Here is a 72,089-nt window from a genome sequence, read left to right on the forward strand (position 1 = left end):
ACATGAAGAAATCATTTTATTGTTTGAAAGACAAATCATTATTAGATTTGGAAGGAAATCTGGCCATCTCTCAGGAAAATCTTTAGATGCAATAATATAAATGGCTTCACAGATAAGAGGAGCAAATTCTATAGGAGACATAAGAAGAATTTTTAACATCATATTTCGAATTTCTCCTTTGTTTAAATAGAGATTATCATTTTCCCAATACATTTTAATGTTATTTTTTATTACTGTGATTGTAAGATATTGAATTTTAGGATCTGAGCTAGCTTTTAAAAGAAATTGAATTAAAAATTCTAAAAAACCTGGTTGAGTATGCATTTCAAGAATTCCTTTTGTTGCTTGTGAAATGCTATCATTATCAGTCCCTGTAAGAGCTGAAATATATAAAGAGAAATTATTGAACATTTAGATCTTGGTCTTCATATGAGGCACCCTATTTTTTCAATTCGTATTTGGTTTCAAGAAACAAAAAGTTATTTCCATGAATTAACGGTTGTTCTGAATTGAACAATTCATAATCCAGATATTATTTGTCATATTATGCCCCTCATAATTAAATCTATAAAATTGTATGACTTAAAATGGCATTTTGCACTAATTATTATTGAATAAAAAATTTTACTCTTAAATTATTGCGCAATAATAATAAACCGATTATCCTTCAAAACAGATTAGCTATCTTTTTAAGATTTTAGTAAAAAGTTCAAATTTATTTTGAGGTCTAGCATTTAATCGTAATGATTTATCAATACATAATGTAAAATTCGTATGTAAGTTACATACGAAGAGATTGGGAAATCGTCCATTAAATATGTTAAGGAGTTAACCAGCATTCGACTGCCTATTCAGCTTTCTTCTTCTTCTACTGATGCAAGTGAAATGTGTTTATCTTTAATAATGCCATTTTTATTTGTTATGATTTCTTTACGTAAAGAAAGTGTCATTAATTGTTTTAAATCAGTTTCATCACATAATCATTTTTTAATAAAACTTTTAGTAGAAATCTCTTCCTGAATTCTTTATAAGATATACCAAAAATTATGCAGATCGAAATTTGATGTTTTTATTCTTGGATATACCTAAAGATAGGATTCAAATTATTAAAAAATCTTTTATGAATTTATTAATTCGACTTAACTCTGATCAAATTAAATTATTACTACATTCTTCCTTAATTTCCAACCATCACAAAATAATCTAAAAATGTTTAACGATAGTTTTGTATCATCGATTATTATGTGTTTAATTAATTCGATTCAAGATCATCAAAATGATACTGATATTATTGAAGCGTTACCTTTATTCATTGTATCAATATTTCCTTATATGTGTGATATAATATGTTCGAAATTTGCTGATTCATTGATTTACACACGTTCATTTTTGAGCGAAAACACGGGAATTCTCTTTGAACTCAACATATTCATAGTCCCATATGTACATGAATTCATATTTTATAATATTCTTAAAATTACCAAGAAAACTTGTATATAAAGTTATTATCATTATGTTGATTGATTTAATGAAAAATTGATGAAAAATATATATTTCTCGATAATTTTCTTATATGATTACAATTAGTTAATTTTTAGCTTAAAGTTATGATTAATATTTATGAACAGACTGTTTATTAATAAAAAAATAATAGTTCAACATAAATACATTTTATATCTTAAAAGTCTTTTTCGTAATTCTTAATCACTTATACATATTTATATATATGTATATATCCATTAAAATTGAACATTATCTAAAGATTTTTATGAGTGATTTCATCGAACTCTGATTCAAAAAATAATCGTAATTTACAATTTTTATAATTGTAGCATAAATATAATTTTTAAGAAAAATTATTTTTAAATATTTGATCATTTCCCCCTTTATAATAAATGAAATTTACACTCTTTTATATTTTTTATTTGAAATTCATTAAGTACAATTACTTTAATTACATTTCGAGTTATTACTATATCTTATGCATAATATTTCGTGAACAAAGGATTTTTTCAAATTAGGTATTATTCTAATTTATCTAATTATATTAAATTTATTGATAGATTATAATAACTAAGTATATTTAAAAAAATTACATTATCCAAATTATCAAAGAGAGACTAAATTAAAGTAGAGATCATTATTTATTACCTTCATATTAATAATGATATTATTGATCTTATTGATTTTACTAGAAAAATTCATAATCATTTATCAGAATAATTGTTTATTCGGAGTAAAGTTACTCTTATGACTAAAGAGATAAAAAATAATATGAAAATCGCAGCCTCGAATAGTTTGCCATCTTCATTTTTCAGGAAATTCCATGGAACTGATTTATTATTATATTAACTATATATATTCCGTCTATATAATTAGACAAGACCCAACTAATTGGTCGGTACCATTTGGAAACAAATTCTCTAAAGTAATTTTTATTTATATTTTTTACAAAGATTCGGTTATAATTTTATGGAAGATGTGAAATTTATATGTGATTTTGAACAAGCATTAATTAATGCGATTATTAACAATTTGATGCAAAATAATTCTTATTTACAATTGTGTTATTTTCATTTCACACAAACATTAAGAAAAGATAAAGTTACATTTAAAATTGAACAAAATGAAATATGAATTGATTCACTTAAAATTATTAAATTACTTCCACTTATAGATATTAATTCTGCATCACAATTTATAAATTTTCTTCCTCGACTTAATGGTATTAATGAAAGTTTGAATAAATTTATTCCTTATTTTTGTGAAACTTATACAAAAACATTCCCTATAAACTATTGGAACTGTACTGGAAAACCATTAAAAGAAAGAGTTACAAATAATGCAAATGAGAGTTTAAATAAAAAATTAAATATTTACATTAATACATCAAAACCATCACTTCATGAATTTTTTATTCATTTACAAACACTAGAAAATTCATTAAAAAACAGGTATTTTAATTATCAAAGAGAAAACAATATTAGAAGTAAATATAAGGAAGAACCATTACATAATCAAAATATGACATTCATTTAAAATTTGAATAATTTAAAGAAAAAATATAAAATTTTCCAGCAAGCATTACAACATGAAAATACATTTGATTTTGGCATCAAAGAAGATCAATTAGAATTCAGAGATATAAATATAACAGTGCCAATGTTTAATAAAAAAAAATATTATCGATGAATAAAAAATCTAAAAGAAATTGTCCACCAATAATTCCTGAAGATCTTTTAATAAGATACAAAAATGCAAAAGATGAAAATATCAAAAAACGCATAATGAGAAGAATTCCGAATTGTAAAGGAAGATGGACAGATCCTTTCATTCTAAAAGTACACATGGAGAGAGAAGTAAGAAAGATGAAAAGATCTAAAAAACCAGGAAAGGTGGAATAATCGAAAAATTCGAGTAAAAATTAAACAATGCAAAAAATTAATCATTTTAGTTTCGAATTAATGTATAATGTATAATGTATAATGTATAATGTATAATGTATAATGTATAATGTATAATGTATAATGTATAATGTATAATGTATAATGTATAATGTATAATGTATAATGTATAATGTATAATGTATAATGTATAATGTATAATGTATAATGATATAATGTATAATGTATAATGTATAATGTATAATGTATAATGTATAATGTATAATGTATAATGTATAATGTATAATGTATAATGTATAATGTATAATGTATAATGTATAATGTATAATGTATAATGTATAATGTATAATGTATAATGTATAATGTATAATGTATAATGTATAATGTATAATGTATAATGTATAATGTATAATGTATAATGTATAATGTATAATGTATAATGTATAATGTATAATGTATAAAATATAATGTATAATGTATAATGTATAATGTATAATGTATAATGTATAATGTATAATGTATAATGTATAATGTATAATGTATAATGTATAATGTATAATGTATAATGTATAATGTATAATGTATAATGTATAATGTATAATGTATAATGTATAATGTATAATGTATAATGTATAATGTATAATGTATAATGTATAATGTATAATGTATAATGTATAATGTATAATGTATAATGTATAAATATAGATCGAATAATGTTATATATATATATATATATATATATATATATATATATAATATGTTTACAAACAATTAATAAATCATAGTCAATAAATAAAATATACGTAAATGTTGAATCACATTATATATTATACATTACATTATATATAGTGTGTTAAATGAACAGAAGTTATTAATATAAGATTAAAATTCAATCATTATTTGCTTACAAAATTCAAGTATTATTTTTTGTTAATCTGACATTTCATATTTTATCAAAATTATCCTGACAAAAATATAAGGTATCCAAAAAAAAATTTAGTAGGTGATATTTTCTCACAATTTCTATTTAATTACGAGTAATTTGAATACTCGTTCAGATATGGCATCATGAAAAAAAAAAATTCTAGAATAAAATCATATACATAGAATATTTTAATGAGAATAATATACCACCATATGTTTTAACATATGGAGAATTTGATTATGATATTTATTTTTTAAAATTTTTTTACTTTTTTTAATCTGCATTAATTACATCAAAAATTATTTTTTCTTCATTATATGCCATAAAATATATTTTCTACTAATATATATTATGTTTTTGATATCATTATTTTAGAATAAATAATTTTATATTATCGAGAATTTTTTAATTCTAATATTTTTGATTTTTTTCTTGTTATAATTATACAACAGTTCAAAAAGTCGAAAATTGAGTCAATAACCGTCCAAAAGTGTGTATGTTTGGTATAAAATTAGATTTCCCCCTTCTTCCGCCTCTTAAGCAAGAGAGGCTTGTAGGTGCGACGATAAGCCTGAATATCGCCATAGTCGAACCATCCTTGCTTAATAATTTTGTTAAAACAATATTAAAAATGGAAGAATCGTTCGTCAATAAAGTAAGGAAGTAAAATCAAAGGTCTTTACAATGGTGGAGGTTATCAGTATACTTCCAGTTGATTCTTTCACGTCATCATATAGCTTCGATTGAACACACCACAACATCTTCCCGTTCTCACCTGGTTGAGCAGAGAGGATTTGATCTATCTCATAGTACCTTTCGGTACTTTGAGAATATCCAGTTTCCTGTTCTGCTTTGAAATATCCTGGGAAAAAATAATCTAGTTTGCTTTATAATCCGGGTGATTGAAATAAAGGAGTTGAAATATTATTAAACAAAGAAGATTTATACTCTGACTCAGTTATAGTTTCATAAAGAGGTTCCGAATGTGGAAAAAGAGAAACATCATTAGACTTTTCAGTCCTAGTTTCTTGAACTGAGACATCATTATAGATTTCTCCCCTAGCCCCAGTGAAAGATCTCTGTACCCTTTGCGAGTATGGGTAGTCATTGAACGCTATCGCCCATTCTGCCTCAGGAATATCCATATTATCTAATATGTACATTTTAGTGATCTGTAAAGTGATAACTTTTTGAACATAACGATAGATACACTTTTGAATGAGTAAATGGTCGATGATATTTTTTTAAAAAATTAAGAAGAAATAATAAATAGTGATATTAATGTATTACGACCTTAATCATGTGTATATTTGAATAGATAAATGGACATTAATTTTTCGAATGTGTGCAAAAATGTAATATAACCGTCGATCACATTATCGTATCATATAATAAGGATGTATTTTATTGCTACTCTTAGTAATCGTCCAATCATTAGTGGAAGAAGGGTCCTAGGTCTCGAAGCACCTTGCTCTCAACTTTCAACAGATTCTTCTGATTTTGATTTTAATGAAGAGGATGAGAATGTGCATAATTTACCTAAGGAATTAGAAAAACCTGTTGTCTTTGTTGAAGATAGTGCACCTGAACATAATAAAAGTATTTGGGAAGACTCCATATATTCTCATCTATAAATTATCACCTATTGGAATGGGATGTAGCCTATGCTTTCCAGGAATTTGGTTTAGTTTAGACTCAAAGGATAGTCTAAAAGTATATATGGATGAGTAAGATTTTATATAAGATCGCCAGATTATACATATAGCATGTTTTAAATTGGGTATATAATTATACCTTCATCAAGGTTACTATACAAACAATGGATTACTCAGAATCAGGTAAATAGTTCGGGAGATTAAAAGATATAATACTTCCCGGTATACCATTAGCATAATATTTCAATTGTAAATGTAAATTTAATGTGAAATAAGCATCACGACAAATAAATAATTGTGGCGGAGGTGGATGATTTTCAGCATTATCTACATTATAATACGTATCATTAGCTTGTGTATAAATTGGTTGACCTTTAATTTGTATAGGCATATTTCGACCATTAGAATCTAAACCATCAAATATGTAACCACCACGTGAACGTTCACATGTTTTGGAAATACAACTGTAATAGTTGTAACATTAAATAAAGGCATATTAATCATCAAATGGAAGATTCATTTCAAATTCGATATCATGTTTATTTCCATCTGCAATTGTATTTAAATCAACATAAGTACCACAAACAGATTGATAATATTCTGAAACATTTTCATATAAAGAATGTGTATATTTTCTAGTTTTCTTTTCAGCATAGGGTTTAATTGTTGAATAACAATAACCTTCACGACAACATTCATTTTGTTGATAACCAGTAGAAATATTATTAGACATAATTTGTCATTGATCTAATAATTGATTAGAACTCTTAAAACCTATAAATATTTTAGTTAAATTTTCAGGATCTTGTAAATTACCAGATGAAATAGCTTTTGATAATTGTATAGTTATTCTAATTTTAAAATTAATAAAACCTTCAGTTATTTGTGAAACCATATGATCACCATGTGTAATTCTTAATCTAGTTTCTTGTGATTGATTAAAAGGTGCATTTTGATCATGACAATCTTCAGTTCTTAAAATAAAAGAACGAGTACCATCATTTTTAGCAATTAAATCTTTAAGACGATCAAAATAAGCTCCCACATTACCTTGATCATCTTTTTCATTTTTAGATTGCGTATTATTATAATACATTAATAAAATTATCAAATTATTCAATTGAAAGACAATTTAGCAGGATATATTCATCACTAACCATTATTTATTACAAAATCCTTCATTACAGAGATTAACACAAATTCGTCAGTGTTTAAATCATTTTAATACGATCAATCCAGAAAATACTCAAACAAATTCTATTGAAGAAATTTCAGATGATATTCTGGAATTAATCTGTTAAAATTATACTGACGAATATTGCGCAATTACAGAAAATTCATCAAATGAGGATATTTACAAATCAAATGATGAACAATTGATAGCATTTACGAAAATTGAAGAAGCAATTATTGAAGGTGATTGCAATGATTCAATATCCTTTATTTATGGCAAAGCAGGTACAGGACAAAGTTATTTAATTGATTCAATCCAAAAATTCTGCATTGTCAATTTATATAGTTTAATTACAACTGCTTCAAAGATAGATAGATCTGTTTCTAATGCTGCATCAAAGAGATTAATTAAATTATGTGGTTAAACAGGAAATCACATTCAAATATTTTTTGCAGTTAAAACTGTCATATTTTTTGGTGATCCTTATCAAGTTTATGCTGTAACCAATGCACATGATGATATGGCTGAATTTGCAGAACAATTTATGCATATTGCTGGATTTGAAGGTTTCACATTAATACATTTGATTCAATTAATGCGGCAAAATGATCCAGATCAAGAACAATTTCGTATTTTGCTTGATCAAGTTTCAGAAGATTATTTATCTGATGAATATCAATCAATTCTTGCATGCAAGCATCAAACAAAACAGTAGTTTTTTTTAAATAATAATCCCGATATCTTCATCAAATATTCCTGTGGTGAGGAACGTTTTGCTTAAGAGTTAGACAGTTGTTGGAAACTGTGAATTATATGATTGAATATAAAAACAAACATAGTAAAAATAAACAGATATCCAATTATAATATATGGTACTACTTTGAAATAAAATACCATTTGTTGTAGTTTTTGACAAGTTATTATATAGTTCTAAACTAAATCAGGCTTCCTCCCTAACTCAGTTGGTTAGAGTGTCAGACTGTTAATCTGGAAGTCGTGTGTTCGAGCCACACGGGAGGAGATTTTTTTGATTTTTCATGAATATTGATTTTTTGCGTCCGAGAACCCGATTTTCGGAAATAACTCCCCCAGGGCACTCGATTGATACCAGTTTTGTTCGGTCGGAAAAAATATCAGATAAATATATTGCGGAAAAAATCCGACACTACTCATGAAATAACGGCACAAGACCACAGGATAGAACCGATTATTGAAGAGGAAGCCCCAGACCTCGAACAAAAAGAAAATGATGAAGATTTTGTTCTTGAGATTAATCAAGAACTTCCATTTCAACAAGAAATTTTATTAATACGAGGTCGTCATTACCACCCAACACCAACAAGCCCAGAAGGAACACCATTACCTCCACCACCAAATTGGGTGATTATTTCATCAGATATTAATATTCTCAGATTTTTACCTATACAATGTAATGACTCGAATGGGGCTATTCTAGCACGAGGACAAGCTATTATTCAACATGATATATTAAGAATTAATACCCACAACCCTCCCATTCCTACAACGATAGAGGAATTTGACAGAGGTCTTCTCGATTTACGTCCTATTATAGGACCAAACAGACTTAGAGAATCCCCGTTTAGATTATTTTGGAATGATGAACAGATTTCTCACATTAGGAATGAAGCTCAGATCATTGTATATAATATTCTTAATCAACAACAGATAAATATTAATTCTTCTAATAATACTTGGAATTTATTACAAATTAATTGCAATTATGATTTTTCGAAAAACTTTATAAACTCATGTTCACCAGTTCAAAACAATACCAAAATTGGTTTTATTGCATTTGGTCAAGATAACAGATCAATTAATCAAAATAATGCAACTTTTAATTTTACTAATTCACCATTTGTTGAAGAAACAGAAGATATTCAAGCTCAGGCTATTACTTATGATTTGGATTCAGAAGAACCTTCATTTGAACCCGAACTTGAATTTCCAACAATAAATTCTGATTCTCAAGATTTTCAAGTTACTCCATCCTTTAATCCCGGAAATATCACAACTGAATCAGATTCATTAGAAGTTATACCTAAGAGAAACATTTTAACTGCTAGTCCTAGAATTGATAAATTACATATCAGCAAAGTTAATAACATTATAACAGAAGATGCTCAAATAGATAACTTAATAAATAAACCAATTATTAATACTATTACTTCCAACCCGATTAATGAAGAACATAAAGTAATACCTATTAACAAAACTATAATTTCTGAACCAATTAATGAAGAACACAAAGTTGAACCATTAAATAAAACTATAATTTCTAATCCAATAAATGAAGAACATAAAGTTGAACCAATTAATATAACTAAAACTTCTAAACCTTTGGTAGAAAGTCATATTAATGAACCAGTATATACAACTAAAACTTCAAATCCTATATCTGAAAGTCATGTTGTTATACCAGAGTATCAAAACGTTACTTCAACCCCCAACTGTTCTTTCTCATGATATCAAAGTTATTGAAGGTTGTAAAACTTCAGTAGCTAATGTTGAAAGTTTGAAAGTTACTGTTAATGAAGTAGATTTAACTTATGATGCTGAAATTCCTCAAATGAAAATCAATATTATCAAAGAAACTAAAATAATAGATGTTATAGTCCCAATTTTGGAATTTAATTATATTAGTGTACCAAAATTTTTAGAAATTACTAATTTATCTACTTTTTCTTCAGATGATTCAAATTATAATGCTTCAGATACTTATTCAGATGATAATGTTAATCATATTACTTCTACTGATACTTCAAATAATGATCCATCAAATAATCCTTCTTTTCCTGATCCTTCTGATTCAGAGGGTTCAGATGATTCAGATTCCGGAATTGATGATATTAGTGATTTATTACCAGATGATATTATTTATAATAAATTAATTAGTGACTTAAAACTTTGTAGATTACCTGATGATATTAAAGATTTTATTAATAAATGGAAGAATTTGAATAACTTAAATTGTTGGAAACATGAAGATATTAATTTAGCTAAACAACCATTAATTCATATTATGATTAGAGAAAATAAATGGTGTGCACCAGGTCAATTCCCTTGTCAATGTGAATGTTATAAATTAACTAAATCAGGTAATGATTTGATTAGTCATATGACTAAAGTTCATAATCATAAACCTGATCAAAATCATTTATATGGTTGCATTAAATATTTAATCAATAATGATTTATATTGGAAATTAATTTATGAAGAAGATAAACCTGAGTGTTATCGAAATAATGTTTACGTTTGTCCAATACCTAATTGTAAATATTTTTCAAATACAAATAAATCCCTTTTCTCTCATATTACTTATTCTCATAAAGATTTTGAGAAAATGAAGAATTCTATTGGTTGGTTTTGGTCTACAATGTTACAATATGTTAATACTTACGACAAAAATTCCTTCATGTTTAGATATAATTAAACTTAAAGAAGGTTTTGTTTGTAAATATTGTGAAACATATTGGACTTCTGATTCTAAAGGTTTACATAATCATTGTAAAAAGAATCATGCATTAAATACTATTGAAGGTACAAATTTACCTTATTATAGAATTAAATGTTGTCCTTTAATGTATTTAAATTTTAATGAAACAGAATTAGAAGTAATTAGAAAAGATTTTAAAGATTATGAAGATAAAGTTTTCATGAGTAGAACTATTACAGAAAGAGAAAGATTAGCGGTCAGAGAAATTCCTTTCATTTTAATTAATGAACAAACAAATGCTATGGAACAAAGACAAAGAAGAGAAGAAAATGACCGTATTAATTTAAATAGAGATTTACAATTACAAGCAATTCAAAATTCCCGAACATTAAATTTAACTCCTCCAGATCAAATACATCCCCCAGTAAATTTAAATTTAATTAATAATGAATTTGATTTAAATAAAATTAAAAAATTTAAGTAGAGACCAATTATTTATTTTAGCTAGAAAATGGACTTCTGATAATCAAGAACAAGAATCTCAATTTATATCATTACCTAAAACTTGGGGTAAAAATAAATTTAAAATTAGAGCTAAATTACCAGATTTATTTAAATATAAAATCGAACCTTTAATAGAAATTTGCAAACCTCAAGATTATAATAATTGTAATGATGAAGATTTTTATATTTGGGAAGGTTGCCTTTCTAAAATTAATATGTTAATTCGTGATGAATTAAGAGATATTTTAAAAATTCCGTTGAATAAAATGTTAAACAGAAGGAACACAGTAGTCACTAGCACAGAAGATAGATTAGATCTTCGTAACAAAGAAATGGAGACACATAATTTATGTAAAATTACGTTTTGGTTAAACAAATTTAAAGATTTATATCATAAGCCTCAATCTCAATTTATTCTTAATACAATGTCTAAACTTCAAGAAAAGATTATTAAAACCATCAATTTCCTCCCGGATGAAATAAAATCTATTCTTGAAATTAATGAGCCTCAAGATATTATAAATCTAATACAATCAGCGGAAGACTATTATGAAAATAAAATCAAATTCATTGATGCTAAAATTAAAGAAAATCAAGTTAGTAATAATAATAAAAAAAATCAAAACTATAAAGGTTTAGTACAAAATCTTTACATGGAAGATCCTAGTAGATGTTTACGTTGGTTTATCACTAATAATACGACTCCTGAATGTAATTTAAATCCTGAAGATTTTATGATGGAATATGGTAATAATTGGAGTCAAGAAAAATTTATTAATGACTCCCAGGAATTTGATTTTAAAGATATTATTAACCCTAATAGTAATGAATTATTATTAAATTATATTTTTGATGATGATAATATTAAACATGCAATTTTTTCTAGATCTAATGCGGCTGCTTATGGTCCCGATGGTATTTCTAATTATATTTGGAAATTAGGAGATACTATGACTATTAAATTAATTAAAATTACTACTAAAATTACTATGTTAACTAAAAAATGTCCTGAATTATTTAAATTAAGTAAAACAATTATGTTATACAAAAAAGGTGATGCTCAAAATCCTCATTCTTGGAGACCTATTTCTATTACTCCTACTTTTTATCGTATTTGGATGGTATTAATTACCAGAGCATTACAAAATGTTAATAATAATAATCGCTTTATAGCTAGATCTCAAAAAGGTTGAATGCAAACTCCTAATGGTACTACAGAACATGCAATAATGATTAATGAATTTATTCAACATGTTTCTAGGAAGAAAGGAGCAATTTATATTACCTCTATAGATTTCTCTGATGCCTTCGGTTCCATACCTCACTCTCAATTATTTAAAACTTTAAATAATTATGGTTTTGATAAACAATTTATAGATCTAATTAAAGCAACTTATAATAATTCTAAAACTAAAATTCGAATTCCTGTTAAAGGGACGTCTGATTTTATACCCATAAATTGTGGAGTAAAACAAGGTTGTCCTTTTTCACCTTTAGCTTTTAATTTATGTATTGATCCTTTAATTAGGACATTAGAAAATAATAAAATTGATGGATTTCATATTAATGGTAAATCAATTTGTGCACAAGCCTATGCAGATGATTTAGTATTAATATCGGATACAGAAAAAAGGTATGGAAAATTTAATTAAAACAGTCGAAAGATTTTGTACTTATACTGATATGAAAATAAATACTTCTAAGTGTAGAACTTTTAATTATATTAATAATAATAATAAAAGAGAAATGGCTATTACTAACTTTAAAATTAATAATGAATTAATCCCAATGTTAAATTTAAGAGGAGGTATTACATATTTAGGAATTACTTCTGCTTTAATGAAATCAACTAAAGCTAAAGCTGCTAGATATAAAATAATTAAAGCAATAGAAGATATAGGTAATATTTGTTCATCACCCTTAAAATGGAATCAAATGATTGATGCAATCAAAAGATTTATTATTCCTGCATTAGATTATATATTTTTAAATGAAGCAGTAAATAAATCAGAAATATTAAAATTAGATAAAAGAATTAGATCAGCTTTAAATTCAAATCTTAAAACTTCTTCATTACCTAAAGATTTCTTTTATACTGCATGGAAAGATGGTGGTGCAGGAATTAATAATTTATATGAAAGACATGATGATTTAATTATTTCTTGTTTTTTAAAACTTTGGTTCTCGAAAGATACAACTCTAAAAGATATTTTCCGCTCACTTTGTTGGGATGAAAAATCATATAGATTTAAAGATATCGAAGAGATTAATTCACATGATAAAAATATTTTCGATGATATCATGAATAATAATATAATGAAGAATACCGGAACATCAAACCTTTTTAGCCGGGTCCTTCAAGTACTTAAAAGAAATAATTATAAATTATGTCTTTATAATTGTTTAGAGGATGATGAAGAAAATGCTTTATTCTTAAATGATAATAATGAAGACAGCGTTAATTCAGATGAAATTACTCTTGAAATTACTTCAATCAATCTTAAATTAGTTTGTCTTCAATCAGATTTCTTAAAAACTATCAATGATTATCATAAAGAAAAACATTATCATGACTTGGTGAGTCTTCCACTTAGAGGTCACACATTTAAAACTCTGAAAAATAATAAATTATCTAATTATTTCTTGAATCAATTTACTTCAAAAGCTGAAGATAATTTAATTAAATTTACAGCTCAAGCTCGAACTAACAGTTTCTTTACCAAGCAATACGCTCGTTTAGCTAATAGAAATATTATATCAAATTGTCCATTATGCGGTGCTGAAGATTCTCTTAGACATAAATTAAATGATTGTATAAAAATTATTACATATTTTTAAGATTAGACATGATAAAGTTATTAGAGAAATACTTGATATGTTAAAGACTAAACCAGGTTTGAGACCTACTATTTACATTGATAATTCAGTTAAAAAAGAGAATAACATCCCAATTCAAAGTGAATTTAGTAATCTAAGACCTGATATTTGGTTCATCAAAAATAATCAATATTATATTATAGAAGTTACTATTCCTTATGGGGACTTTAATGAAAATGATGTTAATTCTCTTGAAATTAGATATACAGGAAAAGTTGATGAATATAAAGATTTATGTAATGATATTAAAAATCAAACAAATAAAGAAGTGAACTTTTACGCAATCGTAATTTCTTCTTTAGGTGCTTGGTTTAAGAAATCTTTAGAACATTTGAAAACTTTAGCAGGTTCTAAAAGTCTCTTTAAAAGATTTGCTAAAAGAATAACTTTATCCACACTTAGAGAATCTCAAAAGCTCATTACTAATGATTATAATAAATTAACTCAAAATAATAGAGATAATAATGCTAACGAGAATAATGATATACAAGAAGTAGTAAGAGTGCCTGATAATAACATCACACATTCAGATGAAGAAACTGATTCATTCGTTCTATCTGATCATGTAGAGATTGGCTTTAATGATCCTATCTTTTCAGTTCCTTCATCTGATGTCGAACACATGAACTCTGAAGAATCAAATGACTCAAGTCAGGGGACACTATAGTAGTAACTGGCTTAACTTGGTTTTTGTTAACACATAATTTTATAATAATTAATGAATAAATTACACGGGAGGAGATTTTTTATGTTTTTTGCACCTGATTGTTATTGCGCTCAAAAAACCAGATATTCAGAATCTACTCTATATGAGGAACAAGATGATGCCATTTTCGACCGAAATGAAAAAATTGATAATTATTATATCATCAATTGGACACGAAAAACGACCCCCGCCTCTAGAAGACTTAGAAGAATGTCCCAATATCGAAATCGGCCACAACGAAGAAGAATTCATGATCAATGTTAATCCAGATCTCCCTTTCCAAAACGAAATACTCTTAATTCGGGGAGCTCATTACAATCCTAACCCAGAACCACGAAATGAATTCACGTCAATATTAATAAATTTAACATATCTTCATATGAATATGAGTTTTAATATAAATATCAAAATGATAATTTAAATCATTATTATGATAGAAATAAAAATCTAAATTTTACTTTAACTAGTCATATTAATTTATTCTTAATAGATTATTTCACCATTTAGATCTTTAGCTATTAATCAATCAGAGAAATAGAAAAAAAAATATTATTTTATTTTATTCAATGTAAATACATGAAACATATCCTTCGTGATTTTTTGAAGGAATTAAATTTCTAGAAATTTTCCTGAAAAGCAATATAATAAAGATTTAACTGGTTGATTGGATTTATAATATATATACAATTTTTGAAATTAATATCAAATCTCAAATATAAATACATATAACATTATCATCATTATTTTGATTAAGAAGCAATTTAACTATTTCAATATTATCATATCCACATGCTATCATAAGAGCAGTCGCAAATGAAACAAATAATTTATAAATATTCTATATAAATATATAATTATTCAAACAAATTTTAAATATATAACAAATAAATATTTTAAATATTCACATCAATTTTATCTTGTTCAAGAAGTAATTTAAATACATCAACATTCCCATTTTCAGTAACTTTCATAAGTGCTGTATTAAATATATTTAATAATTTCCAAACATTACAAAAAAATATCAGATTATTCAAGTAAACATTAAATATTTCATATTTACGTCAGTGATATTAACAATACCTTTTTGCCCAAAAAGTAATTTAACAATTTCATTTTTGCCATATCTCGAAGCCTTTATTAGAGCTGTTTGCAAACATATAAACAAATTCCAAATCACACTTCCGAAAAAGAAAAATTTCGTACACATATGTCACTTTTTCAATGCAACAAAAAATATAAAATTTGATCGGCTTTTATTCAAAGTTTCTCATTTAGATTTTCAGCCGCCATTATATAATCGAATTGCGTATAAGTTAGGAAGCAACTCGAGCGCCATCCTCCCTGGTGCTGAATGGCGGATGGGAATGCACCATTCCTTGCAGCTGTTTGAGCACCGCTTTTTCTCATTGAATAAGTAGAAAATCTTGAATTGTCGATCCCAATCTCTTTTGTCCATTCTTTGATTCGTGCTCTCACATCCCGTGATGTTACAGAAAACTCTGACCTCGTAATGAATAAATTTTGATTATTTGTGTTTTTTCTTATTTTCGAATACCTTTGGAGCCAAACATAACTTGACTGTGAACTTGTCGATTTATATGTCATAACCGTCCGACCATTTCCAAATTGGTCGGTCTTCGTTTTGGGAATATAGAGAATGTAGAAGTTTTCTTCAAAATGAATGTGTTCAATTTTAATGGCAATAACTTCGCTTACTCTCAACATACATTCAAATTGTAGAGAAAACATGGCCAAATTACTTATGTCTAAAAAACAATTCAATTTCACTTGTAAAGACATTTTGTCAAAATCATCTGGCTTTATTGCATCAACTGCGTATGGACAGCTTGCTCCCAGTAATGTCCCTTTATAGCTTGTTAATAAATTAACGATTAGTTTTTCTTTTGTAATATCTTCTAAATTATTTTTTCTGCAATAATAAGAAATTGCAACAACATATGCTTTCAATGTATTATAGGCAACATTCTGACTTTTCTTATATTCGAGGAATGCACTTAAAGTAGCTACTGTTGGTGGATAAGGAGGAGGAGAATCTTTGATCATCGAAATTATTGTGATAATCTTTGCAGGTATGCCTCCTCCGAAGAATCATTGAGTACATGTGATGCGTCATCATTTGTATTTGCAACAAGTTCGTTAAAGTTTACCGAAAGCATATGAAAAAGTGCCATATATGTACGAAATTTATTTTTTTCGGAAGTGTACAGAATTTGATAAATATAATCAAAAAATATCAAAACATTAAAATAAACTTTAAATAAAACAAGAATATATTTTTCCATTAATTTCAATATTTTGTTGTTTCAATACAGATTTTATTGTCTCAATGTTATCATTCATCATGAACATATTCGCATTAACTTTATTCTGTTCGATATATGGAATTAGAATTAAACCATTTTCAGTTTAATTTAATTCATTCATAAAATAGGCTTCAAATTTCATTCCATCATCGATTAGAAAAGAAAAGATTTCATAATTAAAATAACGTAAAAACATATTCCCTAAATGTATTAAAACATTATATTTTTTCTATTATGTTTTCATTAAAATATTTAATAATGTCATTCTTATGAAAATGAATAATGAATATATATATTAGTTTTGAAGTAATGAATAATCAACTTCATTAAATAATGTCTTTTAGATAAAATTAATAATATAAAATAACGTTTTGTTGTAATAATAATATAAATTCATGTTAATGTCACTTTCAATATAAATAATACAATCTACATAATTTGACAAATATTTGTATTTGAATGCATACTTGGTCAACTATTTCCATGTAAACGTTTTTTATTGAAATTACGAAGATGCCACTTATGAAGTCAAAATATCTATTTGTAATATTTTACATCATACAAAAAGTCGAAACATGAAAAAAATTAAAAATAAGTCAGTATATTTATCAACATAGAATCAGTTTTTTTATATAAAATTTAGAGTTTATATGTTTTAATAGATTGGGAATTTAATCATATATATAAATATTAAAAATAGAAATAAAATTTTAAATGCTTAATAATTACATCAAAATTGAGAATTATATGAAATTGATAGTACATTTATGTCTTTTTTTGCATAATTTATTACAGTTTGATATAAAAATTATTAATTTTTAACTTTTAATTTTTGGATTTTTTGAAATTTTAAGAAAATTGTTTTTTGGGCGGTTGTTCTTACATCACAATCAAAAAGTGGGAAATTGTGGGAATAACCGCCAAAAAAGGGGAACAAAAGAGGAACAGTTGGCACACTCCCAAATATTTCAACGACGCCTATAAATCTCTTCTGTCTCACATCACGGCATCCCATAAGGACTCGAATAATAAAAAATAAGAATTAGGATGGTATTGGACTGATAATAACATATGCGAAAACTAGAAACATCTTACCTAATGCTTTAAACATATTACAAGATAAAAAAGGATTCATTTGTAAAGTATGTAATATACATTTTGGTTCAAATAATATTGGTATAGTTAATCATATTAAAAAGCAACATCCAAATTTTGATTATGAGAGTGGAGACATTAGATTTCGAAGAATTAATTGTAAATCAATCATAAATTTGGATATCAATGAAGATCTTCAAGAAATAATTGATGAAGACATAAATAAAATGAATGAACAAGTTGATAGATATAGAATAGCAACAGAAAGAGAAAGATTAAATGTTAGAGAAGAATTATTAATTTTAAATGATAGACAACGATTAAATGCTAATAGAAGAAGAATCAGGGAAAACAACTTAAGAGTTAATAGATTAAGAGATCAACAACTTAACCAACAAAATACTAATGAGACAATTAACACAAACATAAATAGTCCACAAACTTCTGAACATGAGGATAATGGTAATAGTTCAGAATATAGTTATTCTGAAGAAGAATCATCAAGTGACAATAAAGAAGAAACTAATAATACGAATTTAAATATAAATTACCTTAAAAATCTTACAAGAGAACAATTATTAGAAGTAGCAAATAAATGGACTGAAGAATGTAATGAACAAAAACTTCAAATGATCTCATTACCAAAAATTCGGGGAAAGAATAAAACAAAGATCATCAGAGAAATCCCCAAACTATTCAAATATATAATAAAACATTTAATTAAAATATGTGAACCATTAAATGATAGACCAGAAGACGAAAACTTTTATATTTGGGAAGGTTGTTTATCTAAAATCAATCTATTAATTAGAGAAGAAATTTGTAATACTTTAAAAATCATCGATAATAAAATGTTACATAAAACTCAAAGGATAGTTAGAAGTAACAGAAATAGAGAAATTAATATGGAAATGGAAACAGAAATCAAAAATCTTTCTAAATTTAGCACTATCATTAGAAGAATTCATCACTTCTATCATAAACAGCAAACACAAATGATATTTAATATGATTAATAGGTTAAAAGATAAACTCATCAAACTTCTACCAAACATCAAAGATGAATTTAGAAATTGCATTGAAATAAATGAACCCAATGACATTGATAATTCAATGAATATGACAACAGATTATTTAGAAGGTAAACTACAATATATAGAAGCAAGAATTAATACGTTACAAACGAATCTAGGAGCTAGAAGAAAAGAGAATTACAAAGATTTAATACAAAACATGTATAGAGAAGATCCTAGAAGATGTCTTAGTTGGTATGTTATTCCCAATACTACACCAGAATGTAAACTAGAACCAGATAAATTTGTTGAAACATATGGAAAAACATGGAGCAAAGAAAAGCTAATAGAAAATAATGAAGAATTTATGTTAGATGAAATTATTGAGGCGGAAGATTATAATAGTTTAATAACGGATTTATATGATGATGAATTAATTGAAGGGGCTATTATGTCGAGATCGAATATCTCGGCATATGGCCCTGACGGGATTTCAAATCTAATTTGGAAACTTGGAAAGAAATATACAAGAGAAATGATCAAAAACACAATGTGGGTCACTATGAAATCGAAAAAAATGTCCACAACTTTTAAAAAGAGGAAAAACAGTCATGATATATAAAAAAGGTGATATTAATGATCCCTATTCTTGGAGACCAATTACTATCACTTTAACGTTTTACAGAATTTGGATGGTCGTTATATCAAGAGCGTTCCAAAACCTAAATAACAGACATAGATTTATATCTAAGTCTCAAAAAGGTTTTATGCAATATCCAAATGCTACATCGGAACATTCGGTTATGTTAAATGAGTTGATTCAACATGTTTCAAGAAATGAAGGATCAATTTATATAACAACTATCGATTCCGCAGATGCATTTGGATCAATACCACACGCTCAAATATTTAAATCAATGAAAGAATAAGGCTTCATCAATCACATCGTTAATTTAGTCAAAGCATCTTATAAAGACACGACGACAAAGATACAAATCCCATCGAAAGGTTCTTCAGATACGATTTATTTCAATTGTGGAGTTAAACAAGGATGTCCCCTTTCACCAATCATTTTTAACATTTGTATAGACGCTTTATTAAATAGATTAGAACAACAAACTATTGATGGATTTCATATTAAAGATAAAATCATCTGTGCACAAGCATATGCAGATGATTTAGTTCTAATCTCAGATACTGAAAGGGGAATGAACAATTTAATCAACACAGTGGAAAGATTCTGCAAATATGCAAAAATGGAAATACAACCACAAAAATATAGAACCTTCTCTTATATTGATCATAACGATAATCGTTCTTCAGCTGCTACAAAGTTTAAAATTGGTGATAAACTTATCCCTATAATTAATATTAGAGGAGGTACTCCATATCTTGGAATAATGACTGCTTTAATGAAAAATACGAGAACAAAATCAGCAGCTTCGGAAATTAACAAAGCAATATTAGATGTAGGTAGCATTGGCTTAATCTATCTTGTTTTGTTAAATTATGGTATTCTGCAGATAACGAACTATAAGAAATTTTTCGTTATTTATGTTGAAACGAAAGATGTTTTAGATATAAAGTTAATATGGAGAATCCTCAAGAAGCTAATGATTTATTTTTTGGTATAAATAATCCTAATTACAGAAGAAATTCGTACGGAACGTCAAACATTTTTAGCCGTGTAATTTCTATACTATGTAAAAGGAATATTTATTTGAAACTGAACAACACCGAAGAAGAACCAATTAGTATAGCATTAAATGATATTATAACAAATACTGATGAAAATAATTTCCTGGAAATAATGAATATTCACTTTAATGAGAAACACTACAATAAATTAATATCTTCTGGATTAAGAGGTCATACATTCAAGACACTAAAAGATAGCAAAATATCCAATCACTTTATTCCTTAATATTCTTGCTTATTAAATGATGAGATCATCAAATTTGCGGTAGAAGCAAGAACCAATAGCTTCTACACAGGACAATATGCAAGATTAAATAGTAATGACCTAGAAAATGTTGGAAATTGTAGATATTGTCAAAGACCAGACTCATTAAGACATTGATTAAACGATTGCATACATTTATTGAACAAATTTAAACCTAGATATGATGCAATAGTCCGTGAATTAGTAGAAATGCTAATATCAAGAAGTAACAGATTAATCCATCTTGATAGTGTACTTCTAATTGATGGTAACAGAATAACCGGTGAAAACGATACTAAAAGACCTGATATTTGGTATGAAACAGATGATTTATATTATCTTATCGAAGTTACTGTCCCCTATGGCGATGTAAGTGAAGAAAATGAATTGTCGTTAGAGGTAAGGTACAACGAGAAGAAAGAAAAATATGCGGAGCTTTTAGTAGATATCAAGAATCAATCTGGCAAAGATGCCAAACTTATTGTCATAGTGATTTCTTCACTTGGTGCATGGTACTCAGAATCTCTTAAAGAATTAAGGATCATAGCAGAAACAAAGGAAAACTTTAAGAGATTTGCTAAAAGAATGGTAATCGCTACACTAAAGTACTCTAGAAAGATCCTAATGAATATTTTTAGTGAAGAGAACAGAAGAAACAATAGTTCTGAAGAAGACAGGTCGGCGTCATCAACTCCATCAACGTCATCATCGGAAAAGTACGAGGAATATGAAGAGACAGAAGAGTACCTCGTCAACCCTAATGAACAAGCTGAAATGGAGGATATTCAAGATTTACCCGTGGAGTCAACAACGGATACAGAAGATGCAACAACGGGACAGGAGATGTCGTGTTCTACATCATCATCCTCTGGGGGTGAAGATGATGATGAGAACAATGATAACACCTTAACCCAAACCCCAACTTTTTAAATCACTTACTTTTAATATGCTTGAGTAAACGACCCACATGGGACGAGAATGAATTTTTTTGCAAATTTTTTACCTCCTCAAACTCGAGTATTGCATTCTCCTCAAGGAGAGGATCACAATGGTATAAGTATCGGCCGGATTTGTAAAACTGACCCTCGATCAGATGCACATAAATTTTTACCGAACGTTCCGAGAGGGCCAGCGACGATACGAGAAACGGTTGTCGAAGAATCACCAGTAATTCCGAACGAAATAGTACCACAACAAGAATACGAGATTAAATTTTCGAGGAACGAACCATTTCCCCACGAGAAACTATTAATTAAAGATATTCATTACAATCCACACCCATATACACCAGAAGGAGAGAATTTACCATCGCCACCAGAATGGGTAATAATCTCATCAGATCCAGATATAATGCATCTTTTACCAATCAATTGTGGGGACGCTCAAGGACTTATTATATATAGAGGGCAAGCTACAATAGAGTCAGGAACTTTAGTTATACATGAATATGCTCCTAAGATTTATCCGACAATAGAAGAAATTGAACGAGGTTTCCTTGATTTAAGGTTATATAGCTGTAAATAATCTTAGACAAAAGATTTATATCAACAAAATGCTGATTAATAATAACAATTATGGGTAAATACTAATATTCTTACTGATCGATTAATTATTAATCATGGTAATGTAAATTATGAATCAAAGACTTCTAATACATTAAATTTCAATCACAAAGGAAATTCCTATTCCAAACACTTTAAGTTCAAATCTAATATCTGAACCTAATGTTCAAGTGAGAGTCTGGGTAGCATATCCAAAACATACCCACTTTTGGACGGTTATTCCCACAATTTTCGACTTTTTGAATTCGATGTAAAATAACCGTCTCGATTTTCCAAAATTTCGGATAAAAAAAATTTCGAAAAAATAAAGCTCGACAAAATAAAATAATCATAACAATAGTAAGAACTATATCAATATACTATTAATGAATAGTATAGATTTAAATAATAATGAGTATTCGTGGACAAAAACGATTTTGAAAATAATCATAAAATATTCTAAAATAAATAGTATAATCGAATTCTCCATATGTTAAAACGTATTACTGTATTCTTTTTTTGCCAAAATACAAAATGTATATTGTGTTATTAGCAAATGTTTTTGATATTTATTATGCATAATTGAATTCATGTTCAAAAAGTTAAAATTGTGAAGAAATAATTTCATTCAATTTTAATTTAAATACTTTACATTTTTGCCACAATAAATTTTGAACAAATAAAAAATGACATTGTATAACAAAATAATTTAAATGAATAATCAATAAATAAGAATAATTATATACATTAAGCATTGACAAACAATGAGCTACAAAATATATTTTTTAATAAGCATTAAATTACAATAATTTATGAATAACATTATTTACAATCATTGATAAATAATGAATTATAATGATTTGTTTTATTAAACGATAATAAACGTAGAATATTAATGATTTGTTTTATTAAACATCAATAAAATATGAATAATATTGATTTACTCTATGAAGCATTAACAAACAATGAAGTTTATTGATTTGTATTATTAATCATCAATAAACAATAAATAATAATGATTTCTTTATTCAGCAATAATAAACAATGAATAATAATGATTATCATTAATTAAACATTAATGAACAATGATTTATAATCATTTCTTTCATTAAACATTAATAAACAAAGTTTTATAATGATCATCATTGATTTAACATTAATAAAAGTTGCTAAAAAATGGACAACAAAAAATGATGAACAAGAATCTCGGATAATTTCTATATCTAAGATTCAAGGAAAAAGTAAATGAGACTCATTACCTGCAGAACCAAAATTAAATGAGAAAATTATTACTACTAACATTGATTCTTTAAGTATTATTCCGAAACACAACGATGTTCAAGATGATACAATAATAGATTCTGTGATAGCAAACCCTGTGTATAATAATGTTTAAATAAACCCAAATATTGATTCTTTAAGAGTCAAACCTGTTCATGAACAATCGGATTATTAATCCAAATGTTGATTCATTTCAAGTGTAAATAATAAAATTATTATTAATCAATGATGAGATGCAAAATTATTAACCCTGATGTAGAATCTTTACATATAATACCAGAAGCTATTAATAACACCTCTAAAGCTATTGTTGAATCTCTTTCTACGAAAGTTTATTCAGAAATTAAACAGAAACTGCGTTAATTGAACAACTTAAAGTTGATGTAAATAAAACATCAAAAACTCAGATTGTTAATATCGTAGAAAACGAGATCCGTTTTAATCCAATTAAAAAAGTCATTAATATTGATATTCCTGATTTTGAAATTATTTATAATCATATTCCTACAGCTTTAAACTTAAATAATTATTTCACCATTTCTATTTCAGATTATTCAGATATTGAAAGTAACTATAATGAAGGAAAATCAAGTTTCAACTCCAATGTTCGGTACTATTCAACTTTTCACGACTTTTTGATAAGAGGTTATTCAAAAAGTGGAAAGTCTCACAATTATTTACGACTTTTCGTGTAATATTGGAAAAATTGAAAGGAGAGAGAAATTCAGAGAAAATTCTTATTCAATTTGTATATGATTTATATTCTTCGTCAAAAATTATTTGAATGATATTAGAAAATGTCAATAGATGGAAATCATAATGGTTTAATTATTACATATATTTCATATAGATAAAATATTAGATGTCAAAACATAATATGCACGCATAATCATATATAATATATTATCAGTATGCACAGAAGCTAAAATACGGGCATTTATCGAATTTCATCGTTCAACACATTCTAGTACAACATATGATTACATTCGGCAATTCATTGCTGCATTTTCATATTTATTAAGAATAATAATAAGCAATCTTCCAAACATTACACATAATCAAGATTTTATTTATAATGTTCATGGATCTCAGAGAGTAATGCAAGGGAAAAAATGTCTTAATGAGGAACTTCCAATTACACCAGAAATACTTGATCATATTCCTGATTTTATCACAAACTATACCAATCAAATTCAAGGAATGTGCATAATTTATTAATAAGAGTTTCAGAGTGCATTAATTTGAATAAAGAGGACGTTAATATCGATTTAAACGGTCGACTTGTGATAACAATAAAAAAATCAATAATAACAGATCAATATGGTGAAGCTGAATCTATATACATCTATTAACCATAAAAAAATATTCTCCTTTCAAGTGGTTACCTCTTCACATCTTAAATATTATAAATTTTTCAAATCGCAAAATGTTTACAATGGCTGCTGAAACATTCAGATCATTTTTAAAAAAAAATTGCAGCAAGTTGTTCCATCTGAACACCTGAAAAAATACTCAACAGACCCTATAAGATAAGATGCAGCATATACAGCTGCCTTAAATCCGATCCAAGACTGCCAGATCAAAAAAATGGATAGGTGGGAGTGTAATTGCTATAAAGTTTATACAATTAATTTTACATATTGAATTTATTGAAATTTTATATAACAACTATTTTAATTACATGTAAAATATATTTTCATCACATATAGATTATAATAACAATTTGGTGTAGTGATAAAAAATGTGATTTTTATGAAACATCTGACTTTTCTGAAAGTCTTAATTTTATTAACGTAATTAATAAGATCTATTAATTCATATATGAATCGGTATAATCGATAGAAAGAGTAAATAGCATAATGCAATCGTTATTAATGCGTTTTTGCGTTGTGCGTGGTTGAAATCTTATATATAAAGATGTGAAGTGTCCTGGAAATACTAGGAGAAACCAGGAACCCTTGATTTTTATACAAATATATTAATGGATAAATAATCGTACAATATAATTACATTATAAAAATATATTAATGAGAGAATCACTTTACGACATAGTTAATCCATTGCGAATTAATTAATGATAAAATTACTTATTAAATATGACTTTACACCATAATTATTATACTTAAACTGACTCCATCAATTTTTTTAATTGGATCATTACTTTTTTCACAAATATTAATCAAATGATTACTTAAATGATAACAATACGATCCATTCATCCATTTTATTACTGAAACGTTCATATGCATCTTTATTTTCTGGTTCATTATCATTTAATGATGAATTCATTAGATTATTAATTTCCTCAGGAATATATTCAGATCTTTTTCTGAATATTCTATATTTTTATCGATTGACATATAATCTTCTATAATTTCGATATTGTTCGTCATAAACTTCAAGCGGTGTTGAAGTATTTAAATGAACAAAATTTTTCTGGAAAATGGATCCGTAATTTTCATATTAACTTCTAACTTTTTTTTTGCTCAATATTTTTGGCATTTTATTAAGAATTAAAAAAATGATTTTTTTTAGAACTAGATTTGATTTTTTTACGAAATTAATTATTTATACAGCTTCTTAGTATAAAAAATATATGATCATTTTGTATAGCAAAAATCATTCCTTGATTTATTGCATCAGCTATATCATCTTGCTTATTATATTTTTCGAAATTATATGGCATCTGAAATGAACTCCAAGTACTAAAAAATTTTTCCTCAACATTTTTTAAAATGTTTCTTGCAATATTGACGCTCAATTTCTAATGAGCTTTATTTTCGGTGTATTATCTGAACCTAAATTTCGAATTTTTTTTTTTTTGGCTCAAATAAATGAACATTAGCTTTAGAGATTAGTGAAAGAGTAATGATACTATACATTGATTCCATGGCATTAGTATTTCCCGGGAATTTGTTCTTCAATTAATACTGTAAAGGTATATAACCTTTTGACTTCATAACATTTTTCTCAAAACTATTATATAAAAATACTGCCCAACCGAAATTTTTGATTTGACTTACAATTTAGCCTATAATATATGCTGCATCAACAAAACTTTATTTATACGTGGATTCACCGTCTTCATTTGATAGTATTCTATCATTATTTCTCCATCATTATTAATTATACCATAATAAATAATATCTATCGTCATGATATATGACTAGTGAGAATATCATTAATACTTTTTACTTTTATATTACCATTATTATTTAAACTTATTGTACATCCTCTTAGCGCTCGAAAACTTAATGTATCGGTTATAGCTTTAATCCTCCAAGTATTATCCTTATTATAATCATTTCTATAATGCATATCTATATACTCACCAACTTCCATGAGTCCATCAGATTTAATTGTTGCTATTGCCGGAATTTTTATTGTAGAATTAGAACCTCCGCCAATATTGTTCGAAATATTATATTATATTATATTAGTTAATAGTATTCGCCACCAAACTTGAATTAATAGCTAAATCATCATTAATTATTTCATGTATGATCTTTTAATGAAAAATCATCGATAGAATAACCACTAATGGTATCAATAACGAGGTCGCTAATGGTAACATTATTATTATCCTGTAAAATTATAAAAAATTGTTTATATATGTTTAAAACTTTATTAATATAACCGAACATTTCAATTATATATGCATATTTTATAATATTCTCTCCGGTGAGTATATTATCAACTTTAATATTATCATCAATATACTTTTAATTTTTGATACTACTGTCTAACGGTGATATTATAATATGATTTCTTCAGTGAGTTAAAACGAGACTTTTATATACACGGTGTATCTGTAATGTTCATATACCATTTGACATAGTATCAGATGTTTTTGAGTAATCACAATAAACAATACTGCTTATATTCATTAACGCTCTAACTATATTTTCTATTTTTTCGAGCTGTGAATTTGACATTTTTATGACTATATTTTAATTATCAGTATTAACCAACCAATGATATTTTGAATCTTTATACTTATTATGTTTGTTAACATATTCCATAGCACCTCCATATGTTTGTGCATCTCTAACTTTTCTAACATCTTTCTTTAAATCAATAATAAGATGTGCTAAAGCTTTCATATTCTCATCAATTAATGTTCTATCAGATCCAGTATATTGATAATGACTTAAATCATCATCAAAAACATATTGAGCATCACCTGGTGTAATATATTTTTTTTGAGGTTCTGATTTGACCCGTGATGGAAATAAACGTGAACCATCAGGTCCTCGTGGTCTACGATTTGCATATATCACATCTTGTTGCATTAAAAAAAATGATTTTAAAAAAAAATTTTTTATTCAATTTTTATATTTTGATTATTCACGTCGACGATCATTTTTTGATGACCAGTTAATTTTTGATAAACTGAATAAATTTGATATTTAGTATAAGGTAATGGTATTTGTTCAATCATATATCTTAATTGTTGTTTAGAGAAATTAGGAAATATAAATATAGTACTTACATTAGCTTTAACTTCAGCAGGTAAAGATTTCCAAAATTGTACAGCGAAAAAATACAGAACATTGAATATGAGCTAATTTAGTAAATAATTGATTAAAATAATTAGTAGGTTTTTATAAATAAAGGACTATTAGCACAATCTTCACAAAATCTTATAGTATGTAAAGTTAAATTATTAAAATTATTAATATATCATTTTTCAAATAATTCAGATCTTTTATTATCTACTATTTTATTTTCTCAACGATTATTTTTTAATTTCATTATAAAATTGTTTCCATTTTAATATATCTTTAACTATACCTTCTTCTTAATTTTCTGCTACATATAAAATTGGCATTTTAATTAAAGGTTTTAATGATTCAAAAGTGGGGATCGTTTTCTAATCCATTTTTATTAATATAAATTAATAAATGAGTTCTAGGACTAATATTACTAATTTTAATAATTTCTCTAATTATAAATTGAGTACTCCCACTTCTTTTTCTACCTACTGCTATATTTAAAGAATTATAATGTACATTCACTTCTGGATGAATTTCACTTATTAATTCTTCATTTAATTTAGGTTTATTTTTATATAAACAATAATCAATCATATTATCTATGACATCAATATTAATATCGTTTTCCATAAAATAAAATAATTTTATAAAATCAATTCATTATTATTAATGGAATCTCTTTATACGTGCTTCGCTCAAGAGTTTAAAGATTGTGATTTTACTGCTATAAATATTAAACCTTCGTTTTCTATCGTTAAAAATAAAAATGTAATAACATTAACTGTAACAGTATATAATAAATATCATAATTTATTAAAAAAACAAATTTATAAATTTATAGATGAAAAATATCATCCTACTATTAAAAATCCTTTACAAAAATATAACACCTGAACAATTAGATCAAGCTTATCAAATATCTAAAATGGAATTATTAAATCAAATATTTAATAATGATTTTAACAATTATAATGGTTATGTAAATAAATTGAATGTTTTACATTATGATAATGACTCAGTAATGCCTCAAAATCGAGATGAACAGCTCCAAAATGATTTATAAATAAAAAATAATGATATTGATATTTTCTAACGTTCGAAAACTGACACATTTGAATGAATAAATGTACAATGATTTTTTATGTAATTTTTATGGACAGGGGATCATTGTTAAAAAAATGGATTGATTTTGATCGTATTTTCCCACTTTTAAATTAACGATAGATTCAATTTTTGCAGTCATGTACTAACTTAGGATATAAATTAATTTTCGAGATCATGGAAAACGATCAGTAAACTATTTAAACAAAAAAATATTTGATAGCACAGTCTTTATTCAGTTCAAAAAAGTCATTGTGATCAAAACTCTCAGAAAACAACATTATCGCTATTCAATTTTATGCTCGTATATTTTTTTAAGTCCCAACCGAAGTACTCAATATTTGAAAGGGTTTTAGTTTCAAAATAATAAAAAAATATATCAAAAAGTTTAATTGTATTGAAATATTTAGAATCGCCTCACATATAAAAATGGAATATCCAGTTCAAAGCATCTCTGCGCCACGCATTAAAAATGGGGTGGTGTCTTTCCTGGTGCATTGGGGCACAAGAGAGTTCACTAGAGAACCCCTGGAATGCTTAGTACCGGGAAGTCTTGATCTTCTCTATGACTGGATCAAGACTCATAGTCCGAATTTAAGACCGGAGATTGTTCATACGATGTATGAACAAATTGAGTCAATTTGTGCACTCAAGGAAATGGAGTAAATAAAAAAATACTTCTAATTTTTTTAATCTAAATAAAATTGAGATCTAATTTTAAATAATTTTTATTTAATAACCATCAGGAGTACCATTAGGATAATATTACAATCCATTATGTAAATCTAATGTGAAATAAGTATCACGACAAATGAATAATTGTGGAAGAGGTGGATGATTTCCAGTATCATCAACATTATAATAAGTATCATTAGCTAGTGTATAAATAGGTTGCCCCTTAATTTGTATCGGGATATTTTGTCCATTAGAATCTAAGCCATCAAATACGTAACCACCACGTGAGCGTTCACATTGTATATTAAGCATAAAAGAAGTAGCATCACTTAATGTATTATTATATCTTGTACCATTTGAAGCATTTCTATCCATAGTTAAAGAATCTTCAAATTCTTTAGTACATTGTATACTATCATCTAAATCAGAAGCAACTAATTGATATTGTAAAAATCTTGCACCTAAAGTAGAAATAGGTTCATCAGGATAATTTTGACCTGCAATAGTTAATTGTACATTATTATAAATAGGATTATCGAAACAAGTATAATCATTAGCATGTTTTGGAAATACAACTGTAATAGTTGTAACATTAAATAAAGGCATATTAATAGTAGATTGAATACCAGATTCAGTAGCAGCTAAAGCAAAAGCATTATAATCTAATTGTTGTGAAGGAATTAATAAACCTCCAGGTTGTTGAAGTATTTGAGCTATTTTATTTAAAGTTTCTTCTTTAACTCCAAATCCAAACATATTAGATTTACATGAAACTACTGTTAAACCTGTATAATATAAAGAAACATTCTCAGATACAGTATCAATAGTATGATTAGTTTCAGTATCACATTTTAAATGTAGTAGTAATATTAGCAGAATTACCTATTTGAGTAAAAACCATGAGTAAATAAAGGTATATTATTAAATGTAGCATTAATAGAAGAATCTTCTAAAAATTCTTTAACTTCTTTAATTTTACGTGGATCTACTTGACACCAAACTAAACCATTTTGTTTAACATAAAACTTTAATTCAATATCACCGACTAATCTATTTGGATATAAATCGAATGCTTGTAAAGCTAATATATCTTCAAATGGAAGATTCATTTCAAATTCGATATCATGTTTATTTCCATCTGCAATTGTTTTCAACATCAAATGCTTAACGGTTTTTTAGCGTTACTTTGAAAATGAATGGTTTATATTTTATATCTCTCACAGTAGGGCCACGTAAGATTATATTAAATTTCTTAAGTATTGAAATCACTTCACTGCAAACAATGCAGGATTTGGCTAACTCGCATGGGCGCGAATCTAACACTAGCCTAGGCGCGCCCAGAGCTATGAGGAATTCTTTGAGGTATATGTCGGATACTTCGGAATCTGAGCTTGATAGTGAGTCTTCTTCTCAGTCTGAGTCTGAGGAACCTCCTAGACCCAAAAACTGGAAGTATGAGTTCCCTTATTATTTTGATGAGGGTAACGATGATTCTTCTAGTCAAGCATTCTCGCAAGAGATGAATGGGGACTATGAAGTTGAATCAATAGTACACTTCAAGGTGGAAAAAGACTCAGAAGGAGTCAACAATGCACTTTGGTGTGTTTGTTGGAAGAGGGTGAAGGGTCGATTAACACCCTTGAACGATTGGGAACCAACAAAACACCTTAGTTATTGTAAAAACGCGGTAGCCTTCTTTATAGCTATGCTCAAAGATGGCAGTTCTGAGGAGTATTATCCACCTTCTTCGCGTTTGGCTCCTGCACTGAGAGCCGCTGAAGCCGGTCACTTGTTATTGAGCGTCAGTTCCAGAGGTACTTTCATATCAATATGTCCTCTCTTCTGGGTATGAGACAAAAGTATCTGGAAATTCAGCGGAAAGAAGACGAATTGGTGTACTTCCTTAAGGGCATTGATACTACTCCGCGTAGTAACCGTGCTGAACAGCATGCCCTAAGGGTAGTCATCGAAAGACGCTGGAATAATCTAAGCCATGATTCTCGAGAAAATGTTTACTCGAGAATGGACGAACTAAGGTTCGAATGTCCAGTGGCACATAGGTTCATTACCCAGCCCTACTCTCGCGAGCGTCAAATAGAAAGGTTTCCTGCAGTTGTCCCTAAGCCACTTTATGATAGTGTTTATCTTAATAAGAATAACAACAAAGAAGAGGATAAATATCCTCCTAAGAAGGAGTACTTAGAGGACATTCATCCAGATACTGAGGAAATCTTTCTAAATGACCCCGTTTTAAAGCCGCTAGCCATAATGGCACCACGTCCCAGGGAGGACAATGAACTAGGTGTACCAAGAACCAGAGCTCCCGATGAGATCGTGTTTGCCAAGAGACACCCAAACCTAAAGGTGGTTGAGCCTTTACTGCGAAAATGCACAACAATGGATAAATTCTATAATGATAAATTGGAATCGAATAGAAAATTATGCCTTCGTATATTACATTTAACCTATATCCAGATTATTCGTGCTCAATAATTTATTTTTCTCTTTCACCCCAGGGGAAAGCAACAAATATTCAATGTGAAACACTCGAAACATTCCGTAATAAATTAAAAAATTATTAAATATTTGTTCTTGGATTCGCCTTTGATGGTGATAATTTCTATGATTCTTATTATGATTCGTTCTTTGGTCAATATGAATGTGTTGCTGAGCATTACACAGCTTCAATTGTTGAAATTGCAAAAAGAGTTTTTTTTCGATATATTAGTGATCCCCTTCATATACTTAAACGTTCGAGATATCGTTTACTTATAGACGTACCAATTATCAACATTTTCAGAATGCGGGAAGATTTAAATTTATTACCGATTTTAATTAATTACTATAAAATCACAAAAATGCACGATATTCTACCCATTTCTCTATTTTCTATTGATAAAACAATTCATTAATGATATATGAGAAACATAATGTTTCAGCATTATTATATTTCTTACCATGGTCTTTATTTATAGAAGCAATATCCAATGACAATATAAATATAAGCGAAAGAATTTCGCTATTCGAAATCAATTTTTATTTAATGTTTATATATTATGTATTTATTGTTGTAATACAATTCATTCATTTGTTACATTACTTATCTTTTAAAAGATATGAATGCCAAAAAAAGCTTAAATAGATTTACGTCAAATCTTCTCGAACATCAATTCGGATGTATAAGAAATGAAAATGGGTATGTTCAAAATTCTAATATTAGCGTTAGATACAATATCAACTGATCTAATAATGAATTTATGTAATAACTCATTTGACTAAAAAATAAAAATGATATTCCCACATTAGTGACAAGATGGAACTTGCTTTTTCCTTAATTGATTAAAAACTTTTACAATTACAACAATGCATTGAATACTTCATTTACGATGATATTATTCGATAGAATTCTATCAGATATAGATAGATCTGGACCGAAACTTTTAAAATGTATGGATATAATCATCATAAGAAAATATTGAATGCTGTGACTGATCATTTCTAAAATCATTTGAAATTTATGGGAGCAAAGCGTGGAATTAAGAAAACAAATACAAGATTGACAGTAGAAACACCAAGAAGATCTAATGCAATTAATCAAAGAGCAAGAAGATGGGTATTCACTTGGAATAACCCAGACAGTTGAAGAGATACTTACAAACATTCTCAAGGGTAAGTTATTTGATAGCAGGCTTAGAGTTCGCGCCAAGCACTGGAACAAAACATATTCAAGGCTATATTAGGTTTGAAGAGAGAGTGTACGAAAGTACTTTAATATCGGGAATTAATTGTTATTGATAGGTATATAATGCGGTCGGGACTGATCACGAGGACCCTAGGGGGACTGCCTCCGGCAGTCCCCCTAGGGTCCTCGTGATCAGTCCCGACCTTAAGTTTTCACTGGTAAAATTTCCGGGGTCTTCGGACCCCTCCGGTCGCCTCAGATTCCTCCAATTCCCCGAGTGTGCTCGCTCCGCACGCTACGAAAATCAAAATGATTTTTGTGAGCCATACAATTCGTCTGAAAATTTGAATGCACATTAAATTTTGAGAGAACGCGAAACTTTTTGAGAGGAACGATAGCACCTCTAGCGCCACTTTTATAAATATATCAAAAACCTCGTATAACCAACACGAATTGTTTCCGGTTATGTTTAATCGAACATTCATCCTATACAATTTATCTTTGCCACGAGCTTAGTAGACAAAAGCGACGGTTATTTTGGTCGCATGGCAAACTTTATTTTGAATAGTAAATAACTGTTATAAATTATCACTTCATTTTTTCTTCATGATTGCACATATTTATTCCTTTGCTCAAATTGCGGACAATATCAAAAATAAGGATCTTTCTGCTATTGATGTTGCAATATTCTTTGATCCTAAATATAATAAAATGCGAAATTACAACAATTTTATTATCAATCCAATTAAGATGATAATAAAACATAGTTATTCTACCGAATTTTATTTTATTCAAAGAGAAATAATAGAATTCTTTGACAATCCAATACTAATATCAATTACAATTACTGAAAATAAGAAACCACCTATAAATCAAAATGTTCATTATTTAGAAATAGACTTATTTCCATTGAAATGTAAATTTGGACGATGGTATGCGTCATATATCTATGAGTCATATAATGATGAAATTAATCGGACATTACTAGATAATGTAATCGTTAATAGTCAACATAAAGACAAAAACTCATCAATCTGCTTTTTGATTTAAAGCAGGATCATTTTCAAGAGTGTCTAAAAATAAAAAATGATTTTAATTTTTTTTTTTTTTTTTTATTCCATAAAAAACTAGAAAATGATGACTATATTCTACTATTTTGTCTTTCAATTGGATAATTTGTTAATTTTTTCAAAATAAATTGAATTACTAATAGTTAGTTTTGGTAACTTTATATACTGGATAGATGGATCTATTAACTCAGATTCTTCTTCTATCGTTGTTGAATTTGATGTCTCATTGTCATAATAAGTCTTGATCACCTTCGTGCTATCAGACATTAATAAAAATGAAAATTTTATTAAAATATAATGAATTTTTGAAACTAAACTATGACAAATGGGACGTAGGCGTCCTTTAAGGACGCCTGGGATTTGACATAGTTTAGTTTCAAAAATTCAAAACAATATATATATATAAATAATATTTTATTATTTCTTTTGACCAACTAGTGCATTTGCTACACCATCTATAACAGGTGAGAATTTATCTGCTATTTTAATTCCTTTCGCAATAGCACCTGCATGACCAGGTAAATTTTCAATTCCAGGTATTTTACCTACTGTATTTACAACAGGTTTAGCTACTTTATTCCGAACATTACCTATGAATCTTCCAACTGGTTTAATAATTTTATCTCTGATCCAAGCACCAGCTTTTTTAAATCCATTTTTAATTTTGTTCCAAAAACCCCAAGCCATAAATAATAATAAAAATAAATTATTAATTCTTTTTTTTATTGATAAAATATAGGATGGATCTTGTCATTTGCTTCATTTCCTATATTTTTAAATAATGGAATTATTTTATCACCGGTTGCAAATATTTTATCCACAGGTAACTTTTTAAGAGGTTTTATTTTTTTTATGTCTTCTTTATGTTGTTTAGCAAATTCATAACCTTTCACAATATGTGGACTAATTTTTTTAAATCCTTCTTTCATTTTTTTAAGTAAAGATCCTATTTTCTTTATACCGTTTTTAAATTTGTTCCACAAACCCCACGCCATAAATAATAATAAAAATAAATTCATTGTTTTATTAAATCCTGTAATATTAACTTATTCCTAACTTTTTCTTTTACATCTTTAAATATTATTTTATCATTAGGTTTATATGGTAGAATTCTATTTTTATTACCTAAATTCTTTTCATGTTCTAACCATTTTTTCACATTTTTGTTGAATTTTTCTTGTTGTTCTTTACTTAACTGAAATTTGCTCAAACCTTTTTTAATTTTATTCCAAAAACCCCAACCCATTTAAAAATTATGAAAAATATTTTTCATTTTTATTAATGTATTATAATAATACGCAATCTAAAAATGAACAAGATGATCAAGGTAATGCTTATTTTGATCGTCTTAAAGATTTAATTGCTAAAAATGATGGTACTCGTTCTTTTATTTTAAGAACTGAAGATTGTCATGATCAAAATGCACCTTTTAATCAATCTCAAGAAACTAGATTAAGAATTACTCATGGTGATCATATGGTTTCACAAATAACTGAAGGTTTTATTAATTTTAAAATTAGAATAACTGTACAATTATCAAAAGCTATTTCATCTAGTAATTTACAAGATCCTGAGAATTTAGCTAAAATATTTATAGGTTTTAAGAGTTCTAATCAATTATTAGATCAATTACAAATTATGTCTAATAATATTTCTACTGGGTTATCAACAAAATGAATGTTGTCGTGAAGGTTATTGTTATTCTACAATTAAACCCTATGCTGAAAAGAAAACTAGAAAATATACACATTCTTTATATGAAAATGTTTCAGAATATTATCAATCTGTTTGTGGTACTTATGTTGATTTAAATACAATTGCAGATGGAAATAAACATGATATCGAATTTGAAATGAATCTTCCATTTGAAGATATATTAGCTTTACAAGCATTTGATTTATATCCAAATAGATTAGTTGGTGATATTGAATTAAAGTTTTATGTTAAACAAAATGGTTTAGTTTGGTGTCAAGTAGATCCACGTAAAATTAAAGAAGTTAAAGAATTTTTAGAAGATTCTTCTATTAATGCTACATTTAATAATATACCTTTATTTACTCATGGTTTTACTCAAATAGGTAATTCTGCTAATATTACTACTACATTTAAATGTGATACTGAAACTAATCATACTATTGATACTGTATCTGAGAATGTTTCTTTATATTATACAGGTTTAACAGTAGTTTCATGTAAATCTAATATGTTTGGATTTGGAGTTAAAGAAGAAACTTTAAATAAAATAGCTCAAATACTTCAACAACCTGGAGGTTTATTAATTCCTTCACAACAATTAGATTATAATGCATTTTTCTTTAGCTGCTACTGAATCTGGTATACAATCTACTATTAATATGCCTTTATTTAATGTTACAACTATTACAGTTGTATTTCCAAAACATGCTAATGATTATACTTGTTTCGATAATCCTATTTATAATAATGTACAATTAACTATTGCAGGTCAAAATTATCCTGATGAACCTATTTCTACTTTAGGTGCAAGATTTTTCACAATATCAATTAGTTGCTTCTGATTTAGATGATAGTATACAATGTACTAAAGAATTTGAAGATTCTTTAACTATGGATAGAAATGCTTCAAATGGTACAAGATATAATAATACATTAAGTGATGCTACTTCTTTTATGCTTAATATACAATGTGAACGCTCACGTGGTGGTTACGTATTTGATGGCTTAGATTCTAATGGACAAAATATCCCGATACAAATTAAGGGGCAACCTATTTATACACTAGCTAATGATACTTATTATAATGTTGATGATACTGGAAATCATCCACCTCTTCCACAATTATTCATTTGTCGTGATACTTATTTCACATTAGATTTACATAATGGATTGTAATATTATCCTAATGGTACTCCTGATGGTTATTAAATAAAAATTATTTAAAATTAGATCTCAATTTTATTTAGATTAAAAAAATTAGAAGTATTTTTTTATTTACTCCATTTCCTTGAGTGCACAAATTGACTCAATTTGTTCATACATCGTATGAACAATCTCCGGTCTTAAATTCGGACTATGAGTCTTGATCCAGTCATAGAGAAGATCAAGACTTCCCGGTACTAAGCATTCCAGGGGTTCTCTAGTGAACTCTCCTGTGCCCCCAATGCACCAGGAAAGACACCACCCCATTTTTTTTTCTTTTCGCAGAGATGCTTTGAACTGGATATTCCATTTTTATATGTGAGGCGATTCTAAATATTTCAATACAATTAAACTTTTTGATATATTTTTTATTATTTTGAAACTAAAACCCTTTCAAATATTGAGTACTTCGGGTTAGGACTTAAAAAATATACGATCATAAAATTGAATAGCGATAATGTTGTTTTCTGAGAGTTTTGATCACAATGACTTTTTGAACTGAATAAAGACTGTGCTATCAAATATTTTTTGTTTAAATAGTTTACTGATCGTTTTCCATGATCTCGAAAATTAATTTATATCCTAAGTTAGTACATGACTGCAAAAATTGAATCTATCGTTAATTTAAAAGTGGGAAAATACGATCAAAATCAATCCATTTTTTTTTTTTTTTTCCCCTGTCCATAAAAATTACATAAAAAATCATTGTACATTTATTCATTCAAATGTGTCAGTTTTCGAACGTTAGAAAATATCAATATCATTATTTTTATTTATAAATCATTTTGGAGCTGTTCATCTCGATTTTGAGGCATTACTGAGTCATTATCATAATGTAAAACATTCAATTTATTTACATAACCATTATAATTGTTAAAATCATTATTAAATATTTGATTTAATAATTCCATTTTAGATATTTGATAAGCTTGATCTAATTGTTCAGGTGTTATATTTTGTAAAGGATTTTTAATAGTAGGATGATATTTTTCATCTATAAATTTATAAATTTGTTTTTCTTAATAAATTATGATATTTATTATATACTGTTACAGTTAATGTTATTACATTTTTATTTTTAACGATAGAAAACGAAGGTTTAATATTTATAGCAGTAAAATCACAATCTTTAAACTCTTGAGCGAAGCACGTATAAAGAGATTCCATTAATAATAATGAATTGATTTTATAAAATTATTTTATTTTATGGAAAACGATATTAATATTGATGTCATAGATAATATGATTGATTATTGTTTATATAAAAATAAACCTAAATTAAATGAAGAATTAATAAGTGAAATTCATCCAGAAGTGAATGTACATTATAATTCTTTAAATATAGCAGTAGGTAGAAAAAGAAGTGGGAAAACTCAATGTATAATTAGAGAAATTATTAAAATTAGTAATATTAGTCCTAGAACTCATTTATTAATTTATATTAATAAAAATGGATTAGAAAACGATCCCACTTTTGAATCATTAAAACCTTTAATTAAAAATCCCAATTTCATATGTAGCTGAAAATCAAGCAGAAGATATAGTTAAAGATATATTAAAATGGAAACAATTTTATAATGAAATTAAAAATAATCATTGGGAAAATAAAATAGTAGATAATAAAATATCTGAATTATTTGAAAAATTATATATTAATAATTTTAATAATTTAACTTTACATACTATAATATTTTTTTGAATATTTTGCTAATAGTCCTTTATTTATAAAAACCTACTAATTATTTTAATCAATTATTTACTAAATTAGCTCATATTCAATGTTCTGTATTTTTCGCTGTACAATTTTGGAAATCTTTACCTGCTGAAGTTAAAGCTAATGTAAGTACTATATTTATATTTCCTAATTTCTCTAAACAACAATTAAGATATATGATTGAACAAATACCATTACCTTATACTAAATATCAAATTTATTCAGTTTATCAAAAATTAACTGGTCATCAAAAAATGATCGTCGACGTGAATAATCAAAATATAAAAATTGAATAAAAAAATTTTTTTTTAAAATCATTTTTTTTTAATGGATAATAAAGAAAGGGGTATAGATAATGAAATAGCTACTTATCTCAATGTTCTGGGGGTCGATATGAATGGTGCTATTGATAAATTAAAACAATGGCGAAATCAACAAAACATTGAAACTATAAATGAACTCAATAATCAAATAAACATATGGCGAACACAAAAAACATCTGATATAGATGAGAATACTTTATGGGACGATATATTGACATATTTACAAAATATTGGACATCCATTCTTTTATGAATTATCATTATTTCATCCAGATGTAGAAAAGGAGGACGCTCTTAAAGATCAAACAGAAAATGAAGAAGATCATTTTTCATCAATGCAACCAACAGTAACTATCGAAGACATTAAACCAATTTTGTCTAACGAAATTCCACCATTGGGTTATGAAAAAATGGTTGGATATCCTTCAATTAATGAAGAAATAATAATTGATCCAAGGAAATTATTTGGACATAAGTTATTATTTGATCCTCTAAAGAATATCATCGTTCTGAATACTATCAAATTCCATTTTTCAAAAATGATACAAAAACAAAGCAAAATATGCTCAAATGAATCCAGAAATATTATGATAACATTAAAGAAACAATAGCAGTGATATCAGTTAACTTAATAAATCTAAATAATTAAGTAGACACTTAAAAATACGAATGAAAAAATAAAAAAATAAATTAAGAAAAAATCACTTCAGATCATTTTTTTCACTTCACCAAAATTTCAATCATTCATAACAATTTATGCAAAAAATATTTTTATTAAACAATCACATTTTTTTGAATAACAAATCATATATTTTTATTTATAAATATATAAAGATCACAGCCACCACATATAAAAAGTTGCACTAGATTTATTATCGACTAAGTCGATTTTTTCATATATTTTCACTTTTTCTCAAAATTTTTAATAAAAATGATAAAGGATAATAGTTTAGAAAATAAGCACATCTAATATGCAACATTACTATATAGGAAATAATCCAAAATTCCATAAAAAGTATGGTCAAAATCAGATCGAAATTTCGAAACGAGGGTATTTTTGTAATCTCCTACCAATGCTATCCTTAACGTAAAATTATTGTTGAAAAAATATTGCAGGATTTTGAGTTTAGTACCTCTGGTATACCTTGTGAATTTTTTTCGCTTAATTAAGTCATGAATTTATATTATAAATATTATCAAAAACATAAGTAATATGTTTAATGTTCATTAAAAAAATCATGGTTTTCTTCAAAAATTACAGATCAATAAACGTATAAATAAATTTTATTAAAAAAATTATGTTTCATTCGGAAGAAAAGGTATCCTTTGAACAGATGTGCCATTGGACTTTTTCCTGGAATTTGTACGAATAACAAAACAAAAGAGGATCACACAAAGAATATCAATTAGTATAAGTAAGAATAAAATCAACAAAGAGCTTTGTAAGAGATCGCTTTTTTCATGAAAGTATCCTTGAAATTGTGATAGTCTTGTGATTTCATTTCCATTTGCAAGAAAAACTCTGTTTTGAAGAATATTCTTAAAACTGCGTTTCGGAATATGGCTAACTTTTAAAAGATTTGGCTTAGCTATTTGAAAATCTGATAGATGTAAGAGAGTAAGGTTTGCTAAAAAAGACATTTATCATAACCGAAAAGTGTCCGATAATTTTAAATTCAAATAAATTGTCACATTCTGTAAAGTATGTAAAAATTTTTACTTCACATTTGTCAGAATCTGATTCAAAAACGGGCACACGCTTTTTAGGTAAAGTGCATAAACCCAATTGATCAATAGTACGTTAATTTTCCTATCGTGTCAATTTTTTTTTTTCATGAAAAATTATGAATTTGATCTAACTTATGAAACAAAAAACTCAGAATTTGAAGCCACCTACGGAGAAGGGGTATTTTTTTCGCAAGAATCATGGGAAATAACCAATGAAGATTCGAAAATAGAAAATATTCAAAATACGATTAAAAATCTTCATATTAAAACAGAAGTTATCGAACCATTTCATTCTCATTTTAGAGTGAACAAGGATTCATATATTTTAGAGAAATATATCGACAATATCCTTTTTCCAACACCCGAAACAATTAATTGCGTTATTGCTCATTTATCCCACATCGATCAGTTTCCATATGATGAGTCTCATTCCGCAAAGTTGCCCTGTATTTTTTCATGGATTGATGCATCAACTATTTTTTCCTCAGAATATACACAATTTGTTCAGAGCTACATTAGAAATAGTTATAAGAATTTTCGAAAAGATCTTAAATGTGTTGTTTTAGTTGGAACTTCACCAGATACAATGAAAAATGTATCATCTCTTCGCCGTGAATTTCCAGGTCGTCTGCTTTTTCATTACATTGGGTTTGGGTTTCCAAACATCACAAAAGAGGGAATCTGGTGTTACGATCGCCGATATTCTACATTTACAACATTTTCTTATTCTAATCTTTTAAGTAACTTAGCTACTCCTTCGTTTTTTATATTCGACTGTAATCATGCTTCTCTGGCTCTTGAGCAAATTTCTAATATAATCTCAAAAACAGATCAATCTCAAGATTGGTATTGTATATGTGCAACTGGACAAGACGAAGAGCTTCCAACAGATCCACGTCTTCCAAAGGACTTCCTAACATCTATTCTTTTCTCTCCACTCAAGATGGCAGTCATTTGTCATCTTCTCCGATATTATCATATTAACACAACAAGTCCAAAATTTGCTCTTGAGCCACCATTCCAACAAATCTGGAATCCAAAATCCACCGAATATCACAAAAATATGCTTTTTCTAAAATCAATTACAGATTCTATTGCTGCCGATTCTCTTCCGCAAGAATTATATTTAAAGCTTTTTCAAGGCAATAATATGACTTCAGATATTTTTCATCGATATCTTTTTGCACAATTTATTCTTAAGTATTATCATATTATTCCACATTCACATCCAGAACTTCCTAATTTATCTACACGTGATCTTTGGCGTCGTTGGATTATCACTTTTGATTCAATGATTATTAATGCAAGTACACCTCCACTTTTTTATATTAACGAATTTTATACACGCGTATCCGATTCATTTCGAATACTTCTTAACAGTAACAACTTAAATTTCATAACTCCTTATTTTCCAGTCTTGTTATATTACATGACACTTTTTAATGATGAAAACGAACTTCCCTATGAAATGTTATATGAATACACGTTAAGATCTAATTCAAAAAATATGATCGTAATTGATTCAATTTTCCCAAATCTTTTTGAAAAACTTGTAAAAACCGATCCAAACACTAAAATATTTTATCCTTTATGTTTTCTTTCTTCATATTTTTTATGCTATTGTCCAAGCATAAAAAATAATGTTGATGTTGATGTGTTTATTTTTCCTGAACATATATTTAATCATAAATTTTCTAATGAAACAAGAATTTTAATCGCTATTGTTATTGCAAGTGCTGTCACATATAATGAAAGGCTTCAAGAAATTTGTTCTTCCCAATCTTATATGGATTCCATAAAAGAAGAAATAGCTATGTCAACACCACAACTTTCTGCATGGATGTTAATGATAGTTCAAAGAACATTTTCATTATTATATTCACCTGATTCAGAATGTTTTGCTAAGAATGGCTTTCATATTCAATGTGCAATTTGTTTAAGAAGTAAATGCATTGAGTTAAGAGCTGCAGCAATTGCAACTTTATCTTGTTTTATGCGTCCATTTGAATCTAATGTTAATTCACAATTATTATTAATGGCAATTATTGGTAATATATCTGACGTTTCATTTTTAGTTCGATTTTGTTTGTTATTACTTGTGAAAAAATTTGTGTTATCATTTGATCAGTTGGATTTATATGAATTTAATTTCAATGAAAAATCGTATAAAGAAATTAATAAAAAATTATTTGGCTCAGAAGAACTAAAAAATAATTTCGAAGTTATCGATAATATTATGGAAAATATGAATTTTACTGACGTTACATGTGAAGTTTCGTTTTATTTATTACATTTCTTTAGTAAAGATCCTCATTGTTCTATAAGAAAAGTATCAAATGAAATGATTAAATTCTTAAATATAGAAAAGAGTTCAAACGAAGAATATTTCGAGTTCTCTGAAGAACAAGAAATTAATGAATTTTTGGATAATTTAAATCAGAATGAAGCACTTTATAGAATAATGTTATATAATACAATTGAAAATCTGAAAATTAAAGAAAGCGAAACAAAACATCATTATTTGTTGGTCGAAAATTCATTTAAAATAAAAAATAAAATCAATTTTATTCGTTTCGATAATAAAAATAATGGAATTGCTTTTAGTGATAATAAAACAATTTATTATTTACTCCAAAATGAAATTTATAAACACGAATTCCAAACACGAATCCAAAATATTCAAATAATTTCAATTGACGATAGAAATTATGTAACGGTTTTAGCAAGCGACGGTTGTGTTTACGTTTGGGACCCGTTAATTAACACTTTTTATATTACATTTCGATTTAATCCCAAACCAAATGAAAACAAATTAAATTTCATCTGTTCAACGGATTCAACTGGATTTTATACCATCTCAAATAATGACGTTATTGCACAATGGAATTTAAAGTCTGAACAATTGTTAAATGAATATGAATTAAACATTGAAAGTGAAATTCTTTATGTTGAAAAAACAAATGACAAAATTTATATGTCACTTACTAATGGTGATATTTTTGTATTTTGCATAATTAACAAAAAATATGAAATAATAAATCATAATTTACCGATTCATAAGATGATACATATCAATAATTTTTTATATTGTTTAAACAGTGAAAATCAGATTGAATTGTTTTATATTGGAAAATGGGAAAATATTTTAGACAATGTTTTCTCATTTGATGTAATTAACAACGATAAATTACTTGTTTGCCAAATTAATAAAGCGCCTTTCATATGTAATAAAAGCGGAAATGTTTTGTACGAATTCACAGGTGTTCCATCAAATTGTATTTGCGCTTGTGGCGAAAAAGGAAATTTCGCTGCTTTTGGATGCGATGATGGAACATTGAAAATAACAGAAATTAAAAAATAAACTTTTGTTTTGTTCTACATTTTATTTCTCGAGTTGTAACTATTACAAAATAAAATCAAAATTTTAGTGTAAATATATTTTAACAGCATCCGCCTTGGTTCTGGTCGTTTTGTGTTCTGTTGCTAGTATGAAGAACAAGTTGTGGTGGGTTGGACTTGAAGTTTCCACGAATTTCGCCTTTCTGAACTTTTGAATGAATAAGATTTCCAAGTCTTATAAATGTTTCCTTAATGTTTGAATCACTTAATGCTGACGTTTCAATGTATTCAATTCCATGCCTTTCTGCAAAAAGACTGGCATCAGTGTTGCTAACTTGTCTTTCATTTTCTTGAATGTCACATTTATTTCCAACTACAAGAATAGCAGCATTTGGTGATGCTAAGGAGTGAAGGTCATTAAGCCATCCATTGAGGTCATCAAATGAATTCTTATCTATCAATGAAAAAACTAGAACAGCACCAACAGCATTTCGGAAATAAGCCTTAGAAATAGACCTGAACTTTTCTTGTCCTGCAGTGTCCCAGATGTTGATTTTAATTGTTTCTTCATCACAATTTACCTGAAAAGTATTAAATTCAACACCAATTGTTGGTTGTTTGTCAGCTGAAAAGGTACCTTCTATCAAGCGCTGAATCATAGAGGTTTTCCCGACACCAGATGATCCTACAACAACGACTTTATATGTATCAACAGACATCTGACATATCCCGTCAGAGCCCGTTAAAAAAACCAAAATAAACGGTTGAAAATATTCGACAATTAAAAATAGTATATTTTTGCATTAAAATTTTACTTCAAGAATAATGCATGGACATTACCACACATAAAGACATAAAATAATACATGCAAGCACTTCAACGTATTATGAATGGAGCATCAAATCCATTTGCATCAAATGTACTAACAACGGAGGAATTAGAAAGAATTTGTACCTAAACATATCTAAACAATTTTGTTTCTGTCAGGGGTAAATATATAATGCGATCGGGACAATCCCAGGGACCCTAGGGTCCCTGGGATTGTCCCGACCTTAAGTTTTCACTCGGAAGATTGAAGGAATCTGTGGCCTCCGGAGGTGCCCATCTACCGAGTGTGCTCGCTCCGCTCGTTACATAAATCAAAATGATTTTTGTATACCCATACAATTCATTCAATAAATTGAATACCAATTCAAAATTAAATGAACGCGAAACTTTTTGATAGAAACGATGGCACTTTAACACCACTTTTCACATAAACCTATCAAAAACCTCACATAACCAACACGAATCGTCCTCGGTTATGTCTGGCCGGACATTAATCTCATTCAGTGGCAAATATAATTTTGAATAGTAAATAACTGTTATAAATTATCACTTCATTTTTTCTTCATGATTGCACATATTTATTCCTTTGCTCAAATTGCGGACAATATCAAAAATAAGGATCTTTCTGCTATTGATGTTGCAATATTCTTTGATCCTAAATATAATAAAATGCGAAATTACAACAATTTTATTATCAATCCAATTAAGATGATAATAAAACATAGTTATTCTACCGAATTTTATTTTATTCAAAGAGAAATAATAGAATTCTTTGACAATCCAATACTAATATCAATTACAATTACTGAAAATAAGAAACCACCTATAAATCAAAATGTTCATTATTTAGAAATAGACTTATTTCCATTGAAATGTAAATTTGGACGATGGTATGCGTCATATATCTATGAGTCATATAATGATGAAATTAATCGGACATTACTAGATAATGTAATCGTTAATAGTCAACATAAAGACAAAACTCATCAATCTGCTTTTGATTTAAAGCAGGATCATTTTCAAGAGTGTCTAAAATAAAAATGATTTTAATTTTTTTTATTTATTTTGATTCCATAAAAAACTAGAAAATGATGAATATATTCTACTATTTTGTCTTTCAATTGGATAATTTGTTAATTTTTCAAAATAAATTGAATTACTAATAGTTAGTTTTGGTAACTTTATATACTGGATAGATGGATCTATTAACTCAGATTCTTCTTCTATCGTTGTTGAATTTGATGTCTCATTGTCATAATAAGTCTTGATCACCTTCGTGCTATCAGACATTAATAAAAATGAAAATTTTATTAAATATAATGAATTTTTGAAACTAAACTATGACAAATGGGACGTAGGCGTCCTTTAAGGACGCCTGGGATTTGACATAGTTTAGTTTCAAAAATTCAAAACAATATATATATATAAATAATATTTTATTATTTCTTTTGACCAACTAGTGCATTTGCTACACCATCTATAACAGGTGAGAATTTATCTGCTATTTTAATTCCTTTCGCAATAGCACCTGCATGACCAGGTAAATTTTCAATTCCAGGTATTTTACCTACTGTATTTACAACAGGTTTAGCTACTTTATTCCGAACATTACCTATGAATCTTCCAACTGGTTTAATAATTTTATCTCTGATCCAAGCACCAGCTTTTTTAAATCCATTTTTAATTTTGTTCCAAAAACCCCAAGCCATAAATAATAATAAAAATAAATTATTAATTCTTTTTTTTATTGATAAAATATAGGATGGATCTTGTCATTTGCTTCATTTCCTATATTTTTAAATAATGGAATTATTTTATCACCGGTTGCAAATATTTTATCCACAGGTAACTTTTTAAGAGGTTTTATTTTTTTTATGTCTTCTTTATGTTGTTTAGCAAATTCATAACCTTTCACAATATGTGGACTAATTTTTTTAAATCCTTCTTTCATTTTTTTAAGTAAAGATCCTATTTTCTTTATACCGTTTTTAAATTTGTTCCACAAACCCCACGCCATAAATAATAATAAAAATAAATTCATTGTTTTATTAAATTCTGTAATATTAACTTATTCCTAACTTTTTCTTTTACATCTTTAAATATTATTTTATCATTAGGTTTATATGGTAGAATTCTATTTTTATTACCTAAATTCTTTTCATGTTCTAACCATTTTTTCACATTTTTGTTGAATTTTTCTTGTTGTTCTTTACTTAACTGAAATTTGCTCAAACCTTTTTTAATTTTATTCCAAAAACCCCAACCCATTTAAAAATTATGAAAAATATTTTTCATTTTTATTAATGTATTATAATAATACGCAATCTATAAATGAACAAGATGATCAAGGTAATGTGGGAGCTTATTTTGATCGTCTTAAAGATTTAATTGCTAAAAATGATGGTACTCGTTCTTTTATTTTAAGAACTGAAGATTGTCATGATCAAAATGCTTATTTTAATCAATCTCAAGAAACTAGATTAAGAATTACTCATGGTGATCATATGGTTTCACAAATAACTGAAGGTTTTATTAATTTTAAAATTAGAATAACTGTACAATTATCAAAAGCTATTTCATCTAGTAATTTACAAGATCCTGAGAATTTAGCTAAAATATTTATAGGTTTTAAGAGTTCTAATCAATTATTAGATCAATTACAAATTATGTCTAATAATATTTCTACTGGGTATCAACAAAATGAATGTTGTCGTGAAGGTTATTGTTATTCAACAATTAAACCCTATGCTGAAAAGATAACTAGAAAATATACACATTCTTTATATGAAAATGTTTCAGAATATTATCAATCTGTTTGTGGTACTTATGTTGATTTAAATACAATTGCAGATGGAAATAAACATGATATCGAATTTGAAATGAATCTTCCATTTGAAGATATATTAGCTTTACAAGCATTTCGATTTATATCCAAATAGATTAGTTGGTGATATTGAATTAAAGTTTTATGTTAAACAAAATGGTTTAGTTTGGTGTCAAGTAGATCCACGTAAAATTAAAGAAGTTAAAGAATTTTTAGAAGATTCTTCTATTAATGCTACATTTAATAATATACCTTTATTTACTCATGGTTTTACTCAAATAGGTAATTCTGCTAATATTACTACTACATTTAAATGTGATACTGAAACTAATCATACTATTGATACTGTATCTGAGAATGTTTCTTTATATTATACAGGTTTAACAGTAGTTTCATGTAAATCTAATATGTTTGGATTTGGAGTTAAAGAAGAAACTTTAAATAAAATAGCTCAAATACTTCAACAACCTGGAGGTTTATTAATTCCTTCACAACAATTAGATTATAATGCTTTTGCTTTAGCTGCTACTGAATCTGGTATTCAATCTACTATTAATATGCCTTTATTTAATGTTACAACTATTACAGTTGTATTTCCAAAACATGCTAATGATTATACTTGTTTCGATAATCCTATTTATAATAATGTACAATTAACTATTGCAGGTCAAAATTATCCTGATGAACCTATTTCTACTTTAGGTGCAAGATTTTTACAATATCAATTAGTTGCTTCTGATTTAGATGATAGTATACAATGTACTAAAGAATTTGAAGATTCTTTAACTATGGATAGAAATGCTTCAAATGGTACAAGATATAATAATACATTAAGTGATGCTACTTCTTTTATGCTTAATATACAATATGAACGTTCTCGTGGTGGGTATGTCTTTGATAATTTAGACTCTAATGGACAAAATATCCCGATACATATTAAAGGTCAATATATTTATACACACACTAATGATACATATTATAATGTAGATGATACTGGAAATCATCCACCTCTTCCACAATTATTCATTTGTCGTGATACTTATTTCACATTAGATTTACACAACGGATTGAAATATTATGCTAATGGAACATTAGATGGATATCAAATAAAAAGTAATTATTTAAAAAAATCATCATATTATCATAAATTAAATAAACGTAAAATGATTTAAAAAACATCATAATAGCTTTAAATAAAACATTATATTTGTATAGTTTATAATGATGTACACTAAATTCATTTGTTCAAATGGAAAGAGAGTACCCTGTCTCATTCATTCTCGACCACTATTTCCGCATGGAAGGTACATACGAAGTCCTTTACTTCGTATTGCTATGGGAAGATGGATCAATCACAGCCGAGCCAAAAGAATGTCTGAACAATTGTGATGATCTTCTAAACATTTATATTAAACAAACTAATCAGACTCAACAAATGGGAACAGGTTGATGCAATAATCCAATATCTACAATAAACAATTCCCAACAACAATATTTTTTTTATCACATTTTAGCAAAGATAAAGAACTGATATACCCATATTAATAGGTAAGCTCGTTTCTCAATGAAATCAAACTTTTTGGATACATCAGATGAGATTTTTCTAAGGTTTATAATTCTAATGAATTTTGTATAGTTTATCGACTGTACTTTCGAATATTTTTCGTTTAAATTATTTATCCGTTTATTGAATGGTTTATTGATCGGTATGTCATTACTCCAAAAATCATCATACAGTGATGACGATCCGTAAACCATTAAATTCCACTTATGATCGCCAACGGCGACTTTATTCACAGCCTAAGGATACTCCAAAATTGTACATTAATTTTTAATTTCACTGCAACCGAAAATTGGCTCTCAATTGGTTTCTATAGAAATATTTCAATTCAATTTCATAATGAATAATCTACGATTTTCGCTTTTTGAACAAAAATAAAATTATGCAATAATGCTGAAACAGATATTATTAAGAGAAATTGTTTGCAAACAGCTGAAACAGCACAGTGTGCTTGACAGAAACATCCTCTTTCAAAATTGAAATAAAACATATAATTTGAATATTATCAAAAACCTCAAAACTATGACTGATATTTTCGATTATTTTTTTAGAATTGGAAATTAACCCAATATCTAGCATCAAGGCATCAAATATTAACACTGAAATCAAAATGCGTGGTGTTATTGTTAGGATTAGCAACGTAACGAAGAATAAATTCAGATTACAAGAATATGATTCCAATTCAAATGATTTTCCGAAATGCATCCTCTGTTCGTATGACAAACTAGTTGATATAGAAATTAACATAGAAGACTATGTTGAAGTTGATGGAATTGTTAAATTCAATCAACAATTGAAGGAAATTTATGTTGAGGTGAAGAGTGTGAAAATTATTACTAAAGAAGAAGCAGTTGTCTCGAGAACAAATTAATAGTATTTATTCTAAAAATAAAAAATTAAAATGTCATAATAAATATTTAGAAACTCAGGAATTAATTGATTATTTGGATTCAATTGAAGGACGAACATTTGCTCTTCAGAATGTAGATGATGAAAATATTATTCATAGAAAACCAGTTGCAACTTTCACTAAATATAAACTTCAAAACTTATCTTTATATTCTGATTTTATCGCAATTGATCCAACATTTGCCAGTTTGACAACAAATTGGTCTATTATTTCTCTGACAGTTATTGGACCTGAGAGAGAAATTAGAAGTGCAGGTATAATTTTCACATATTCGTTAAAGGCCGAAATTTTTTATTGGATATTAAAATTAATATGCACTGAACTTCCAAGTGCAGGAATTTTACAAACAATTTGTTCTGATGATGATGTTGGTCTTGATGGAGCATTTACTTTAATACAAAAGGGAGATGATAATGAGTTAAAAGAAAAGATCAATAAAATACAGCGTGTTATTTGTTTTTGGCATAAAATGTCCGACTTTATTCAATATTTAAATTCACAAAATCTCCCTGATGACCGAAAGTTATATTTAATAAATAAATTTCGATATATGGGAATGACTAGATTCAAATCTATTGCACTATCAATTTTTGAAGAATTAAAATCAATTTCTCAAATTTCTAAATATTTAGAAGATAATGTATCAAAAAAGTTGTATTCAATATGCAAAAGTCTCATTAATAGTTTTACTTGCGGCTATAATACTAGTTCAATTGCAGAGTCATCAAATCGTCAACTAAAAAACATATTACCAGATAGAAAATTAAGTTTAAAAGAAGTTCGTTTATTCATTACTGAAAGTCATCAACAATCATTTAATGAAAGGAAGTATATCAAAGGGGTAAAACCACATAAATTAAAAGAACCAAATTTAATTACAATTATGTCAAAATTAAATGTTTCTGAAGCAATTGCAGAAGCGATCACAGGATCATGGAAAAAGGCCAAAACATTAAAAGGAATGCTTTTTTGTGATGATTATATATTTGATGAAGAATACACATCAAAACATATAGAAAAATATTCTGAGATATTTAAGGTCCATGATTTAATCTGTAATTGCAATAAACAATTACAAGTTGGTATCCCATGTTCACATATAATTAATGTTCTAGAAATGAATAATTTAAGCGTAATAGATAATATCAAAATAGCAAACAGATGGGTACTAAATCAGCGAAACTTTATTTATCATCATGAAGGTTCAAAATCTTTTGAAGAAATTACTTATAGAATCACACATTTAAGTCCTCAAGAAAGATTTGTTTTACTTCGGGCAAAGGGAACACCATTATATGAATTGGCAAGTAGAAGTCAGGATAAATTCGAAAAAGCTATGGCTTCTTTAGATTTTCTAGAAAAAGAACTAAATAATGAATCAATAGAACAGATTGCTACTGATGAAATAGGAATTAGAGCCGGAAAAGGTAAAATTCAAGAAATACGAAAAAAGTTAATCCGCGTCAATGTCTCATCTGTTCAAAGCCGCCTAATACAAAAAGATGCCACAGAAGAGGTGAAGTACTTAAATTTGTTCAAGAAGGTGGCACAATCTTTGGATTAAAGCATTGTTCAATATGTAATCAAACTGGGCATAATTATAAAAAATGCAAAGCTAAAGAAGCATGGTTAGAAGCTATTCGAAAGGGTGAACTCCCTCCAATTGAATAAATTTGTTTTGCTTAATTTTATTTGTATTGTTTTTATTTTATATGAAAGTTTCGTTATTTTGTTAGCTTTACATAAATACGTTTATATCAGTACTGATACTATTTCAAAGAGTTGCTATATGTTTATGAGCACCGTGTGCTCTGGAAATGTACCCTATTATTAAATAGCAAGTTATCGACATTGCATACATTATATATTGCATTAATTAAAATGAATTAAAAAAAAAAAAAAAAAAAACAATTATTATTATCAAAATAAATTACGATCAAAAAAAAAGATAATGTGAAATATTTAATCGTCTCGGCATTACAACACAAATTTTATATCAATGTTACATTAAAATTCATTTTTGACTTAATTAATATTTTATAAATTGATCAATAATATCAATTGCTTCGCATATAAATTTTTATGAATTGTCATGTTCTACATATTAATTATGTTTTATTAATTTAAAATGTTATAAAATTTAATCTTTACGACGATCAGAGCAATTAGAAAAAAAGAGGAAAAAATATACAATGTTATGTGGAGGTTGGATGGAAATAATTATAATCAATTGCTCATTGAAATAATAATGTAAACATTGATTTGTATACTTTTTGAATCTAATTGATCATATGAGCTCCATTTCTGGAATTAGAATAAGTTTGAATTGTTATGGACAGAAAAAATTCGAAATTATTCGGTTTCGGTATAAAGTGATGAATATCTTTTATAAAAAAACACAAAATAGTACAATGAAAGGTTTTGATCGTCATACATTGAAAAAGCTTCGCTTTTTCAATGTATGACGATCAAAACCGCTCGTGCCTTTATCACTCGCAAAAATATATCACTAAACAACCAAACGATTATATTTTTTATAATAATTTGTAAGAGAATTTATTAACAGTCATCATTAAAAAAAAAATTAAGCCTTCCGGTTTATTCAATTTGATGGGTTGAATGGTTTTGTTTGACCATCAACAGACCACATTGTAGGAATTGTTGGGTTACAGTGGTTTCCTTAATTGTATCGCTGTACTCCAAAACCGTTCGCATTTGCCGTTTTGCTGGGGGTTCTTCACTCGTGTTATAACGATTTTTATCCCATTGGTATTACAAAATTCTTTAAAATTTCCTTAAAATTCAGTACCATTATCGGTCCATATACAATATGGACGGTTACGATATTGAATTGCAATTTCGAGAACGGTTTTAATAACGTCAAAATCTTTTGTTGGAATCAATTCATGATGAACAACATACCTTGAATAGTCATCAATAAATGCTATTAGATATTGACCATCAAAGTGGTGAAGATCGGTGTGCCATATTAAATCGGGGTTATCGGCTTCGTATCGGCACCGTTGTTTTTGAGGAACTTGGTTTGGTTTTGTATATTTCATAAGAGAATTACTCTTTAAGGTCTTATATACCATATTATGAGTAATCTTTTTGAATAATTGGTTATTGGGAGCTTTTGCAACGAGTTGTTCATAAATTTTGGTTGCTCCCATTCCCGATTCTTTTTGCACCGATAGTATCGTTCCTCTAAACTGCTCCAAGATAACGGTCTCTCTTCTTCCTCTTCGGAAATCGACTTTTAGCCCCAGTTTTTCAAAACCTCTTTTAATAGCTCCTGGGCTAACAATTTGTGTCCTTATGCGCGTGAACCCTGACCTGTCCTTTTGTACTATTTTGGCATTTTTGGAGGCTTCCATTAATGTCGTAACTCCGTTTTCGATGTCAACGGCAGTTTGAATGAGCCAATCAGTATCAAATTTCATTGCTTTTCTTCCAGCTTTCATTTTTAAAAAGGATTGTATAATTTATTTATTTAATATTAATATTTAAATATTTTTGATTTATTAAAATTTTGATGTGAATTTTGATTTATTATTATTTTTCAATACTTTATACCGAAATTGAATAATGGTAGACACATCAAATTTGTTGACACTTTTGTCATCGATAAAAATACCAAATAACTGCATAATTTCCACTTTTTGAATACTTCACACGGAAATTGAATAATTTCGAATTTTTTACGTCTACAACAGAATAAGTTTCAGATCATCTTTATTCAAACCCCATGTTCAGCATGTATTATCTATATCAAATGAAAGTCGTTCAAATTTTATATTTGCCGAATTATATTTGAATGATTTGAGCAAATGTTGGTACATAAAATGATGAAAAGAAACACATATAGGTGAGAATTAGCACATATAAGTGAGGATAAGCAGATATAAAATAGAACAAGCACATATAAGTGAAAATAAATAAGAACAAATGAGAGTTAGTACATATAAATGAGAATTAACATAAAACAATGAAATTAACAAATATAAGTTAGAACAAATATAGTTAGTGAAAATAAGCACATATAGATGAGAATTAACGTGAAACAAGAAGAATCACAAAGCAGATAATGATATATTACAACATTCATTCCACATCATCTTTGCCAAATTTTATTTCTGTTCAAAAAAAAAAAAAAACGAAAATTGTAAATTATTCATAATGAAATTGAATTGAAATGTTTTTTCAGAAAACTAATTGAAAGCCAATTTTTGAATGCAAATTACACCTAATTCAAATTCTCCATTATGATTAAATGCGGCCTCCACTTTTTGAAAAGGTAGTATTCAAATTTCCCACGGTTGTGAGATAGTACCGTTTGATTATTTGGTTTAATCTTATTTTCTGTGATACTAGTAGGTGTAAATGGGTACTCTTTAAGATAAATGGGAGAATTTGAATACCTCGCTCTCAAAACGTGGAAATGTCTATCAATTATGCATGATTTTTTGAATAGCATTGAAAAAATCTTTTTCGAAATGTTTTTATGAGGACATATTTATTCACAAATTTGATTTTTATGTTTTACATCTCTTGACATGAAAATTTCTGATAATTTATAAAATATCAATGCTGAATTATCCAATATTGAGCTAATTCGTAAAATTCACTAATGCAATATAGAAAGCTAGAATGAGAAAGATGACAAATGTGGATTATACTGAATAATATTATCATAATATGTGACAGTTTCGAATATTGGATTAATTTCATGTACTTGAACATTTGGTTCGGTAACTAAAGTCGATTTTGTTGAGTTTTGATTAAGAATACTCTCATGGTTAAAACTTAATGTAGTTTCATAATTCATATTTCCATTATTGATAATTAAACGATCGGTAAGGATGTTGGTATTCCTCCAAAAGTTACTATTATTGATCAACGTTCAATTAATATAGATTTTTTGTTTAAGACAACTTACTGCAATATTGGAGATATAACTGATTTTTGGATCATTTAGATTAGGTCTAAAGGGCATTTGACAAGGTTTGTTTGGTCCTACAAAATATCTTAAATCGAGTAGACCTCGTTCGATTTTCCTGGGCTATAGGGGAATCCTTGGAGTATATTCATGTATAACTAAGATTCCTGACTCTATTGTGACTTGTCCTCTATATGAAATAAGACCTCGAATCATTAGCGTTAACGTTCACCTCAGTAATTTCTGAAGTAACGATATCCTCATTCGAGTGATTCGATATAGAGTCCGATTCATCGTATTCCGTGCTTTTTTGAGAATTAATAGTATTGTCAATACCAACATACACAATTGGGTGGTATTGGTATTTAATCTATCCCACATCAGTGTTTTCGTTAGCAGCGTTAGGGTTAATGTTTTCATTATTATTATTGTTATCGAACAATAAGTATTCAGACTATATTAATACTGCTAAAACAATCCTTTTAGCGTATTTCTTAAAGTTGTATTTAGAATTAGCCAGTGATTTTAATGAGTCTAACGATGTCTTTTGCCATGCTCCTAATGAGGAGATGACGATTACATGAAGTTTGACTTCTCTTCCTGTTTGGTTCTTTATTTCTTCACATAAGTTTTTATATTTATCTAATTAATCCTCATATCTGGTATCTAATTAATCTTCATATCTGGTATCTAAGTTATCTTAATTGTCTTCATTGACATCTCCATAAGGAACTGTCACTTCAATAATAACATACTCGTTGTTGTTATCGATATACCAAATGTCTGGTCTTAGACTTTTAATTTCACCTTGTATGGTGCTCCCCTAAATATTTTTAACAGTATTATCAAGGTTTATTATTGGTCTTTGACCTCTTTTGACTTTAATCATGTTAACTATTTCCCTAATCACCGCGTCATGTATTTTCTTAAATTAATGAATAATGACTTTACAGTCATTAATTTTATGTCTAAGTTAGTCAGGTTGATTACATAACAGGCATAAACCTTGTATATTATTATTGGCTAATCTTTTATGTTGGTTAGTGAAGAAATTGTTAGTCCTAGCTTCAATAGTGAATTTAACTAAATTATTCTTTATTTTGCTAGAATATTGATTTAAAAGATTGGAGATTTTATTGTTTTTGAGTGTTTTGAATGTATGACCTCTTAAAGTGAGTTTAATAAATTCATTGAAGTGGAATTCATTATGGTAATCGTTGATAATTTTTAAGAAATCAGATTGATTAAAAACTGATTTTAATTTAATGTCTTCAATAGATAAAGTAATTTCTTCTAAGGAATTATTTGTATTTGGAAATTGATAGTCCAAATCATCATCTGAATTTAAATCATAAAAAAAACAGTATTATCTCCATCATCTTCCAAGTCAATTTCTGCTTCATTAAATAATTGCAATTTGAAGTCATTTCTTTCTAATATTTGAAGGACTCGGTCAAAAAGGTTTGAAGTTCCGAGTTTATTCCTTCTATTATCCGGATTTATAGCTTCAAATAATTTATTCCTTGGTTGATTTGCATCGATATTATTAAATCTATAACATTTTTCATCCCAACATAAAGATTAGAAAATGTTTCTGATAAACATATTTTGAGAAAACCATAGATGTTCAAAAAAATACGTTATTTTGGCTTAACGGAAAAAGAGGGTACCCTTGAATTTTTTTAATTTTATAAAACTAAAATCATTTAAACTTGTTAAAAAAGTCATCAAACAGTATAATATTTTAGTTGTATTTTAGAATACAAACATAATGACATGCACTTCCTAATGCAATCATTACATGAAAGATTGCATGGCAGTACTTTTTGGTTTTTCCAAGTGTAAAGAAGATTGTTGCAAGTGTGTACATTATTCCCCCGAAAAGGAGCCATCTTAGTCCATTTTTGCTCATTCGTTGTACAAGTGTTTTGGCATTGAAAGAAATAGACCATCCCATTGCAATATAAAACCAAATTGTATACTTGAAGATAGTATCAAAGAAGAAAATTTTTGTGATAATTCCTGTTAATGCAATGATCCATATAACAATTAACATTATATTACCGCTCCTTCCTTTCATAGTATTAAGTGAAATTGGAGTGTAGCTTCCCGCAATTAAGATATAAACTGAACAATGGTCAACATATCTCATGAATTTTTTAAACTTCAAATGAGTAAGACCATGATACAGGCAAGAAGATGAATACAGTATAATCATTGAAAGGGAAAAAATTATGTTTCCTATCAACTTACGATTGTTATGTGATTTCAAAGCAGATTTTATCAAAAAATAAGAGCCTACGAATGACAGGAAAGCCGGGATTCCATGTGTTATACTGTTTATAACCTCTTCGCCTTCATGCCATACAGGCAGCGATTTCATCGATGACATTAGAAAGAATTACTTGAGAACAAGAATAAATTCAATAACTATACCGTTTAAACGTATTTTCAATGCATTCAATATTCCCTATCGTCGACCATTATTGGTGGGAGAAGCGTAAGCGAAAAATTTCATTGTGAAATTTTTATACAACTCAAAAATATTAATAAACATTGAGAGTAAACCATACACCACATGTTTTATATGAATTAATTGGTCTATTTTTTGGATATTTTTATTTTTTAATTTCAAATAAATAAACTCGAGTAAGTAACGTTACTTATGCACAAAAAGTCGAAAACCGCAAAATTGTGAAGCATGCTTCAGTCTCAACCTTTTCTCTGATAATGATTTAGGTCATTAATGGTTCGTTTTGTCACAAATTGGAAGAGTGTTGAAAACAATCAAGAAATGATAAGTTGATGATTTCAATTTTTTATAAATAATAAATAAAATTAAATAAGAAGCGAGTGTCAATTTTATAATCTCGAAGCTATGATTATTATTTCTCAAACGAGACATGTTGATGAAAGTAGGATGTATCGTCTTTGTTCGACCAATTATTTTCATTTTTTATATAGTTTACATCCCAAATTGAGTAATTTCCAACCTGACAGGTTTACAACAATGGAATTCTTAACATATTTCAAAGGGATCTATCGCTCTTTCCACCAACAAATCCCGGTTTGGCCACTCAAATTTGAAAAGACTTAAAACGATGATTCCAACTTTTCACTTTTTAATAATATATCAATTACTTTCGAGAGAAGCCAATGAGAGAAGAACTATTAACCATAACAGATTCCTATACTAATCCTAATCCTCCTAATCTAAACAGCGAACAAGATAACGTTCACCATGAGTATGAAGAGCAACATTACTGGGGTATTAGACCAACAGCCCCTCGATCTGATATTAATTTACCAGCAATTGAAGCTATGGAAAGCTTCAAAACACACAAAAACTTTTCACCTGGAAAATTCATTTGGTGCCTTTTAATTGGTTGGTGGGTTTCTTTATTTTATTTCCTTACAGGAATTCTCTTTATGCTCACGGTTATTGGATACAAAAATGGTTTATTCTGTTTTAGGTTTGCCGCATTTATCATATATCCTTTTGGCAGGTATGGATATCGAGAAAATAATCAAAAATTTCAAATGCGAGTTATCGACAAAATACTATGGGCTATTCTCTCTCCTATTTATGGTATTGCATCTATTTTAGGAATGGCTCTTTCATGGGAGCTTGTTTATTATATTCCCATGGCAAAATTCCTCTTCAAAGGTTTACAACTTTGTTTTCAAGATCCAACCTCAGTTAAGTTCGAAAAGCTTGTTAACCAAAATCCACAGAATGGACATTTTCCAGTAATGCTACAACAAAATGCTGGTAGTGCCTTTTATTTCAAGTTCAGCATCTTTTCCATTGAAGTTGTTTATATTAATTTCATACCATTTCTAATCATTGCACTTATTTGTGGCTTTTTAGCTCCCAAAGGCTCATTTCTCGACGATCCGTTATTTGGCACTTTTATGGCACTTTTTGGTGCAATTCCATGTGCGTATGTCATTGGTATTTGTGTTGATGATTTATCACATTCATTAGGTTTAGTTTTAGGTGCCATTTTGAATGGATTGTTTTTATCAATTGTTGAACTTATACTTTATTATTTTTCATTACGTCAAAACTTAGCAGATGTAGTTCGAGCAGCAGTCACTGGAGCGTTTTTAATGAATCTTTTGATTATACCAGGCTTTGGTATGTTGGCAGCAGGTCTTAAATGGAATGAAGTAATTCTTAATAAGAAATCGCAAAGTGTTTCAGGCACATTTTTGTTGTTGGCAATTGTTTCTGTTCTCTTTCCATCAGTTTTTTATCATGCGCATTCTAATACAGTTTTAGAATGTATTGGATGTTTAGCACCTTATGGGAACACGACCGGACCAATGAATTGTTCGATGTGTCATTCCAAAAGCCTTACGAATATTCAAGACGATCCAATATATCAACAATATGCCGGAAAGTTAATGTATTCGATGTCCATTATCATGCCGTGTATATATATTATTGGTATCTTCTTTTCACTTAAAACTCATGCGCACATTTATGAAAACGAGAAAAAAGAGGGCGCTGAACATTCACAACAAATGAAGACCCCAATCGCTGTTGTCCTTTTACTTGTTGCGACTGTTTTGTTCTCAGTGATGGCACATGTTATGACTGAAAAGATTCCGCACGCTATCGATAAGTTAGGATTCTCGCAGCGTTTTGTTGGTTTAGTGTTTTATACATTAATTCCAAATTGCGCAGAATATGTGAACTCAATTAAATTCGCATTAAATGGAAACATCGGATTGTCTATGGAAATAGGTAATCAAGGAGCAATCATAACAGCTCTCGTGGAGATGCCTGCGCTGGTTTTGCTGTCGTACGTGCTCAATAAGGTCTCCGGGTACCAAATGTTCACGTTGATATTCCCAATCATTGATATCTTTTGCGTAATAGTGGCAGTAATGCTTAGAAACTCAATTCTGAACGAGAAACATATTAACTACTTCACAGGCATTTCGTTCTTGTTGATATTCGTGTTGATATCAGTGGTGTATTTCTTCGAATTCTTTTAAGTTGAAAGTTTTTGTATCAAATAAATTAAATTTATTTTCATTTTTATTGTATATATCTTATGCGTAATGGCGTGAAAATGAACGAAGTATTGCAATTTGTGTACACGTTGTCGCTTTGCTGCAGATTGAAATGATAATTAATTGTTTTGAAATAGTCGAAAATATATGCCCACGAAGTGCACGCGAAATAAGTTCGGTGTATAAGTTTTGGCTTAGCTGAACGGGTGGCTTGGAATTGTTTGTTTGTATTAGTTATTGCACCTAAAAATTATTCAATAGCTTGAACATAGGAAGTGAGGATCACGCAATAGTGATCGTTGGTTTAAGTGAAAATGTCTTCGTCGTTTTGAATTTGTATCTGGTAAATTTGTTTGAGTTGTTGTAACAGGTGTTCGATTTTCTGGTTTTCGCTTTTTGTTTTAAATAAATGTCAAGAATGTTCTTGGAAAGCTCATCAATGACATCTGGTTAATACGCTCATAGGGACTGTCGACCGTTATGAGCGGTGGTTTAGGATATTCCGGGCGCAAAATAGGACGATATGGCTTAAAATCCATTTTTTTCGCTAGGGGGTAACATGATTTAGACTGGAGGTACCAATTAACGTCCTCCGCAGAATAAAAGCCTAAGCAAAAAAATACGGTCAGAATTGAAAACAAAAAAATTCAAAGGTACTCTACAAGCAAAAGGGAAAATTTGAATACCTTCTTATCAATAAGTGGAAATGCCTTTCAATTATGCGTGATTTTTTGAATAGCATTGAAAAATTCACATTCGAAATATATTTGTGAGAAATAATTCCCTCTCAAATTTGATTTCTATGTTATACATTTTTCGACATTATTTAGTATTAAATTACCTCTTCGTCTAATTAAAATTAGTTGTTCTTGATTTGTTATTTTTTCCCATTCTCCAATAAAATTAATTATAGTTTTCTTACCTTTAGATGATACATCTACTTGAAATCCTGGAATTGACGTTGTTCCTCTTTCTAATATTAAATTGATAGAATTTGATGTTGTAAATTGTGTTTCTAATATATCTTTAATATTATCTTTTGAAATTTATGTTTTTTAACAACAATTCCTTTTGTTGTGACTTTTATATTTGATATTTCTTGATTAAATTGAACAGTTAAGTAGTTGAATTTAGAATAAATTAAGTCTTTATAAGCTTGAAAATCTAAATAAACCTTTTTTCCTGTAAAATTAATTTTTTCGTTATTTTTTTGTGAAATTATCGATTGTGAAAGGAAGAATTTTGGTATATTTACTACATAATAATTATTCATTTTTGAATTTCGAAAATTGATAGAAAGATTGGTGTTTGAAATATTGAGTTTAGAAATATGATCTTTAAGAGATAAATTCATATTAATACTGATATTAGATTGAGTTTTTGATGAAATTGTAACTTCAGATTTTTGTGTACGTAAACATGTTAATGGAATTGATGTTTTATTATTACCTTGAGGTCTCACCAATTGGAGAGACATCAGGGTATCTTCATTTATTTGCAAGTTAACTAATTTTGATCCAGGATAAATTCTTTTATATATATTTTCCATAGTTTCTTAATGAATTACTAAAAATCCTTTATCACATTCTTCTCCAATACAATATTTTTCATGCACAAATGGTGGAAGAGTTTGGAAAACTAATTGAACACAACTTAAACTATCATTTTTTCCATATGTTAATTCTGCAAACTCTTCAGAAATTTTACCATATTTATATAATTTGCTATTGATAAAATTAAGTTTCCATGAATCCTTTGCTATTGATTTTCTGGAACAAACTAAATCTATAGGAATATTTAATATAGTTTCAAGAGACTCAAAATCAAAAAAAATTACACTTACATTAAATTTGACGTCCAAAATAAATTTAGATCCTTCTATAGGTATTATTGGAGATTCTGTTATAATATATCCATGTGAATATTGTACATCTTCTTCGACTGTTATATCAAATGTTAAATGTCCATTAGAAACAAGATTAAATTCTTGAAGATATTTTGAATCATTTTTCGTAATTTCCATATTTTTGTAAACAGTAAATATATTATTTGAAATATAATCACCTTGAGGTTCATATGCTAGCACTAAAGTAAGCGTTGATTTCGAATTAATTTTTGAATTATTTGATCCATATATTTTTTTTGCATAAAATGTTACAGGATTTTGAAGATTTGATTGGATAGAATCGAATTCATTGTTAATCTTAATGAATCCATTAATTCCAACTTTTATTGAGGTAATAATAATATTTAGTTCTTCATCACAATCATTAATTATATTCGCTGGAATATTTTGTGCGCCAATTTCGATTTTTGCTTTATGTTTTTGGATAATTTCAAAAAATTGTTCATCATTATTTTCACAAAGTGAAAATGGCCAAGAAGTATTGAGAAAACAAATAGTTCCTTATATTAGTTTAAAGTCAAAATGAAACATTTCGTGTGAATTTAACCATCCTTTATAGTTAACAATAAGTTTGTTCTTAATTCCTTCAAAATTAACTTTTGGAAGAACAAAAGTTGATTTTATGGTTAGTTTATATAAACATTCGAAAGGAATTAAATCAAATTGAAGATGTGAAATCAATAAGTTAAGATTTGTTCAAATATCTTTGAAAATTTTGACTGATTTTGAATACGATTCAGAAAATTTATAATTAATAATTATATTTGATGGAATTGAATCATCAATATTTAATAACTTAAATTCACATGCTTCAATTAACGAAGCAGAAGAAAGTGAATTAGTATTAGAGATTAATGTATAGCATGCTATTTCATGAAATACTAAGATCTTCGTCTGAACGAAGAAAAGAATTCTTAAGTGTAAGAACATTTTTGATTATAACATTATTAATAATATTTGCACTGATATTTTCGAGCGAAAGTTCTTTGTCTTTATCATTCGATTTTGATAATTCAAGATTTACAAATGAATCGGTTGATAAACCAATGATATCAAAATCTTCTTCAAGGGAAGAAGCATCTATGGTTACTGAACTTGCATTTCCATTCACGTAAAGTTTGGTATATCCTGAAATTAAACTTTGATCAAATTTAGGTATTGGGATGAATTTTGCATTTAAACCTTCGCACAAATTTGAAGTTTGTGCGATGCAAATATTTTTACTTGAACAAAATTGTGTTAGCAATGATAAAAGATACAAGGAAAATTCCAAAATTTGTTTTGTACATTTGAAGGAGATTGAATGCATCGCTTCTAACGATTTTTTGTATATTTTTTGATCGGATGACAAGATTTTGAGCGGAAATTGACAAGTAATTTGAATGATATTGTTTTCTAATACACAAATTAACATTCGCTATTCAATGAATGCCAATTTAATTAAATTATTTTAGATATATTCTGAAACATATTCATTTTTTATTTAAATGATAATAATCAAATATTACTTAAACTCATCGATATATCAAGTTGCGTAAAAAATTATGTACCTGAAAAAGGAACCCTGCCCTTCGGCATGACTAAATGTATTTTTATCAGAGATCCTCGTAAATCACTCAACTAAATAATAGTTACGTATTATATTATTGATATATATTATTTTATATATTCTGGACATTCGATGATAGATCTGATCTTCACTTTTTATGAATCTTCTCGACATTCTTTGTATATACTGTGTTTTCTATTCGTATATTCTTCATATATGTTTTTATATTTTTTAAAAATGATTAGAAAAAATATTTTATTACAAACTTTTTTCCATATACATTCATGTGTTTTTAAGTAGTGATAGGAGGATATGAAATTTTGGAAACATTCCTTTTTCCGATATCCGATTAATCAACAATTTAAATAAATTATATATATATATATATATATATATATTTAATATAAGGTGATATGTTTACTATACAAAATTTTGGGCCTATTTATTCTCTAAAAAAAATGTAAATTCTTCTTTTCTTGAATAATTCTTCTATCTTATAAGTCTTCAATAATAGTACATGTATATAATAAACCGAAGTTGTAATGTTCTACCAATAGGTAGTAAGTTTAAATTTAATAAAATTCAGGAATTACTTAATGAAAAACTTTTTCATTTACAAAACATTTACATGAAAAACGCAATTATCCTAAAATATATTCATATAAATTTCATCTGATAACTATGAATCAAAAAAAATATCATAAAAGGCAGATTACCGATATATTATATGAGAAAAAATAAAGATTGATTTCCACATCACAATATATAGTAAATAAAATATATTTTTAATAATATTATTTTATTATATAAGATGTGTATACTAATTACATATGATTAAAGTAAACTAACTTTATTTGGTGAAGGAAAAAATAGATTGAAATTTTGATGCCTAAAATTTCATCGAAAAAGTTTAAAAAAATATTGGTCGTAATCGTGTAAAACTTTGTAAATAAATTTCTATTTTACATTAAATAAAGGATTCAAAACCGCATATATAGGAATAAAGAATCCTATTGAAGAAAATAATATATTATATGCATATAAACTTTAAATATGATATGTAAAATTTTAAAAAATAGCAAATATATCATGCCTATACGTGAACACCTATCATGTATATTAATGTTTTCCAAGAGTCCCAATAATTTTTTAATAAAGGTTTAAAAATAATGAATATTCTAGGAAGCACTATAATATTAGGGGTAAAAAAAGATTGACCCCCATACAATTTTAATCAATAAAATAAATTTTATTTTAATTTTCTTTAACTATAATAAAAAGTACTGTGGTTAATTACCATTTTAAATTTTTTTATTTGTTTTTTTAATTATATTTTTTGGCTCTTGGAAATTCACTTTATTGTTATGTTCATATGTTATCTTCTTATCTTCTAAATATTTTATTATTCTTCTAAATAATTAAATATTATATGAATTATGATTGATTCAATAATATTGATTTGGTACTAATTTTTCTTTTAGATTCTTCAATTTTTCGATTATAAGTTATTATTTGTGAACTTTACAATAATCGTTATGAACCATCACATTTTTCATCTCCTATTTATCCTTTATTTTGCCAATATAAAATTAAATTTCTAGTATTAGATTATCAAAGAAATATTATTAATTATAAATATCTACATGTAAAAGTATTATGTGAAATAGAAGGGAATTTTCATCAAGTAGCATTGTCAGCATGAATTGTTGTTATATAAAATTGACATTGAGTTACGGATGAGTACTTCATTAGCTGACAAAGCATAATTTTATAACTTTCATACTATAAATATAACATCAAACTTTCATTTGTTATAATATAAATAAAAAACTTATTTCTAACTTTCTTTAATATTTGTCAAAATTCATTCGAATGTTGTACCATTTCATTTCTTCTAACAACCGTTAATTTATATGGGATCAGCTTTCGAACATATTTTATATTATGCAAAGCATACTTGAAAACTTTTAATGATATTTAATGTATTACCTAATATTTCAATAATATGTTTTTGGTACTTGCATATAAATATTTTGGGAAGATCTATGTAAATGACTCAATTAAGTTACTGTCGTACATTTTATTAGTATACTGAAATAAGTATAATAAATTCACTTTTTTGCATTTTTCACAAATCATCTTTAAAGTTCTTATGCATATATAATTTTCTCTAACTTGATTCTTTAATACTGTATATATGATTTTTAATCTTAATCAATGAGGATGTAATATTTAATTATAAAGTTTCACATATATTCAACCATGATTTATTTGAACTTTTTCAATGAGATTTTGATCACCACCGGAATTTCAAACAAATTTTTTTCATTATCAAAAAGAAGTTTAAAAACTTTAATTATAGTTTATTAATACACACATCTTATATAATAAAATAATATTATTAAAAATATTTTATTATTCATTTGATGTGAAGATATATGGGTCAATATAAATTGACCTCCATATATTTTTTAATATATATTAAAATACATTCATTCTATATTATAAATTTATATTATTAATTTTTATATGAGCTAAATGTCTATATATCAATCATCATAATTTATTCGATTACAAATATATTTAAACAAATTATTTTCATAAAATTTAATTAAATTTAAATAGAATATATTATGTTTGAATCATTGAGCTATTTATAAAATATTATATGTATTAATTGATTTTGCTGATTATAATATTTGCTTGTTACTGACTTAAACTAATAAATTATTTTTCTTTTAACGTATACCCTATTATTTATTATTCATATTGATAATTCAATATTTTATGCATTATGCGTTTGATATTTATTCGTTATTATGAATTACAATCAGCCTCAACAATCTACTCTCCCGTTTATTGATAATATTCTCTCTTATTTTTGGCTTTTTACGAATGAAGACGCAGCTATTCAATTCGCATTACAGAATGGAGTTATTTATAATCAAATGATGTGTGAAGAATGTAATTTCAATATGCAGATCTACAGAGATTCTTCAAAAGGATTTGGATACAAATGGATATGCCCAAGATGCCACAAATCAAAAAGTATTTAATATGGAAGTATTTATTACTCAGCAAAAATACCACTTTCTAAAATTTTTCATTTATTATATTGTTGGGCATATAAATATTCATATAAAGATACTGCAAGAGAAGTAGGAGTGAGTAGAAACACAGTAACATATTATTTTACTTTATTTAGAAATGCCTGTGATGCATATGTTTTATCTTTAAAAGGTCTTATTGTTGGTGGTCCTGATAAAACTGTTCAAATAGATGAAACTTTAATGTGCTGAAGGAAATATAATGTTGAACGAGGTTTAAATCAAGTATGGATTTTTGGGGGAATTTGTGTTGAAGATAGACAATTCTTTTGTCTTGTTGTACCTGATCGAACAAGAGAAACATTAGAAGAAGAGATTCGTAATCATATATTACCTGAAACAAAAATAATTTCTGATTGCTTATAAGCATATGACTTTCTTGATGATGACAGTGATTACGAACATGAAACTGTTAATCATTCATGTAATTTTGTTGATCAAAACTAAAGCCCACATTCAAATGATAGAAAGACTTTGGAGGGAACTTAAAAAAATTAATAAAAGATATGAAGGAATTCCAGAAAGCAAAGTCAATGAACATATATCAGAGTTCATGTGGAGATGGAATGTTATTCACAATTAGAATCGAATATTTATAGCCGCCGTTCAATTAATTGCAGACACAAAGTTTACAAAAGTAATTGATTGCGATGAAGAAGAAGAATTGGAATAAGTAAAAATTCATATCTTCGAGTGTTATTATTATTTTTTTTGAAATATATATTATTTTATTATATTATTTATATATTCATTTTGTGAAAATTATTTTGTTACAAATTTTGTAATTTCGAAAATTCGATTTTTTAAAAATCTGTATTGATTATCTTTATTTGATGACTTATCTCGTTATATTGTTTATATTTTGTTTAGTTTAAATTTTTTGTTGTGAATTTCGAAATTTTAAGAATTCAATTTAAAAAAAAAATCGGCATTAATCAATCCTATATTGTTATAAACCTTCTTAATGTTTTAAATACACTTTAGTTCCATTAAATTTTTACATAAATTTGATGTCAAAAAAATCATATCAATTTTAAAAAATCAAAAAAATTCATTGATATATCTCATGAATAAACTTAGCATATGTTAAAAACTTTGATAGAATATTATTATAATATATATTAACGATTGGATTTTTCCGAAATAATGCAATTTAAGAAATTCCTCAATTTCGGAACAACCACATTACTTATGTTTAGTAATGTATGCATATTTATTAACCAGAATTTTGTCCAATTAAATATATTGTAATCTTGAAAAAGAAATAAAATAATTTTTCGAAGAATGATGTTTATTCAATTATTGAATAATGATTCAATATTTATACGTATAATTCTGCGTCAAAAGCTGTTAATTACAAACTCATCTATTCAAAAAGTGAACATTTCTTCGAAGAATTACTAAATACACAAGTTCATTTTTGAGCGATTATATTATTACTTTGTAAATTTTTCATTTTTGTATGCAAAAAATAGTGGAATAATATATTGCATTTTAAAAAAATGTTAGAATATTTTTTGAAACTCAAATCTTATGAAATATATAATTTTTAATAACAAAAAATTGAAATAATTCTTCATTGATAATAATCTATTTTCAAATTTTACCAAAAACACGGGAATTCAACATATTCATAGTTTCATATGTACATGAATCTATATTTAAAAATATTCTTTAAATTATTAAGAAAACTTGTGTATTAAGTTATTATCATTATATTAATTGATTTAGTGAGAGATTGATGAAAAATATAAATTTTTGATCATTATTTTTAATATGATTACGATTAGTTGATCTTTTATATCATAGTTATGATTAATATTTATGAATAAACTTTTTATTAATAAAAAAATAGTTCAACATAAATACATTTTCATGGTAGATCTTATAGGTCTTCTTTTACATTCTTAATCACTACATATATATATATATATATATATCCATTGATATCGAACATTATCTAAAATTTTTTTTTAGTGATTTCATCGAACCTTGATTCAAAAAATAATTGTAATTTACAATTTTTATAATTGTATCAGAAATATAATTTTTGAGAAAAATTATTTTCAAATATTTGATCATTTTACCTCTATAATGAATAAAATCTACTCTCTTTTATATCTTTTATTTCAAATTCATTAAGTACAATTACTTTTATTACTTTTCGAGTTACTACCCAATCTTATAAGATTATGCATAATATTTTGTGTATTAAAATAATTTTTCAAAATTGAATATCATTCTAATTTATCTAATTATATTAAATTTATTGATAGATCATGATAACTTAGTATATTTAAAAAAATTTCATTATTTAAATTATAAGTGAGAGACTAAATTAAAATAGAAATCATTATTTATGTACACAACCATATAATAAATGTTGAAATACCTAATTCTCTTTATTACAATAGAATAACTTATTTAATAGAATATTATTACATGAAATTATAATCCCAAAATCAGCGATGTCAATTTCTTCGGAATATTTTAACTCATATTGTATTATGTTCAAATATGTTAAAACCATGCGATTTTTCGTGTTGTATTACATTCGAATAATAGTAAGGAATTCTAAATATTCTTTTTATTTACAATATAAAAAGAACACTTAGTTTGTATAAACTTTATACAGTATTGAATCAAAAATTTCTTTAAATGGATTCAAATAATAATGTTTTTTCATTTGATCTATAATATCTTGTTGCTTATTCACTAATGATTCTTCATGTTCACTTATGTTCATCCAAATTCATTTGTGTTTGTATAGACCTACTCATGTTCTCTAATGAATTTTATAGTTAATTCATGTTTATTTCTTATAATTTATGTTGTTTATTATATTTCAAAATCAATTTTCATGATTTTTGTTTTTTATAATGAATAGAACTCAATAATATTAACTGAATATAAATCAAAATTAATGAGAAATTTGAATATATCATATAATTCTGAAAAATGTGATAGAGAGATTTATCAACCCTCTAATATCAAGTGAAATTGATTATCTATCATAAAAAAATTAAAATTGAAATTATTTAATATTTATCAAAGAGCATTAATAATTATACATATTTTTTTAGTTTACAGATTAAAATTATAAATGTGTATCGATTTATTAACTAAACAATATTTTTTCTGTGGCGACCGTTTGGAGTACAACCTGAATGTTAATTTAACCCTCATTAATATTCGATGTTTCAAATAAATACATAAATCATGTGTTTGATATTAATGTATAATATTGATTATTAATATCTAAAAAAGAACCACAAAATACACAAAATGATGCAGCAGATTTGCAATTAGTTGTGAGTTAGGATCAAGCATTTGAAATGTAATTATTCTTGTATCATTTGAATTTCTCTAAATCGATTGCATTTAAACATGTGTAAATTGATATGTGAACAAATCGATTTGGTGACATTTTATTAATTCCCAGGAAATTTTATGTCAGAATATGTAAAACATTGAAATAGATTTTGATTCGGTATATTTTCTCACGAAAATATTTTGAATGTGAATTTTTCAATGCTATTCAAAAAATCACGCATGATTGAAAGGCATTTTTACTTTTTGATAGGAAGGTATTCAAATCCTCCCATTAGGTTGGAGAGTACCGAAAAGTCAATAGTAGTTAAATATATTGAACTTACCTTTTCAGAAACATGTTGAATTAATTCATTTATTAAATTAATATGTTCAGTAGTACCATTAGGATGTTGCATAAAACCTTTTTGATTTCTAGAAATAAAAGGGTGAATATTATTTAATCTATGGAAAGCTTTAGATAAAATAACCATCCAAATTCTATAAAAACTTGGAGCTATTGTTATGGGTCTTGAAGAATGTGAAACATTTGGATCACCTTTTTTATAAAGCATGATCGTTTTACCTAATTTTAAAAGTTTTGGACATTTATGAGATTTAATTACTATATCAATTGTGATCTGTAACATTTTAACAGTATTATCATTACCAAGTATCCATATAAAATTTGAAATTCCATCTGGTCCATGAGCATATAAATTAGATCTTGATTTAATGATATTTTTAATAAGATTTTCATTAAATGATTCATTAATTAAAAATTCATTATTTTCGTTAGTTAAAATTTTAGAAATATTAATTACATCTGAATTATTTAAAACTTTTTCTTGATTCCAATTTTTACCATATTCATTCATAAATTCTTCCGGTTCAAGGTTACATTCGAGTGAAGTTTTATTAGTTATATACCATTTAAGACATCTATTTGAATCTTCATAATAAGTAGATTGGATTAAATCCTTATATTTATTATTTTTATTATTTCCTATGATATTTTGATGTTCTTGAATTTTAGCATTTATAAATTCAATTTTGTCCTGAAGGTTATCTTCTGTAACTTTCATTAAATTAAGAATATCTTCAATATTATTAATATTCAATAGAGATTTTATGCCATTGGGGAGGAATTGCATCAAATTTATAATCTTTTAAGATATTTGATTAAACATATTTTGAATATTCTGAGTTTGA

General features: G+C 27.0%; 8 protein-coding genes across 8 annotated transcripts; 4 read left to right on the top strand and 4 right to left on the bottom strand.

Annotated features, from left to right (window-relative positions):
* Positions 1 to 21,282: 21,282 nt before the first annotated feature.
* On the top strand, positions 21,283 to 22,002 carry GO595_001293 (uncharacterized protein; the record flags this gene model as incomplete). The annotated part of the gene is made up of 1 exon (XM_067914075.1): positions 21,283 to 22,002. One exon carries the CDS (start codon positions 21,283 to 21,285, stop codon positions 22,000 to 22,002), a length of 720 nt encoding a protein of 239 aa, XP_067778536.1.
* A 48-nt stretch (positions 22,003 to 22,050) lies between these two features.
* Positions 22,051 to 22,596, top strand: GO595_001294 (uncharacterized protein; the record flags this gene model as incomplete). Its single annotated transcript, XM_067914076.1, has 1 exon — positions 22,051 to 22,596. The coding sequence occupies one exon, from the start codon at positions 22,051 to 22,053 to the stop codon at positions 22,594 to 22,596; it is 546 nt and encodes a 181-aa protein (XP_067778537.1).
* Positions 22,597 to 27,844: 5,248 nt separating this feature from the next.
* Positions 27,845 to 28,186, bottom strand: GO595_001295 (uncharacterized protein; the record flags this gene model as incomplete). Its single annotated transcript, XM_067914077.1, has 1 exon — positions 27,845 to 28,186. One exon carries the CDS (start codon positions 28,184 to 28,186, stop codon positions 27,845 to 27,847), a length of 342 nt encoding a protein of 113 aa, XP_067778538.1.
* Positions 28,187 to 30,256: 2,070 nt separating this feature from the next.
* GO595_001296 (uncharacterized protein) lies at positions 30,257 to 30,922 on the bottom strand (the record flags this gene model as incomplete). Its single annotated transcript, XM_067914078.1, has 1 exon — positions 30,257 to 30,922. The coding sequence occupies one exon, from the start codon at positions 30,920 to 30,922 to the stop codon at positions 30,257 to 30,259; it is 666 nt and encodes a 221-aa protein (XP_067778539.1).
* Positions 30,923 to 31,358: 436 nt separating this feature from the next.
* GO595_001297 (uncharacterized protein) lies at positions 31,359 to 32,659 on the top strand (the record flags this gene model as incomplete). The annotated part of the gene is made up of 2 exons (XM_067914079.1): positions 31,359 to 31,967; positions 32,042 to 32,659. The coding sequence occupies 2 exons, from the start codon at positions 31,359 to 31,361 to the stop codon at positions 32,657 to 32,659; spliced, it is 1,227 nt and encodes a 408-aa protein (XP_067778540.1).
* Positions 32,660 to 45,020: 12,361 nt separating this feature from the next.
* Positions 45,021 to 45,638, bottom strand: GO595_001298 (Ras family protein; the record flags this gene model as incomplete). Its single annotated transcript, XM_067914082.1, has 1 exon — positions 45,021 to 45,638. The coding sequence occupies one exon, from the start codon at positions 45,636 to 45,638 to the stop codon at positions 45,021 to 45,023; it is 618 nt and encodes a 205-aa protein (XP_067778541.1).
* Positions 45,639 to 53,837: 8,199 nt separating this feature from the next.
* GO595_001299 (Integrase core domain containing protein) lies at positions 53,838 to 54,506 on the bottom strand (the record flags this gene model as incomplete). Its single annotated transcript, XM_067914083.1, has 1 exon — positions 53,838 to 54,506. The coding sequence occupies one exon, from the start codon at positions 54,504 to 54,506 to the stop codon at positions 53,838 to 53,840; it is 669 nt and encodes a 222-aa protein (XP_067778542.1).
* Positions 54,507 to 59,137: 4,631 nt separating this feature from the next.
* GO595_001300 (Sodium/calcium exchanger protein) lies at positions 59,138 to 60,988 on the top strand (the record flags this gene model as incomplete). Its single annotated transcript, XM_067914084.1, has 1 exon — positions 59,138 to 60,988. The coding sequence occupies one exon, from the start codon at positions 59,138 to 59,140 to the stop codon at positions 60,986 to 60,988; it is 1,851 nt and encodes a 616-aa protein (XP_067778543.1).
* Positions 60,989 to 72,089: the final 11,101 nt, after the last annotated feature.

Source organism: Histomonas meleagridis, assembly GCF_020186115.1.
Source record: "Histomonas meleagridis strain 2922-C6/04-10x chromosome Unknown contig_13, whole genome shotgun sequence".
Lineage (NCBI taxonomy): Eukaryota > Parabasalia > Tritrichomonadida > Dientamoebidae > Histomonas > Histomonas meleagridis.